Here is a 60,948-nt window from a genome sequence, read left to right as displayed (position 1 = left end):
AACTACGATGTCGGCAGTTATTTGGGAAGAGACTCCTAGAAAACTCCCCCATTCAACTTCGAGATCCTTTAAGAATTCCATTTCGAAAAATTTCCAAATCCCGAATCCCCCAACACTACCAAAGATCGTCTGAAACTTCGTTTTTAGATTTCCAATTTTGTTTTCCTCTTTCATAATCGAAACTAAGCTGCACACGCGTTTTTAAAGTTTCAACTTCGAAAAATTACGGGCGAGGGCTCTCGAAGTTCTCCCCCCTCCCCTACACCACTAAAGATTGTCTGAAACGGCGTTTATGAAACTACAATTTCGGAAACTAGAACCGGGGGATAAACCCCCGAACTCCCTATATCTGAGATAATATTACACTTTCGGTTAGGTTTATATTGCTAACACTTCAATCTTATAATAACATCCTCTTAAACCAGAGATTAAAATCTTTCTCACACGCTCACTCCCTCTCTTTTAAAATGCGTTAAAAATTGAGGGGCTATACACTCCCAAAGTGTGCCTTGCGATGGCTCTGCATTCGTTTCATTTATCATTTCGCTTTCCATAAAAAAAAACTTGCAAGGTTGTGAACATGGGGGGGGGGGGGGGGGGGGGTAGATTTACCGTTGAGTTAAAGGGCGGTTTTGTGAAATCACCCGGGTCGTTTTAACGGTCCAGTCCGGCCCTGCTCGCTTAATACCATTCTCCCTCTTAAGGTCAGTCCAAAGAGGACATCAGGGAAAACGCATTAAATTCACAATTAAAAAAAAGTAAAAATATTGCTGTATGTATCAAAGGAAAGAGACAAACATAGTAAAGGGGGAAAAAATATTAAAAAATTGCCTCTTACACCATCAAGAGAAACGTTGTTCAAACTACAAAAGGGGCCCCATACCTGAATAGTTTATGGCCCCGTTAAGTCTAAATCCGGCCCTGTACATACCCCTTTTTATTTTTATTTTATTTTATTTGCGCCCTCGAATGTGCGAGCTTTAGTTTTTTTCCGCCCTCAAACCTGTGCACTCCCCTTTTTTTTGCGCCCTCAAACCTGAGTTCCATTGGTTTTTCTTTCGCGTCCACCTATACCGTACGCCCTCGTTTGTTTTTATTTTATTTGACTTGCGCCCTTGAACGTGTAAGCTTTCGTTTTTTTTTTCTTTTTTTTTTTGCGCCCTCTAACATGCGTGCATTCATTTTTTCTTTCTTTTGCGCCCTTTGGGAGTGAAGGTTGACGCCCTCTTGGGAGCCCAGTCCGTCGCTGGGTCTCTTTAAAATCGGGGATTTCAAACAGATTAAACAAAATAGTAAATTTGAAAATTTCTTAAAATTCAGAAGTTCTTTCATTTTGCTGAAATATATTTTTTTTTTTTTTTTGATGATAAAACTGCAGAAGTAAAATGACATTTTAGAAGAGCAGAATTACATTTAACGAGCCCATCTGCATATGGAAAGTAAGGATCTCCCCTCCTGGAGAAATGGCTTCGGTCGCATGGCAACGAGCACGCGCGCCCTCTTTTTTTTTCTTCCCTTGCCATTTATTTATTTACTTTTTTTCCCCCAACTTCTCGGTTCTCGTGGGCAATGGAGCCTGACGAAACCTGGCGATTCTCCTTCGGACCCGCGCGCGGGAAATCTTAAAAAGCCCGCGAATCGTTCGCGTTGAAGCACCTGTTTTTCCTTTGCTCTTCGGTGTAAACGCGATGGTTTCCCTCCTCGTTCGTCGGTCTCCCCGCGTAGGCAGCTCGGCTCTCGCAAGGTTGTTGTTGTTGGTGTTCGTTTCGAATCCTCCCGTGGTGTCAGCGTCGTCTGCTATTGTTGCAAAGAATGTAGTGAGAGTGGATGAAAAATTATCCAAATCACCGTCTCTGTTGAAAATTCTTTACCTGCCGGGGGTGAGTAAAAATTCATGAAATTATACTTTTAATTCTAAAGCGCTTATGAAATTTTTTTTGCTTCTTTTTAATAACAAACCCGATGTAGTTTACCAAGGTTGCCTAATCTCCAGGCCCATCATTTCGAATTTTGCGGAGGAGAGACATAACTTATTGACAAAGTTATTACGCAGGGGGGGGGGGGGGGGGGGGAGGAGGCGGATTGACTCCTCGATCCTCTAAACGAGGCAGAGCCTGATTATCGCACATGCCAACTAGGCCCAGGCCTGGGGCCCCATGATGAGCCTAAAGACTTGTGTGTAGCATTAAAACAATGCAAATAATACATACATGTATATATTTTATAAAAATGAATTTATTAATTATAAAAAAACTTCCTTGAAGGAGATTGTTTTTTACTCTGTCAGTGGTCGGATTTGCAAGAGACCCCCACGACCAACGCCCATAGGGTCATAAAAGGGGACTCAAAAATAGATAAGGGGACCCTCAAAATGCATCCCGATGAGACCCCAAACCTATAAATCAGCCACTGCATTTTGCCATAGAGTCTTCAGGAGGCCTCCGAATTATTGTGGGCCTTGGGCTTCACTTTCAGTTTGTCGAGCCCTAAAATAAGGGACCTGCTATTCTCCTTAAAAGCGATGGCGCATCCATTTAAATTCTGCTGAGAACTCTGCGCAAAAAGAGAAAAAGACTCTTTAAAATATTCCCCTAATTATTTGAATGCCACACCTTGCGTCATAACATATCCCCTTTAGGCATTAGTTAATGAAACTGTCGGTAAATATGCAAACCAAAATGCTTTGAGCAAATGAAGAAATTTAGATTTTAATATGGAGCAAATGTCAAACTTTAATTCCATTTTGCATTTAAGATATATTTTTTGTCATTTGGAAATATCATCAACAATACGAATTCGACTACGTTCGTAAAACTTTCCTAATTATTATTATTTAATTAAATCTTAGATTTAAATCTGTTTAGTGAGGTATCCAATTAAACACTTATTCTCATCATTAAGTTAGATGAGTACAAAAAAAAAAGACTCCGCTCTATTTAAGCCTTTTACTTTTTTCAACTTATGTGACTCATGTTTGTTTTTAACAATTGTACGTAGATGAAAAGTCACTATTCCTTTCTTGTTTATTAATTTGTTTTTATATGTTTTGCTTAGAAGTCATTTTCTTTTTTCTCCCAATACGTACCTAAATAAATAAAACGTCCGATTAATAGCTTTTTTCTAACCTCTCGAGGGAATTAGCATTCTCTTTTTCCACAGTGCTGTGTTGACTATGGACTCGAAAACTACAACAACAGCAGTAGCTGTTTAAATTATGCTTAACATTTGCTTTATCTTCCTCAGGGGTGCCCCCCCCCAAGTTCAATGGCGCACCCCCCCCCCATTTTTCTTGACCCCCTTTCCCCTTCGACACTTTTTTATTTTATTTATTTGTTTTAATATTCTTTATTTGCTTGTTTATTTATTTATTTTTTAATCTTCTTCTTATTATTTTATTAGAAAAGTTGTGTGCTACGCCAATGACATACCACACACACACGCACATACAGAAACTAAAGAAATAAATAAAATAAAATATAAACAGAATAAAAAAAATTTTAAAATAAATAATTTAAAAATAAATAAATCAATAAATGAATTTCAACAAATAAATTTAAAAAATCCCCCCCCCAAAAAAAAAATTTGGATGGCGCAACTTGGGCCATAATCCCCCCTGTGGGTACCCCTGATCTTCCTCATAACCAGGCCCATTATTTCAAAGTTTTCCAGAGGGAAAGGGAGGCAATGGGTATGAATTGAATGCATTTTGTTGAAAAATAACATTAAAATACAACCAAAAATGCATTATTAAATTATGCTTTAAATTTCAGTTGGAAGAGGGTGAGGGTCAATTTACCTCATGATCGCCCCTTATAGGATTAATAGCTTAAAACATAAATAATTGGTTTTATTGTAAAATCATCGGCAGATCCCGTCGGCGTGAGAGAGAATGTCTTTTCTCCCCCGCCTTAAAAGGGGTAAAATGACAGACTTGATTATAGGTATAGTTGTAATAGAAGTGTTGTAACATTGCAAGTTTTAACGATACAGACACCGAGAAATATTTAAATGAAAAGAACACATTAGGCAAGGAAAAAAAAAAAAAAAACTGTTAAAACTAAAATCGTAAGATTTGGAATAATATTTATATTGAAATTATTTAAATTTGCTTTCTAATATCATAAATCAATGAGAGGTGCGCCGATAAGAAGTCACTGTGACCTCCCCAAAATTTCTTTATTCTGAAAGTTTTGTCTTACGATTTGGCAAATTTGGAAACCATGAATAAATTATGAACAATTGCTATGATGCTTACTAGTTTTTTGCTGTAATTGTAATGCACCCGAAAATCGTCTTCTGTCCTTCAAAATGGATTTCATTTATCATGAAACAAAATCATCTATTAATATTAATGCTTTCAGTTATCTAAAAATGACTTCGCAACCCTGGCACAATCATCTATTTCTTCTAATACAATCAGGTGATGTCTTCCAAATTTTGCCGACACAAAATTTCTATCCCTTGTTTTTTTTAGTTTCAATCATATATTTTGATATATTTGGGGGGGGGGGGGGATTTTAAATGCTGGCGAAACTAAGGACTGGGGGTAAACCCATCAGCTTTGAGAACGAGATTTTGAACCAATAACTTTAATTATGTTAGTCCTAAATATACCAACAATGTTGACATCAGATGAAATTACACTTTAATTATTTTGTCTTAGGCTAAGTATTTAATTTTTTTTTTTTTTTGTCATTTCTTTCATAAAATAATGTTTTTTCATAAATTAGATATCATGTCCGAGGCATGATATTTTCCTCACAATATTTTGATTAGGGCACCTCCCTAACTAAATTCCATTATACGCTCTTGAACTGTTCCATCATTTCATTTATATGGAAAATGGGTCGTACATTTAATAGAAAACAACTACTTTAATATATATTATGGAACATGAATTGGAAACTACTAGATTATGCGCTTAAACTTTGAGGTTTAATGTTGATCTCTCTCTCTTTCTCACACACACACACAACTGATGGGCTTTCGTTATTTGGAGGTGCTCCGTAGCATTTGAGGGGATGGCGCCATCGTTTTGAAGCAGGATGGGAACTTCACTTATGCACCTGTAGAAGTAAATATTCACCGACGATCAGTTAGGTATACCTCTTTAGGGATATCAATGAATTCCAAAATTTGAAGTACAATTCTTCAGTTTATGAACCCCATGAAAATGCTATTACTTAGTTTTTAACTGTGACAAAGCGTGTAGCTGCAAAAGTAAAAAACTCCAATTCAAATGTTTTAGTAAATGCGATAATTTCGCATTTTTTTTTCATAGGATTACTTACTTAGGCCAACAAATTGAGATTGGCAGAGAGTTTCAAAATGGTCCTCTAAATGATGTAACCAAAAGAAGGAAAAGTTATTGCAACTCATATTTTTTTTCATAGTGCCAGATTTGTCATTTTTTTTTTTTTTTTTGGTATCTCTTTGGAGATACAACTTTTGCAGTGATGTGCTTCATGTATTTTATTTGAGTAAAAGTGAACCCTCCCTCATAAGAAAAATTTCTTGCTACGCCGCTGGCTTTGAGAACATTAGGAATTCTTCATTAAATTCTTATCTCCTATTGCCCATTTGACACAGATTTCGAAATCATTAGTAAAACGCACTTGCTCCCGATTTAATGAGCTTTAAAACACAGGTTATTACGTCTCTCTACTTTGTTGTTTTTTTCTTTGCCAAAATAAGTTTAAAAGAATTGAACATTAAAACTCTTTCGTTTTTGCTTTTGACATAATGCCAACATTGCTTGGAACAGGTTTCGTTTATTCCGGCCTAATGAAGTAGAGTAAGAGAACAACATATACTATATCCTCATCTTGAAGAAAAAAAAAAATGCTTGACCCAAATTGCATGAATTGCAAACCTGTTTTTAATCAAGAACACGCGCAGCTAAGGCGTAGTAAAAAATCGCACAATGTCATTCATGAATGGGCTTACAATTACCCAGTGCTCCATTGATAAAGTTGCCAGCAGAAGGAAACTGTTACGCCTCAATGACGTTCGGCGTCACGTGACTGCATTCGTTTTTTACACAGAGACATAAATAATATTCAAATGCCTTTCCTAGAAAAATATTTTAATTTTTCGTTTTGCGTTTTGAGACATCTTTGAAAAGAAAATGGGAGGGAAAACAAAGTTGTTTACAAATTTTTGCTGTGAAATTTCAGGTCAATGATTGTTTTCGAATAAATGTATTACCTGCTTCGAAGTTTTAAATTACATTTTTTCCAACATTTGATGGACTTTTTATTACAGATCGTGTACTACTAAACCCTTGATGTTTCCCTAAAACAACACACCAGATAAGCGACTCTACATAAATAGTGCTACACTTTTTTTCAACGTATTTGACCCCCCGTTCATTTGTTACAAATTTTTACACTTTAGCACTTTACTCCCTCCTCATTCCTTAATACATGTCACGCTTTTTTTAGGAAACACGTTGATAAATATTTAATGTAATTTCAAACAAAATGAGTTACTGTCTGACCACGGATTGTATGGAAAGGCAAACATCCGTTTCCTGGCGGAAATGGGCGCATCTATTAATTTTTAGGGATGTCAGCTTTTGCAGATGTGTGTTAAGCCTCTAAACTGAGCGGAACACTCGCATCAAATTATTACCTTTCTTCCTCATTCAGATAGACTGGTCTTAACTGGACGTTTGCCAATTCTATATAATCCGTGGTTGAACAGCATGACGCATTCTTTTCCCCCTCCCCCCTCCCCCTTGTCACAAATTGTCACTATTTTACGAGTCCTCTATCGTCTCAAATCGTGACATCATTTATGGACTACCCTTACGACCCATAAATTGAATTGAATTGAAATGAATTTTAATTTTAAAGTATTAGTAACATTAAAAACTCGAAAGAGTTCCTGCTCTTTTGCAATCAATCCTTTTCGTCCGTCAGATGAACCTCCAATAAAAATCTGGATTAAATTGCTGTTTCCTGGTGTAGCCAATTTCCTTCCCAGTTATTTTATTTCTGTTAAATTTTCATCGCCATTTTTAGTTCAGGACTCTTCAACTGGTCTCTTTTCCCCTGAAAATCCTAATTTTAGTCTCAAGTTTCTAAAAGTTAGTTTCAATCCCTTTTCTCATTTTTACTTTAAAATTTCAGTTTCATTTTGAATTTTCCCTGTAACATCTTTTATTCATTTTTTTTTCTCTGAAACAAAATAGGAATGCTTTGTTCACACTTCACCCCTCTCTGATAATTTGTAAATTTGAATGCGATGAGGTACAACATCTTAGAGTTCGAAACTATTGGCTAAGTGGTTATTTTATTGGTTAACTTGGTTCATTCAGTACAGTTTCTTGTTTTAAGCAAACGTTTTTTAATTTAAAAATAATTTTTCACCAATTAATCGGTTAAAATGTATTTAGCATAGTTAATTATTTTAAGCAAAAGTAATTTTAACCCCCCCCCCCCAAAAAAAAATCTGCCGATTAATCAACTTAATCATTTAATCAGCTAAAATCGGCCAATAATAAATAATCGGCAACTCGACCAGTTATTCCAAACTTTAACCTTTAAAGCTTAAGATTCAAGTCCCTTTCTTGTTTCATTTTTTAGAATTTAGTCTCTTTTTCCATTGATACAAACTAAAAATCTGTTGGGAACTTTGTTTAACTCCTAGTCACGTTCGCCTCAGCTCATATTTATCTGAAGCTCTTCAAAACCTCGTACGTAACGTTTTCGCAGTTTTTAATGAAACTATTTGTATAAACTCAATCATATAGTATTGGATTTTTCTTCTTTAAAATAGGAAAGTACTTCTGTTACAAATTATATTAAATGTTTTTCATTTCATAAGTGGGCAACAAAACATTTAAGAAAAAAGAAGCAATTGTAAATGTCGGTTTCTTAAAAAAAAAAAAAAAAAAAAAAGTAACGATTCTGTATATTACATATACGGACATTGAAATTGGAAAGAAAACAACTCCACTTTTCTTGGCTTGTTTTTAAGGCGACCATTCTTTCCCCTCAAAACAAGACATATAAAAATTGAAGGGCTCGGGGTAAGAATGTGATATGCCACATGGTGTGAATTTTTTAGAAGGCCAATTTCAGCTTATAAAGAATATTTGTAGCATTTTTCAAAGGCATTAAAAATTCTACATTCTGCAATACTAAGACCAGATATGTTTTTCTCCAAATGACATAGTCCATTGTCATCTTTATTTCAATTTTAGTTAAGAGAAACAAAAATTTTGATCGAAAAGTCACTCCTTGTGGCCTGTCACTTTTCTGCACTGCCTTTCAATTTTAAGCACTACATGTGCACTAAAAGATAATTAAAAAAGTCTCAAACGTTGCTCATTACACAAAAGAAGAGAACTTAAGAAAGAAGAATTGAGAGTACTATATTTTTTAATGAAAAACTTTTTTAGAGAACATTTAGTGCTGCTTTTAAACAAGAATAAAATTCTTGGCATAATTCATACAACTTACTTTTTCATTCAACATTGCTTTTTAAGAATTATGGTTTGCACAACTGAGCATTAAACTAGTCTACAAACTATTCATGAGCGAGCATAATTCAACAGTGCCGGCTCTAGTAGTTCTGCCGCTCTAGGCGATATTGACAAGTGCTACCCACCCCCATTGAATAATAATAATAATATAAAATGATGATATTTTAATAAAATAAAAATAATTGTAAAGTGTTTACAATTAAAGGTAGTTTCTAGTTAAATTCCAAACTGGGTTTTGCATATCCAAGGACTGGTAAACACTTTAAATTATATTTTTATTACCATTAAAGTAGTGCATCTTTTGCGCTGAAACATACATTAATATTTTCAAATGATTTTTAAATCGCACAATTTGCCGCCTCTAAAAGTAAATTGAATTTATAATTTAATTCCGAACTATGTTTTGCATATCCAAGCACTGGTACACTCTAAATTATTATTCTGTTTTTTTTTTTTTTTTTTTTTTTTTTTTACAATTTTGAAATTTTCTGCCTCTAAAATCTGCCGCCTTAGGCGGCCGCCTAAGTGAAGTCGCCTAACCCAAGAGCCGGGTCTGTAATTCAAAGAACTGATATAAAAATCCTCAAAAAGTCTAAACGCAACAACCTTTCGAAACATTCTCAATGTAACATCCTGTCACTTCAGAAAACGGGACATTTCAGCGTCCCGAAACTACGTGTTGGGACAAAGGGACAGGCTCCCTGAAAACGGGATTGTCCCGTTCAAAACGTTATACTTATGTTCGATTACTTTATTTGTTTCATTATAACAGATATTCGTACAACAGAAGATCCGGCTGAAAGAACGTTCTAAAGTAGGGTTGAGTCTTTTAGTGTTTAGTACGTCGACAGCATTTATAAAAGTTGCTCATAGGATATAAACGGTAGAGGTTGCCCAGAAGTTCTGCGAAAAATACCCTCTGTGTTAGGTTAGAACTGACAATTAAATGCCAAGAATTCTGAAGAGAGAAACTTGAAAATTCTAAAAGGTAAAGAAATATTACTGATTTCAAATTTGAACAATTTATATTTTGATTTGCATTTACTCTCAAATTGTATGACCAGAGACTTTGCAGAAATTACTTTGTAGTGGTGAATAAATGTAAAGAAGTGACGATGTATTTGATTCAAAAAAAAAAAAAGAAAAGGAAACATCTGTTCCTTTGCAATGGCAGTGCAGTTAAATATTGTCATTAAAATTTGAAAAACTTACATTCTTGATTGGTGGACGGTGGTGACACCTCGTGTCCTTGATTTTCTGCGTAATAAGAACTGGAACTGGAACTACATGGCAACACCCATTAGAAACATGTAATTATTACTTATACCTTCAAATAAATGTAGGGAAATAATGTACTTCAAAAATGGTGTACAATATCGAACGACAATAAAAATCTATTCTATTATGGGCGTGCTAAACTTGTGGAAAAAGTTCGTATTTTTTGCCTTGTAATAATTGCTCTCAAATCATTCCAATCTTCAAATACTGTCAGCCATTTCCGATTCCAAAATTGCGTTCGTGTAACGAGATATTTTATAACAGGTGCAGATTTGGTAGAAGTATCGACCATTTTTATTGGCTTAGCTTGCAGTAAACGCTATAAACAACATATAACATTCGCTTTTATCAGCAATAGTCCATTTAGTGCTTTTTTTACTGCATTTAACTGACCGTAAGAAGTGGAATTGGAATAGGAAGCGTATGTTTTATTACCCCATTATAAATGTTCGGAAATCAAAACAATTTTCCTGTATCACCGTAGCAGAACGATGGTGGGTGAATGAATATTATAACAAACATTATTTATTCACTCGCCTGATAATTTGTTTACTTTGAGGGCCCTATTATGGAAAATAAAGAGCAATAAAACTGGGCGTAGATGAATTGATGGCTTTTGCATGAAATGTAACAGATTTATGGATAGTCTATTTAAGGTGTAATTGAATGAACTACACATATAAAACTGTTGTTGCTTGAAGTTTTTTTCCTTCACTTATTTCTGATTTTGGGGTTCTTGTTTTTGTTTAGTTCAATAAACGTTAAGGTTCTTAAGATTTCAGATAAGGAATTACCTCAAGTCTTGTTAAAATGTGTACCATTTGAATGCTAGTTCGATGGAGAAACCTGATGTACTAAGAATCACCGCAGAATAGTAAAATAGTAAAAACTGCTGAAAAAAAAAGGGAATCAACAAGCAGTTGAGAAAGCGTAGCTGAGAGCATACTGTAATGGCTGTATGAATTATGACCAAATTATTCGATTATTGATTTGAAGTAAAATATTTCGTCCAATTAAATTTAGATTTGCATATATTAAAAAAAATCTTAACTATATTTTCAATACTTTAATCTAGTTTTACTATTTTTTCTTGAAAAAAAAGAGCCTTTTATTATGCTTAAATTGAGTCAAATGGTAGAAAATTGACTGTCTGGTTAGCAATTTGTATAACTTTTTAGAACTTTTTTTTTACAAAACATCTGTTTCCTCAGATGAAATTTAGCTATGCTTAGTTCATTTCATTTAATGATATCTGAAGAAATATATTCCAGTAATTCGATAAGAACGAATCTGTATTGTGATCATTACAATTGAAATGTGAAAACTATTTGTGTTAAATTTGTAGAATCATCCTTAATTAGATTTTTAGATCATTTGCATTCACGTTATTCGATTTAACGAATATATATTGTTCAACATTACGCACTATTAAGAGGAAATATTCAACGTGTTTAGCACAAATAAACATATTACCGAACACACGTGTTTCAGGGTTTCAGGAACCCCTTTTTCAGTTCAAAGTTGTGAGCTTTTGCTTGTTAAGACATCCGGTAAAAGCTTCCGGCTTTTACCGGTTAACACACGAAAGACAATATAGAAAATAGAGCGCGGAGGTGGGGGCGGGGGGGGGGGGGGGGGAGCAAATGTATGAACTTTGATTTTTTCCACGCACTCTTATTTTTACAAACACTCCGTTAGAGCAACAAACAAATAGCGTGGTCAGTGAGCACTCGTTTTTCGCGAATTCGTTTGTAAATTATGATATAACAAAATTACAAAATTATAAAGCCAAAAAAAAAAAAAAAAAAAAAAAGCTACGCTTTTGAAAAAAAAAAAAAAAAAATCTAAATATACTAGTCGCTGAATTTTTCATTTTTATCAGTTTTCTTCGACATTTTTAGGTAAGTAAAATCATTCCGAATTGCATACGTGACCATGAATTTGTAGCCGATTCGAGTTCGAAATGAAAAGACAGATAATAAAAACTGACGAGAACAGCAAAACTCCTAAATCGTAACGGTTATGAGGAAGTGAAGGAATACAATATCTGCTTTGTTTTCAGACAATTACATAAACGTTTTGTATATAAGCTAAGCATAAAAGCTGAATTACGATTATGTAACGAATGGATACAGTTGCATACTGATAGTAGATTGTTGGCAATGCTGTAAAAAAACTATTAAGCAGTTTTATGGCATGAATGTCAATTAAGTAGGAGCTTAGTAAAAGGTTGATTTGAAAAAAAAGAAGGAAAAAAAAAGTGTCTACTTTGTTTCTTGGATAGTAAAAAAGGAAAAAAGAAAACTCAGTTTTTATTCGACATCTTTTAAGGTTTTATGGCCTTATAAATTGTATTTGTAAATGTAGGATGCGATACGAAATATATCGGAATGTGGGGGAAAGTGAAATACAGGGGTAAAGTGAAATGGTGAAATATTTTCTCTGCTTTTAGAGCCACCTATCTAGTAATATTTTAACTATGTAGAAACAAATGTAGTCTATTCCAGTCAAGAAAAATATCTCTGAAAAGCCAAGAATATGATAATACGGGCAATTTTCAAAAATTGATACTCAAATTGAAATATTTTGTTGTAAGTCAAAAATTATTTTTCTTATTATTAAATGATAAAGATTTGTTATTAATATTACAAATATTAATTCAAACCTACTAATATTCAAAGCAGTTTTTTTTTGTTTAATATTAAGCTAATTTGTATTTTAAATGATTTTTACAGTTAGTCAAGTGCATTTGGGGCAAAGTGAAATAGTTCATTTCATTTTCGAATCCAATCGTTTATGAAATCACTTTCCTTATCCCTTTATTAATTATTACATTTGCATTTCGTGTCATTTAATAATTCCCTAATTTATTCCTTCTTTCATTTACTTTATTTATTTATTCACTATTTATTAACTGATTTATTTTTTATCATTAATTAATTATTTAATTTAGACATTTATACTGTAGTTTTCTATTCATTTATTAATTTATTCTTTTATTTACTTATTTATTAGATCAAAAATATCTTTAATAATCGAATAGAAAATATTTAATTTCGAAAAATATTTTATTTTTCACTTTGCTCCGTGAAAAAAAGTAAAATTTTTTTACATTTCTTTGGGGGTATAAATTTACTGCAAAAAATAAAAAACAGTGTTTCAATGCAAGTTTCATCATAAAAAATATATGGTGATATCTTTACGTACCGTAATTTTTAGAACAAATTTCGAACTTGTTTATTTTGAAAAAGGTAAGCTATCTTAACTATTTCCCTTTGCCCCACATTCCCTTACTTTTCAAACTTTCTTAACGTTCTGGAAATAACCGAAACAAACTAAATAAGGACTAAATAAATATTAAAAATGTTTTTATAAGCAAATATTTTAGCATAAAAAAAATAGCATTCTAGTTAATGTTTCAAGCGTTTTATATCGGCCAAGAAATTGATATTTGAAGAATTAAATCATATTTACAACTTATTATAAAAATTTGTTTTTGTAACTTTTGGTCAAATATCAATAACTTATCTATAATTTAAACATTTAGAATAAAAATATTTTGTATTGAAAGTAGATGAAAATGCGATCTTGTGAATTTATTTCAACTCTCTCTGAAATATTTCGAAGTTGAAAAAACTAAGAATGTTAAATATGAAGGAAAAGAACAGAAACACGTATGAAACAGACCTTTTTCTATTTCGAGAAACAGGACCGCCGAGAGCCAAGGCAGGCCCCATGACAGTTTGGTTGTCGGGTCCCCTCAACTTCATAAAACTTGTACCACTCTTATTCCGAGACGGATCCCCGTTTGGTCTGGACCCTTAGTTTCCGACTTGGCCGACGCTGCCTCTCATCGGCCCTTCTGACAGTTATCACTTTTTATGTGTGAATTTATGATTTCGTTTGACCAAAATGTCAACCAAATGTCAAAATGTCAAAATTAAACTTGAAAATCAATAAATTTCACTTGGCGTTCGTTCTACTCGCAACGTTTTCGCTGCTGCATTGCTGCACATGAGCTATTGATCATTACTGTTTGCACATTTGACAATTTTTAGTTCTTTTTGTCTCAACGTCGTATGTTTTTCATCTGCTCTACCTTGATTTAAGTTATGATATGGGGAACATCTGCTATAAACCCAGCGTCTTAAGATACGCTATAGGGTCACTACTACATCTGCCGCCGCCATGTTGTGAAAGACAGAACAGCCGTCATCGAAAGGTGTTCTGAATTAGAATGCGCGAATCAAGTTTTTTTCTGCGAGAGGAAGATTCGATTAAAGTTGATGCTGAGGAGTCTACTAACTTGAATGAATTTCGAATTAATTTTGCAGATGTATCCAAACAGAAGTGAGGTCAAGGGCAAAGCCCCTCTAATCCACCATTCAAATTCGAATTGCTGTTGCTGATTTCTAATGCACGCGGCTGCTTTATTCCGTTTTTGTATTGAAGTTCAAAGTCTTATTATATCAGATATTTAACCAATATTTATTAATTTATTCGCCTTTTTTGATCTTTCTCAAATTGTGGAAATTTATTAATAGGGGCATCGACATAAGAAAGGACACTGGGGAGTATGACCCCCAAACCAGCACGCTGTGCCTTTGATACACAGACATTTAGTTAACTTGTTCAATAAACCTTTTTATTTAGGTGTTTTGAGTGCTATTCCTTCCAGTGAAGTAGCCAGAAAAAAAAATCGGAATGGTATATGTGGTTAGTTTTAATTCTTTTCTATGGGGGTCAAAAACTAAAATTTTTGAGTTTCGGAGAGGGATATAGGGCCATTCCGCAGAAAACGGTAAATCTGTCCTGCACGTGACACCTCACATATTTCATTAAAAATAATAATTTAAAAGAATAATGATAAAAATGTTATTGGTTAACAAGTTACAAACGACTCTGATTCCTTAAGCAAAAGATTGTCATTTTTTAAATAATTACTTTTTAATGAAACCGTTACGTGCGGGACAACTGACTACTCTTTTGTGGAATGGCCCCAATGCATAATTTTTTTCAATGGTTTAAACTATTGTTTCTCAACAAATGAGATATGTTTTCTTTACATTGGAACTTTTGCTTTCAAAATTTACAATTTATTTTAATAGTAGTATATTAATAGAGCAAAAATATTAAATAATTCATAAGAAAATTCCAAGAAGTTGACTTAGGATGTCCCGCATGCAAATAAATAAAATTTTAAATAGCAAAATTGTTTAATAAAAATATAACTATGTCAGGAGTATCTTTGTATCAAATGTAAAGATTAAAAAATTTGCTTTCTCTTGTTTAATTAAAATACTCGGAGATATGACAAAATGTTAATGAACAATAAATAATGATACTTTTTTATCTTGCATTCTAATTACCCAGAATGACCAGAAAGCCCAGAAGTTTTGAGACGGTATAATATTTTAGTATGATAGCAAAAATATATTATAGGAGCTCTCTGTCAATTACATTTTTAATGTTTGCCAAGCGCGACAGTATCTTTCTTCGGAAGAATTCCGTGAAGGTTAGTTTAACGTCTTTTCTTTCCCTTTGGAACGTGCAGAAATGTTTGCACTCAACATTCAAGCGTCACCTTTAAGCGATTGATATACACTGAACTTGAAATTTCCCACAAGTTCCGAATAGGGAACTCATTCGGATGAACCGTGGGACCTTGCGTCCACCCTCGCACAACCTTGTCACGCCACTGAAAATTCGCCCGGGGGTCGCCGAGTGGCCGTGCGACTCGCAGATTCTCGAAAACCCTCACATCGTTTCATTTGGCCGTCTAACTATAAATAAACAATCAGAGGAAAATCAAGGTGGCTGCTAGCTGGCATTGTCCATTCTTTTAGCCCACCTTTCTTGAAGTAATAACGATAATAAGGTGGAACAAAAGACCCGAGTTATGACAGTTAAACGGCTTCCTGTCCGGTGACCGAAAGGTGGAGGATCTTCGGAATATTTTAATTGAGGGGGTGTATTCGAAAATGAAAGGAAGTACTTCTTCAAGCGATTGGACAAAGACAATCGGACAAAGAATAATAGAGCGGTGTTCGGACCTCAATAGCCTGACGTCATGATAACGTTGTGTCGGAATTTAAAGAACTCGAACGCACGGGCTTGGAACGTTTTTCTTCTTTTTTGGGTGATATCGTCGAACAATCTCGGAAGTTTTCCTTTTTCCCATGAAGCGAAGAAAGTGGACACTTTAGGGCAGTGTGGTGTCGCCCTGTGACCTAGAGTTCAGGTGTTACCAATTTGGAACCATCTTCGAAATTACCGGTGCATTGTTTTCGCGACTTCCGAAGGGAAAGTGACCTAGAGTTGCTCTTGAACTTCTGTTTTGTTCGAAAAGATAATAAAAAGGAAATGTGGGAAAATGTTGACAATGAAAGCACTTATTTTTCCCCAGTATACATTTTGACTTTGAAGCGCAACAAATCATTCATGATTGTTTGATCTTTTGACTTGGATGGTTCAAAACAGAATTGCTTTTTCATGAATTTAAATGGTGCGATTTATATTATTTTACGTCTTTTCTTCATTGTTTGTTTTATAATTTTGGCAATTTGGGCATCAAAATGTTGCTTGCTAGAGTAAATGTTCTTTATACCGGCGAGTTTCCCTTTTGTCATGTAATTCAAGTCCAAAGATTTCGTATGAGCGTGAGACTTCATGAATAATAATGATAACAAAAAAAGGCAATTATTAAGCGGTTTTTTTACCCGTAAATTCTAAGTTCTAAATTAGTAAATAACAGCATTAAAAATGTTCAAAAAAATAATTAGCATAATATTCGAAAAAAAAAAAAAAAAGGAAGGAAGGAAGAAAAGACGTTTTAAGGGAATTTTGTCCTTTTAAAAAAGTTATTCAGTGTTTTTTTTCTTTTCTACAAAGTGTTTACTTTTTTATTAACTGATAGTATTTCTTTTATACGGAAAAAAAAAGCTATGTTTTCTGAAAATAACTTGAACTGTTAAAAGTAATATTTTAAAACAATTTTCAGGAAAAGTTTATTGAGAAATTTAGATTTGAGAAGTTAGTTGATGTTTGAAAATTGAAATTGGTATGTGGGACATACCAATCGAAGGAACCTCGTTTATTTATGGATGAATGGATGAAATGATAAATTATTGTACTACAGAGATATTTTACAATCCTTACAAGCGTACTCCACGCATTAAAAATCGGAAATACGCCTCATAAATTTATTCAAGCGTCTTTTCGCGCTTTTTACTTAAAAAAAAGGACAATAAATAAAAAAAATGCATCGTGTAAAATGGAGGAGAAAAAAAAAAGCAATTGGAATTTTTTAAAGATTACATTTTAATGTTTTACTTGCTTGAAAATACAAAATTTCAAGGATTGCAAATGTTAAGTATCAAAACGTCTTTTCTTGCCCAGCCATTTCATTGTTAAAATGTTTTTTTAACGAAATTTATCAATGTTATTGACTTTGCTGTTTTTCGTATATTTCCCTCCTCCAAAATGAATTTCACATTTCACTTCTTTAAAAAAATAATAAGAAGTATTTCCATGCCCATATCAATGTCATACGTTCTACTTGTATACGTCGAAAGTAGGGCTGTGGAGTCGGAGGGGAAGGGACTCACTACTGGAATTTTAGAGCACTTGACTCCGACTCACCCTTTACTCCAAAATCAATCCAGTTTATTAAGACTTTCGTTTCCAACTCCGACTCTTTTACCCAAAAATCAGTCCCACTCCACGAGTTCGACTCTGAATCCGCAAGTCAGGAAGACTTGAGGACTCGGGGAGAAAATTACCGGTTCCGACCTTTAGAAAGTTAAACCTTTTGACTCCCGATACCGACTCTTTTGATTCAAAATCAGCCCAATTCCCCCCTGGCTTAAAGGCAAAAGTCTTTCCATACCGATACATAGAGTTGATTTCACTCTTTCTAATTCACGACGCGTTTTGTCTTTCTCTTTTCAAGTTTAGTAAAAAGTTTCATTTTATCATACTAACTCGAAACTTTTATTTTATGACTCTCAGATTTTAGATATAGCGAACTAAAATCTACAGCCCACCAAAAACTAAATGAACTAGGACGAATAAAGGTTTACGATGAGTGCAGTGTAATGAAGAAAAGAAGGAATCGGTAAAATGAAGAGAAATGAGCAAAAAAGGTGCAACTTCAATTGTTCTCCACTCCTTCAATCCAGTGACCCGACCCTAAGTCGTTGCCGACATTATCTTATTTAAAAAATAAATAAATAAACTGAATTTGATTCTGACAAAGTAATGTTTTCACAATCAAAGATTGATGCCAGATTTTGAAACATTGTTTATTTATTTATTTTAATTTCTTTTCTTTTCTTTTCTTTTTTGAAGATTTTTTTTTTAAATTTTAGTGATCTGTAGATCTCTAGGTAACTTATCCGTGCTTCTAAAAGCTATAATTTCCATGAATATCACTCTTATCTTTTTCCGATTTTTTAAATTCATTCAAACGTTGAAACCGACGGTCAGACTTGAAGTGCTTTCGAAAAACTTTTCTTATTTAAAAGAAAGTAAATAAATCAATTGAATTTAGTTGATGAATTTTTTTTTGATAAAGTAACTAGTAATCCCTATTTTTAAAATATAATTTTTAAAATTATGTTTGTGTAATTTTTGTTTCACGGTTCATTTGTTTTTATACAAATACCTGTTGCGTAATTTCTGCTGGAATGATCATTAATTATTCTGTATAATACTTGTAAAATTTTATTATCTGTTCAAACAATATAATTTTATTTTGTAGTAAGTTACTGGTTTGCTAATTCTGCATTAGCTACCAGTTTGTTTGGCTCTCTTGACTCCCTTAAGAGATTTTTCGCCTCCAGCTCATGTGATTGCTATTCCGGGCTGATGAGTGCTAAAAAGCACGAAACTGCAGTCCTCGGATGGAATAACTGAGCTGGCGGTGTATTTTAAGTATTTAAATATAATTTTATGATTGTAAAAATGTTAAAGAGCGTCTTAAAAAATCAAGGAAAGTTTGTAATTTACAAAAGTGTGACTAAAAATTGCTGGTATTATTTTTTCAATTTATTTTAGAGTTTCAATTTCCAACATTTTGCTCAATTTGATGTTTGAAAAAATTACAATTTGCATAATTTGTTTAATATATTTATGTGCATAAGAAATTTACACATTTCGGATTTGTTTTATGAAATGCAAATTATAGCATCTTTTTTACTCTCGTTATTATTCTCAAACCTAAAAAATTGAAGTATGTCCATGTGGCTTCCAACCTAAACACTCATCTTCAGCAGTCAAGAAGCGCTGTTGTCTTTTTTGAATAATTTTAGCATTCACCTAACTATAGTTTTCAACCGCGCTCAAAAAATACTAATGTCTAACAATAAAATTCATGAGCAACAATTATGACTCTGATCACGTAAGATCAGTCACAAAATGGTATGCAAATTATTGACACGACCTTCCACAGTTGAACCTTCCACAATTGGTTTGTGCGTGGAGCAATTTATCTTCCATCTGTTCGTAATCGTCTGAGGAGTAAATCTCCTCAACTCCGCTCTTTAATATGCAATGGGAAAGGAAGCATTAGACCCGCAAACTGTTTCTTAATTTAATATTTACTTTTACATTTAGAGCTTTCACTCAGGTGTATATATGCTTGATCCCCTTTCAAGGTCAATAAAAAGGCAAACGGTAAAAGTAAATATTAGATGAATTTTTTAAGACGTACTTATAATTAAGACTAATGTTTATTTTTACTTGGGTCGCCAATGCCATACTCTGCGAGTAAGTGTTTTAACAATTGTTGGAATGCTGTTAGTGTTTTTTAAGACATTGGTATAAAGATAATTCCTCAAATAATTTCAAATTTGAAAGAGATTAAATGCGGGAAAAGAAATACTACGAAAGGATTACTCATTCTTTACATGGCCTTTTAAGACGAAGTGATTTATTTTATACCGCTTTAAGTTTTTTTCAAACTTTCTTTAGTTACTTTACAAGATGTGCAGTTATTCCATTTCAAAATGTTTAATTTAAAATTATGAAAATGTACGTGCGCTGTAGAAAAAGCAAAATACATTAAAAATTCTTAAAATATTTCTTTAGTTTTCTGTAAAAAAAATAATTTGGACAAGTTTTGATTTTCAAGTAAACAATAACATTTCGTAGTGGTTTTTAGAAAATTCGGATTGGTGGGCACTCGATATTAAACGGATTCTACAGCCAGTTGCAATAATTACATTGATTTTATTTGGTTACTTAAACAATGACAACACATTTAAACACTTCAAGTTTAAAATTTGTTGTTTTATTTTGGAAGCATTAAATTTAGCATTTGCTAGGGATTAATATTGGCTACCTATTTGCCCTTTTTGACTGATTCGGGTATAAAGGGTGGAAAAATCTTTCTAAATCTCTCTTCTTTTCTTCTAAATTACGCGAAAGTAGTGTCTTTCATTAATAAAAGATTATACAAAAATTATGATTCAATGCATATTAATTTTCAATATTAATTTATAATTGTTTTTGATTGAACATCTATTAGTCGAAGAACAAATGTTTTACCAAAGCTGCATATCAAATAAAATATATTGTTAATGAAATTGTTGTCATAAAACAACATCGCGAAACTAAATGTTTCCGAGGGACCTTCAGTGGAAAAGACTGATATACGTATATGATAAGTATATGTTTTATACTTATTTGTGAAACAGCTCTAAATTAAGCGTTCTATCCACTCCTAGTGGAAAATATTGCTCAGATCTTGCAATTCTTAGAAATCGGTAACCTTTGCGAAAAGAATAATAGTGATTTTCTAAAGATTCATCATTTGTTAAATGTTCTAAAATTGATGCTTTATTTTTCGTAAGCCACATTTAATAACAATCCTTGCATCCGAATAGCCGCGCCAAAGACCATATTTTCCCGCCTTTTTTTCTGTGCAGCGGTTGGTTGATTCTATCCCGGGCATTCAAGCCTCCTGAGTGGACGAACACCTGTAACTCCATCTTATCTTGGCTTCAGAAGAGCAGTTAAAAGCAATTTCGGTGTTTTATAATGCGCGAACACACATTTTTTTTTCTCTTTCAAACCTCTTTCGTGGACAATTTTCTTTTTTTTGTATTTTTATAGCTTTCTGAACGAATTTCACTCATTTTTATGGGAAAAACTTAGTCTCGGAAATCGCTCGGCTTGCACGTCTCAGTCCAGCGCATGTGTCCACTGAAGAGTATCCTCCGCACAATTATTGCTTTTTCTTGGTTTTTTTCTTGATTTTTCTCCTTTCTTCTTCTTACCTTGTACGAAGTATTTTTTTCTTTTTTTTTGGCGGGAAAGGTTGGAAATAGAGCTCGTTAAGAGCAATATGGGTTTCTTTATTTATTTGTTTCCCTTCTCCTCCCCAAATTACGCATTGGTTTCGGTAAGCTAAATTTTCCGTTGGCGGGAAGAAGTCATGGTCTGCGTTTTCTTTATCTTCAATCAGTTTAAGGTTCAGCTGTAACTATCCTGTTTAACGGAAAATTTAATCACACGGCTGTCATGTATGATTCTCAGGTTTTTCGAGCGTTGTATGCTCTTACCCCCCCCCCTCCTGCTTTGAAGATTATTTGCTCTCATGACATACCTTTCAATTAATAATAATCTCATTTTTGAGCCTATCTGTGAGAGGCAAACCAATTGTACAGTTTATTTATCCATGCTCTTGCACACCACACATTTGTTTTTCAAACGTTGCAGCAATTTCTAAAAAAAATTCTTAAAAGCATTGAATTAACTATTAACTGTATGAACATTTTGCTGAAACCAGTAAGCTTGTATCAGTAAATAAAAAAAGTGGGACGTAAAAAAATAGTAATGCGGAATATTGAAATCTTGCTATTTTATATCATGTTAAAATTCTTAAAAATCACAAAATGAGCTTTAAAATTATTTTTCGAAACTTAGCAATATATTTTAGTACTAAGTACTGAATGACTGTTTAAAATATAACATCGCAGTGTTTGCTGTTTCTTGTTAAGTCCTATAACAATAAATAAAAGGCATTAAAACAAATTCTCTTACTCATTTTTGTTTTTAAAATTGGATCTTTTCATAATCTCCATGGGTAAGCTCTGCAAATTAAAAACTATTGAAATGGGCATTTAAATTCTAGACGACTGGTTAGTTGTTTGGTTTGTTACGGATGCCCCATATAAGAAAATGCTGTTGCTCCATCACTAAGTGAAAGATCTGTTAAGATTTAAAAAAAATGAACTTTAATTTTAAGTATTTTTTTCCTTTTTTATGGGCGAACATTTTCTTGTATTTTTTTCTAATTATGAATTTTTCCAATTGTGTATTTTTTTCTAATTATGAATTAATAGATCATAGGAAAGGAGGACACATACAATATTATAGAAATTGTATTTTTGCTAAGGTTAAACCTTCTGTGTCTTTTATCAATGGTTTCTGTCCCCGTTTAGCAAAAACTAGTGATTTTGTCTCTGTGAAGAATTTTTTTTCTCTTCACCCATTTTCTCTCCCTCTTAATCTTTGGACTGATGCCACTAATTATACTATTATTTTTGGGACTTGATGCTAACTGAAAGCTTATTAATACGCTCTTCTATTTCATATCTTAATGAAGACACTTTAAAACAGAATTTTTAAACTGAAAAATGTTTTTTACTATTACGCTTAATTTCTTTTTTGTGGAGTAAAATGTCCTGATAAAATGCCAAAGACTTTAATTACCTTTCCACAATTTCGATAACTGACTTTTTGGAAGAAAGATTAAAATAAAAACAGTCCTTTTGTCAAGGGGTCACTACTGCACCAAAATTGTGATTTTGTAACTTTTCTCTGTAAATACGTATTAGGATCTTTTGAATTGTCTGGACCGCAATACTGTACATTTTCCTAATTTTTGGAATTTCAAGTAAAATGAGCTGGGATAAATTTCTGAAAATTTAATATGACGAAAAAATAATTGGGATTAAAAACCGAAAAGAAATCGAAATTATGAAGTAATGTAAAATTCGGACGAAATTCATATAACATCAAATAAAACACAGATATAAATACAAATATGGTACATATCTTTACTAATTATAAAGCTGAAAGTCTCTCTGTCTGAATATCTGGATCTCTCTCTGTCTGGATGTCCGGATATCTCTCTCTGTCTGGATCTCTGTGACGCGCACAGCGCCTAGACCGTTCGGCCGATTTTCATGAAATTTGGCACAAAATTAGTTTGTAGCATGGAGGTGTGCACCTCGAAGCGATTTTTCGAAAATTTGATTTTGTTCTTTTTCTATTCCAATTTTAAGAACATTTTACCGAGCATATTATCATAACGTGGACGATTAAAATACCAAATTATTATAACGTAGAACGGTAACATGGGCGAGTAAATTGCCCTGAAATTCACCATTCATTTTTTGTTAATATACAGGCGAACCAAATGACCTTTTAATTTTCTACTACGGGCAAAGCCGTGCGGGCACCACTAGTTATTAAAGCTGTATATGCAGAAATTTCGGTACAAAACTAATTTCAAAGCAGCTCACAGTAGCCGAATATTTCAAGAGAAAGAATAAGTATGTTTTAAAAGGTAAAAACTAACTACTAATTGTAATACATAGTTAATCCAAATTGTCCGTTATATCAGTATTTTTAAAAATAAAAGCGTATATAACTTAAATAATACTATAAACAATACAAATAAAACCAATGAAATAAAGATAGTGCTTGAAATAACTGAGTATATTAACATACTTTTAAAATGAAGTATAAAATAGCTTAACAAAAATGCAAGTCGAGAAAAAGTGCTGAAGATGCCACAAACAATAGGCAATGGCAAGCGTAATGATGAAGAGGACAATAACTAAATACAGTCAGACCCCGATATAACGAACTCCTATTTAACGAAATTCGCGAATCTCTCTTTTCTCCGACTAAATGAAGGCAAAACCTCTATTTACCAAATAATAAATCCCGAATTGACGAACTGTAGAAACATCCAAAGGAAAAAATTGTCAAAAATTGACACATCTCTCTCTTTTAATATACCTCATGCCGCAGGTTGTAAATGACGCAGTATTTCCTTCTCTCCATAAAGTCGAAAGAGGACTACAGTGAAACCTGTAAAGTTGACCAACCTTGTAAGTTGACCACCTCTCTAAGTTGACCGCTATTTTCAGGCACAGATTTAAATCTATATCATATAATTCAACCTCTATAAATTGACCACCTGTTTACGTTGACCACTAAAGTAGTGCGCCGCAAGTGGTCAACTAACACAAGTTTCACTGTATTTCAAGTCGGGTATGAAGGAAATTGTCAAACATCTATAACTTAATACTTTAAAATTTCAAATTAAATAGTGTGTGTGTAATAAGTCCCGGAATGCTGAGTAAAAACTGTACAATTTCTAATTACGGATATTTTTGTGTAGTTGCATATTAGGGCTTCAGATAAATTAAGTGCAGTTCATTTAGTTATTTATTTATTGATCTATTGCATACGATATTACAAATAACCCCGATTTAGCGCATAAATGTTTTGGTCCTGACGAATTCATTAAATCACTGGTCCGACTGAAATGCTAATAAAAGAATTTTGTTTTTTAATGTTTAGGATGAAATTTCCCCCGATATTTATTCATACACATTTATAAAAGCCTAAAAAATCAACAAAGTTGCATAACACTGAGCAGTTTTTAGGCAAATATATGAAGCAATAAACAACTTGAAAATTCTCAGAACAACTCTACTCCTTCAGAAAAGAAAGATAAAATGGCGAGAAGTGGTGAAACGCCAGCATTTAGGATACACTCGTTTGTTAGAAACATTGTTCACAAAGAGAAAAACTAGAAATAAAATAAGTGCATTTACAAAGCAAAGTCAAGTGAAATAAATCGTTTTAATAATTTCAACTTCCACCGCTTTGTGGGTGAAAACTAAATAACCTAAGAACAATTTTCGCCTCGTCACGCTTCGAACACGCGTGAGTGGTCACCAAACTGTTTATCGCGCTTCACCGATAAAAATTTGTCCGTTTTTTCTTCTCCATTATCTCTCCATAGTACAGGAATTTTCTCGTTCTACCTTTCAGCTTATGTCTTAATGATTCGAATCTCGTGATTTCCCGCGCTTACTCTGCAAACGATTCTTTTTCATTTTGTATTTTTAAAAGATTTATGTCTGTCAAAGTAGATTAGACTACAATGAAGGTGACATAAGACTTGGAAAGCTTGCTGTCAGCTTTATTTGACCAGTTAATCAATTTAACTTTTTGACGGGTCATTATCTAGAAAATATCGTAATTTCGTTTATTTCCTCTTCAACTTATCAAAATCCATCAAAATAAGTATGGATTTAGAAGAAAGTTGCTTTAGATTAGCACTTCAAAAGTGTCTAACTATTACTGATCTCTTAGTTCTGATAAACAAAGAATGGATAATATTTACTCTTTTCAAGCGCTTCTTCGTCTTTTGTTTCTCTTAAGGGCTACAGTAAGTTCGTGCAAAAAATAAGTTTGTAGTTTTCGTTAAGCCTTCTTATTTCTCAGCTGAAGCTTCAATATATTTTTAAAATCCAATGTCACTTTTTATACGGTTAGAGAAATTCCATTTCTTTTTCGGAGGGATGTAGCTTGGTGAAAATATTTGTTTTTATATCGTGTTAAACATTTTTATTGAAATTTATGCTCCTATTTCATTTGAAAATAATCCCTTAATAAATTTTAAAAGTTTGTGCATTAAAAATATTTTTAATTTGATCCTCTGAATCGGTAGAACAAACTCAAATAAATGACGCTAAATTTTCATATTGAGCGCTAAACTCGATGAGTCACAATGTTGGTCTGATTAATAGAAGCTTTAATTTTGGCTAGATTGAATAATTTTTAAAAAGAGTTGATTTGACTGCTTTAAATCGTTACTCTTATAAAATAAGCAATTAATGAGCTTTTTTACCTACTTGTTTATAGTCTTATTCTAGGTGCTAAAGGACCATTCCACGGAAAGACGAACATTTTGTGCCACACGTGACAGCTCATATATTTCATTAAAAATTAATTTTATAAGGGTAATGACAAAATTTTGTTACCTAAAGAAATCACCAACGTATGTGTGATTTCTTTTAAACTGAATTCAAAAATTGTTTTTTTTTTCTAATGAATTTTGTTCTTTAACTTTTAAAATTATTTCTTTTTAATGAAACAATATGGAGCTGTCACGTGCGGAACAAAATGGCGGTTCTTCCGTGTGAATGGCCCTAAAGGAGTAGAAAGCTTTTTTTTCTTCGTTTCATATTTGAATTATGTAAATTATGATTATATATTTTTATAATGTACAAGCAGCAACTTAACTGGTGTCAAGTTAATGCAAAACTAGTGAAAAATGGGTAGTTATTTTGCGTACTTCATTTAGAGACTACCGAATCCCTGAGAGCATCATAATTTTTTAAAATAAAACATGTCTGTTAACAATAATAAATGGTTAAAAAAAGAAATAAATCCATGTCAAATAAATCTCATTCTTTTATTAAAAATATTATGTCGGACATATATTTCCTGGCTCTTAACCTTCTAGAATCCCCCCCCCCCCAAATGTATTTATAATTTTCCTAGAGTTAAACGCTCCTGTGTATCGCAATCAAATTTGTGAGATAGATAAGTTGTCACAAATCTTAAGCTCATTATTATTTCATGTGCTCACATTCGTTAATTCGCTTAGTTATTTTTATGCAAAACAGAGCTTTTATACAAAGCAGGAAGCTTATTTACAATAATTAGTTACTGAGAAAACGACAAGATTCTTAGGCATAGTCGTTCTATCTGTTAATTATGCTTAAATCATAATAAAGCGATAAAGTTATTAGTGATATTTGTTACTTTATAAACGAGATCATTCTAGGCAGATTCATTCCCTCTACTAATTGTACCCATATTGTAATAAAGCAGGAAAATGGTTAGTGTTATTAGTTACTGTGAAAACGTCTGCACTCTTAGGTAGGTTCGCTCCTTTTATCAATTGCATCCAAATTATAATAAAACAATAAACTTATTAGTGACATTAGTTGCTGTGAAAATGGCATCATTTCCAGGCAGATTCGTTTTTTAAGTTAATTACATCCAAATTATAATAAAACAAGAAAATTATTAGGGACCTTAGTTCAAGTGAAAATGACTTTCAGTAAAGAAAACTGTGATGAAATTATTCTGCTAAAACAAAAGTTGAGGCCACAGAAACACAAAATAGCTCATAAAACAGTTTTACCAAGAATTTCGAAGTATTTAACAGTATTACAATTAATTGAGAGTTTTTCAAGATTTTTTACTTCAATCTATCTTATATTGCTCTTATTTAATTTAAATAAGAATTTAAGCACACCATCAATCATTTCCGTACGTATTAATTTGTTTTCAATTGTTGCTGTTTTTGATTGACTTTGCTTAATTGACAGATTGAACTGTTTGAAAGATTTGGATAAGTTTCTTCATTTATTAAAAAATGAATCATATGATCAAGACATCCATTTAAATTATTGCATTTCTTTGCAGCATAAATCTTTGACTGTACTTTAATAGAAGATCTTATCTTTAACTATAAAATTAATCTTAATGAAGCAAAATTGTAGGGATGTGTCGTTCATGAACGAGCGGTTCGAAAAGAACGGCTTCTTAAAATAATCGGCGAAGTACGATCACTTAAAAAAATGAACGGTTTTGAACATTGCGCTAGAAGTACATTTGTTTCAGTTCCGTTCTTTTATTCAATTTTACCTATATTAGTCTTTACTTTTTTATACCACACAAGTAAACAACTTTATAATAAAACGTTCGGCATCACTTGCTCTCGTGTTTTTGTCGCCATTTTGTTTACGCCGGTAAGTTAATAAATTAAGTTTTATTATTTACATAGGCTACTTTTTCCGGGTTTTAAAAATATTGATAATTTAAGATTTTTTTTAATGATTTATAGGTATTTGATAATTTTCAATGAACTCTTCAAAAATTTAAACATTTTTTTTAAATGAACGAAGTCGTTCAAATGAAGGAGCTCAATGGACGGGTAAAAGAAATGAACGATCCTCTGATGAACGTATTATTAAAAAGAACGAAAGAACGACATCGACCAAGCCTCCAAAATTTTTATTAATTTTAATTTACATCTAAACCTGATTCAACAATTCAACTATTCGGGTTTAGCAAATGCAAATGTTAAAACAACTTTCTTGAAATCCATTGAGGCATTGAGAAGCAAAGGGATGACAGTGTAAAAATGAGAAATTTGGAGACAATCAATATAAATGGTAGCAGAACCTCTCATCTGTTTTAGGGCAATAGAGTGTACTAGTACCTCTGGTGGGTGCTGCTATATAGCATGATTCAGAAAAATATTTCAATGAAAGCCTACCTAGAATCTGAACTTTAAACGCGTTTCACTCAAAACATAAAAAAGGTCCACTTACATCCCTTTGCTTCTCACTGCCTCAATGGAGAATACTTTCTTACTCAATGAAGTATTTAGAGCAAGGGAAGCCACTAAAGTCAACACCAAGCGAAGCGGTTCATTTACATAAATCAGTGACCCGGTGAAAATGGCGGATATAAAGGGTAAAATTACCTGCTATGTTCCCCTATTTGTGAATCAGATGAGCGTTTAGGCAGGTGTTATTATCGAGATTTTTTCTTTCTTATCTTCCCCTTTTCGAAACAATAAACAAAATGTATTATACGAGCAACGGAAGGCTGTTGTGAACGTGTTTGCAATTCTCTTCACTTCATTATCACTGCATAAAGCGTAAAGTAATTGTATCTATTAGTTGCTATCTGCATGGCGCATCTGGCTCTCAAACTGGAACATCTGCACGCGTCTGCTGAAGATATTTCCTGCTAGCTTTTTTATTTTTGCACATTACTTTTTGCACACATTCAGTGATTTGCGTGTGTGAGTGTCTATGAAGGGAACTCTTGTCACTCCCACAGTCCCCCCTCCCTCCCTCGCCTTCTTTTTTTCTTGCGCAGTTCGTTGGTCTCTGGTGTTGATTTAAAAATATTACCCCAGCTGCAAGTTTGGTAAACACCACCCTTTCAAGCTCTTGATTAAAAAAACTTGTTTGGTGTTGTCGTTGAACTGCCATAGTTGGCTTTAGTGCGCTTGGAGGTTGTTCTTTTTTTTTATAAGTTTAATTTCAAATACAATTCTGCATTCTGTTTTTAGAATTAAGTATAAAGTAATTCAAAATTTCAAATTTCATTCGAAAATGCATTCATGTTTAATTTATTACTAAGTCTTGAGTACAGGAAGAAATAAAAGTGGGAGTGTGTGAGGCTAGATGAAGTATAAATGATTGGCTGGGTGGTACATTGAGGGAAAAATGAATATTTTCGGCACATTCGGCAAAAAAACTATAAAAATATGACTGGCTGTCTGTGCGTTATTGGGGTTAGGGTCTATCTTTTTGCAGATTTTTATGAAAGTAGTACATAGTTTGAAATATGGAGAAGTGCACCAGTGAGCGATTTTTCCCACTTTCTATTTCGCTCTCTTTTATCTCTATTGAGAGCGATCGTTCCGTCTAAATTCGTTTACATAGTATTGAAGAAATTCTTGTACACTTTTTTTTCTTTAATTTTCATATCATTTTAAAGGCAGTATAAATCTTAACAAGATAACACTTTTGTGAAGAGATGGAAAAAAATAGAGAAAGAAAGAAAAAAAAAAAAAAGAAAACATGTATAGGATAGAAGAACCAACCTGCGAATATTTTTAATTTTCAAAAATTCAGGACATCGTTAAAAACTTTAGCTTCTTAACTCATTACATTAATTTCTCTATCTTTTGTTCTTCGTTGCTTTTCTCGGATGTCTAAATCCAAAAGCTCACGCTTCTTTTTATTGAAAAAAGGGATTTTTGAAATCCCGAAACACGTGCCTGCAATCAGTTGCTAATTTGTGCTTTATCAACGTTTTTTACTATTGTTACAACATTTTCCACTTGTTTTCTTTTTTGAAACGTGTAGAATTAAATTTATACTGCCGTTTCATTATAAGAAAAAATTTGAAAACTCATTATTATATTTTTAAAGATTACGAGCTATTCATTCTCCAGGTTCTACCCTTTATATTTTCAAATTAAATAAAAAAATAATATAAAAATGATAATAATAAACATAATAATAAATATATAATAATAATAATGATGGTCATGATGATAATGATAATAGTAATATGATAATAGCAATATGATAATACTAATAAATTGATATTAATGAAAAGGATGATAATAATAATATAATAAAAACGATAATAATAATACTGAAAATAATTTAAATGTGAAGTTGAAAGCTAGTCAATAATTGAACTCTATTATATAAAACTTCAGATGAAGTTAGATTCTGAGGCATGTTAAGGATTGAAAACAGAAAAGAAAAAGAAACCAAACTGAATTTCAAGTAATAATGTCTTGTTTCGAGAAACTTTTCAAAATTTAATTTTAACGTGCAATATTTTTTTTCTGATTTCTTTATTTCAATATTAATAATTTTATGATGTAAAACATTGACTTTTTTCCCCTGTCTAAGCAGTATATTTATGTACTTTTGTTCCTGTTTTCAAGACTGTTTAGTTAAAAAAACATAAAAAATATAGAGATATTATTCCATGATCGGCACCATTTTTCGCGTCTAACCATCACAAGGATTTTGAAGAGTCAATAAGAAGATAGCCGGATCACTTGGCGAAATTACCCCTTTTATCCATAGAGCAATTTTCTACTTGGCGACTTCTTTTAATGTGCATCTTGTGCAACCCATGTGGGCAGGTGCTGCTTTAAGCAAGCATGAAAAGTCCAGCGTTTTGCCCCACTTTCTCTTCCTAGCAATCAATTTCTCGTTATGAGGTCGTGAACTTTACGTATTCCTGCTACATACTATATAAGCACGGAAACGTTTTTTCTCCGGGGTCCTTTTTTTTTCAAACCACACGGATTCATTCGCTTGTGAGCTATTGGATGGTTTGAATTGTTTGAACACTTGGTGACTCGTTCAAAATTGAATGATTTGAACTTCTCTTTCGGTACATATGGATTTCTGTTAAACTGCGAAAATATTCTTTTTTTAGGATATCGTTCACTCCTTTCAACAACGTCATATCTCAAACATGTCTCAACTCTCGTCATGTCAAAGTGATTTTTCAGGAGAGCGATTTTAAAAATTAAAAGTAAGATGTTATGTAGCAAAACTATATTTTAAGCCACTGATTGAACTTTTTCTTACGCATAAAGTCTTCTCCAAGAAAATCTGGTGTTTTTTTCTCTGTTTTATGAAGAAGTGTAAAAAGTGTAACCTTTAAAAAGTTACGTTTTATTTTTGACGTTTGTGCACTAAATTAAAAAGAGATACTATAGGAAATATCTCAAAATATGTCATTATTGTCAGTAACAATACCGATATGAAAGCAAACTGCGTTCTTGTTTTACAAATGAGAGTGAAAAAAGCTCTTTTTGTGCGCAATCCTTTTTTTTTGTAATAAATACTATCATATTTCGCTAAACGACCCAGATGTTTCATGCCTAATGGATCAAGCACGACCCAAGATGTAACATTATTGAAAAGAACATTCCGAAAATTCTTAAAAATGCAAATACGACACTTTTGCTCTCTGACGGCGCAATATTAAAGTTATAGAAATGCAGGTCTTTCAGAGATATACTACTCACTCATGGCAGTTCAAAAAAGGCAGAGCTAAAAATCGCTAATTTTTGAGATATGACGTTTTTGAAAGGAGTGAGCGATATGAATATTCGGGAAAAGACATTTTTTAAAGTTTGCTGAATTCATTAGTACAAATGACTCAGTTTTATACAAATATTTTTGAAAGGAGTGAGCGATATGAATATTCAAGCAAAGACATTTTTTAAAGTTTGATCAATTCATTAGTAAATGACTCAGTTTTACACAGATATGATGTTTTTGAAAGGAGTGAGCGATATGAATGTTCAAGAAAAGACATTTTTTAAAGTTTGATCAATTCATTAGTACAAACGACTCAGTTATACACATTTATGACGTTTTTGAAAGGAGTGGGCGATATGAATATTAAAGCAAAGACATTTTTTAAAGTTTGCTCAATTCATTTATACAAATGACTCAATTATACACATTTATGACGTTTTTGAAACGAGTGAGCGATATGAATTTTCAAGCAAAGACATTTTTTAAAGTTTGCTCAGTTCTTTTGTACAAATGACTCAGTTTTACACGGATATTTGCACTTCATTCTCGGAACTTTGACTTTTAATTTCTATACATCGAGCATAAGGAGCCATTGTGTGTCATAATATGAACTATCAACTTTCGAAAATGTTTTCTTGTCATTAAAAACTAATGATTTGTACATATTGCGGGTGTGACCGTATATTTTAATTAAGCAATTAAAACGTACTTTTAATTGCTATAAATTCGAGCATAAGAAGCCGTTATGTATCATAATATGACCGAAGTTTCGATTTAAAAACTATTTCAAAAGTTGGAAGAAGCTCTTTCTACTCAATCAACGGCTTTTTGCAACATATTTTCTAAATCTGATCCTTTTGTTAAAAAAAAAAAAATGCTGGTCGTTGTCACATAACGTTTGTCGTGACATAACGAAAAATACTTTAGATTCGAAGTAATTGATATCATTAAAAACAACCATTCAATGACCTCGAATCACTTGGGGGGGGGGGGGGGCGGAGAGTCTGAAAGATAGAGAATCCATGTTTTAGAGCATTTCACAATATATTTTCCGTTGCAAGTAATAATTTAAAATGAATAAATAAAATTAACAAAATAAATAAATACACAAAATAAATGAATGAAATAAACAAACTAAAATAAATAAATGAATAAAATAAGTAAATGAACAAATAAACATAAATGAATAAAATTAACAAAATAAATAAACAAATAAAATAAAATTAACGAAATAAATAAACAAATAAAGAAATAAACAAACCTCAAATTCATTTTATTCTGTTCTTTTAAAGTTTTTGCCTCGCATGAATGTTTAATTTGTTCGAAATAAAGCACCCCATTTGTTACCCGGTTGATATTAATTTTGTCGCATTTTCACGCAACGCTTGTTTGCTTTCCGCGAAACTTTAGTGCCTCACGGTTATTCACTATTCGGGGGGATGGTATCAATCACGGACACGCCGAAAAGAATGAGAATTTCCCACCATCCCACATAATTGCGTCACTTCAGTAAATTTCGCGACAAGGGACGATGATGAAAGTGACGTCACTGATCCGAAGTTGGGGGGAATCATGGATGAGGAGTCGAAAAATGTTCTCAACGGCTGAAAAAAGGAAGGATGCAAGGAAAGAGAAACCCAAGGTCGGCCGGAAGAAGCGACTGTGGTGCTAAGACAAGAAGAGTTCCTATGGGAAAAAATTATCATGGCAAAACCGTCATGGCGGTTGAGACAGCCTCTGTACTAATTATGGCCAAGAGAGCCTGTCGGAGGATTTTCGATGCGAGTGGAAGTTGATGCAGGTCGAAGAAGGTTAATTAAAGAATTTTGAAAAAAAGGAAGGAAAGACACAACGTTCGTTCAGAAAACCGGACAGTGTGACGGTGCTTGAAGTCTTTTTTTTCTTCCGTAAGTCATTTTGCTGAAATAAGGAACAAGAAAAAATACTATACTGGGTGATTCTCAAGAAAACGCCACACTTCATGTCCAACACTTGAGATTCGTCTACCAATTGAAATAAATTCCGCCAGCTATCATACATTTTTACTTCTTTTTACAAAAAAGGAAGTATTGTATTCGCGAAAAAAATTTCACTCAAAAATCGGCCTTAATTTCCATTTTTCTCACCCCCGAATCTATGTTGAGTTTTTTTTACGACCTGACCACACGTGGATATATGCCTAGGAACCTACAGACACCCGAAATATCCATTTTGACGACCCCCGAGTTAATTACAACGATTTTTCTCGTGACGTCCGTATGTACGTATGTAGTATGTATGTATCTCGCATAAAAAAACGGTATGTCCTAGAAAGTTGAAATTTGGTACGTAGACTCCTATAATGGGGCCTAGTTGTGCACCTCCCCTTTTGGTTGCATTCGGATGTTCCTAAGGGGATCTTTTGCTCCTTTTTTGGGGGAAATCATTGTTAATTTCGATGTAAAATCAAGTGGTGTTATAATTTGTCGGACACTTGGCAATATATCGCCAGTCTTTTGGTCGCCAAGTTTTGTCGCCAATTTGGCGAAAAATTTGGCGATTTTTTTAAAATTTTAAATTTGGTTTTAATTTGACCACTGTAGGTGATATTTAGAGAGAGTAAACAATTGAATCACATTAAAACTGGCAATAATGGAGAAATGACATTAAATTGGAGTAAAAGGAAGTCATGTGTTGCACACATCAGCTCGTTTAAGTTGATTCTCCAATGACTTCTATATAAAAAAGTATCTATGGTTCTCGTACATGAGATATTTATGAAGAATGTTTTAATATTTTAACCGCTTCGTGTAACAGAGTTGACAAATTCGCATTTGGAAACAAAATTCTCAAATATAAAGAGCATTCAAATTGAAACCTGGTCTCTAGCCTAAAGTAACGGTTACAATTTTATTAATTCAAAAACAATCGGCAAAACTGTTGGTACATTTATCCCATTGAGACACTAGACGGTGTAGGTTGCTATCGTATCCAGGACTTATCCTAGTCCATGGGCACTTTCGAGCCGGGAAAAAATCTGCTTTTCACCGCATTCCGGTTATTTGCGGGATATACGTGGAATTTTTCTCCTCCTGCTTCTTTCTGGAGTGAAAGCGGAGTTTCGACCCAGAATGCATAACGCGAAAGAAGTTCGTCTACTTGACGCACTGACCTGGTTCCATTTGAATGAACCTTATATATAATAGCCGATGATCGAGTAAAGCGAGTGTTTCAACAATGAAACTCACACCACATCTGATAATTTGATAATATGTTTTGGTAATGTTTAACATGCAGGGAAAGGATTTATTGTGACGAGGCTGAACTCGATCCGGTCACTTAACTGTTTTATTGATAAGACTGTGTCATTTCAGGGAAATGAAGAAACGGAACAATGAACGATACCTGCTGGAGTTAGGGTTTCAACTTAAACTATCAAAATATCACCAAACAGGCAATGACTTTGTTCAAATGTAGAAGCAATTTTCACCCGTCATACCTTCACGGGCGATTTTCTAGTCATTTTAATAATAATACATGTAAAAAAAATTACAATTACGGAACATGCGTAAAATGAAATTGAAAAATTATGTTTTCAATTTGAAGAGAAAAAAACTAATTATATGCGCAAGATGCCCAGAATGTCCTTGACTCATTTTAAAAATTCATAGAAAAATAACAATTTGTCGTATCAATATGTGGTTTGCCCCATAATACTTCACGAGTTTAAGAATTTTTCATGACGTCGGAAGAAAAAAGAAAAGAAAACTGTAATTATAAGCTATTTACTCGTACATTGACGGCTGTGTCATCACAGTAAATAAAACAAATTCTTCTACAAGTAATTTCTCGATTATTTATAATTCTTTTTACTCTTTTTCTTTTCTTTTCTTTTATTTTTTTGTGATGCCATAAAAAATTCTTGAACTTATAAAGTATTATGACGCAAACCGCATATTAATACGAGAATTTGTTGCTTTTTTTATAAAATTTTTTTTCAGTGTCAAGGACTTTTCGGAAGCCCATTATATTTTGTTTTTACAATTAACAACAAATTTGACACATTAGACAGTCAAGAGTTCAAATGAACTATTGAAACAAAATAAGAAAAAAAGAAATTGTACTCACTTAAGAATTGAATGAAAAGTAAAAGAAAAACGAAACAACGTGAATGCACAAATATTTGCAGGAAACTGCATACACGTGTTTCGGCATTGTAAGGAAAGGCGATCCTTGCAAAGAAGAAACACGTGTATGCAGTATCCTGCAAATTTTCATAAGTTTACGTTTATTTATTTATTATTATTTTTTTTACTCTACTCTCCTTACTTGTTGACTAGAATCTTATATAACTTTTTAACTCTTAAGGAATTGAAACTGGGACAAGTAATATTCGTTTTCTTGTTTCAGAGAAAGATAGTTTTGAGCCCCTCATAAATTATTTATTTACAAAAAATTGATTTTAAATGCTCACAATTAAATACTCCAATATATCGGATGGATTTGCACCATTTCGTTATTTGAGAATCCCCTAAATAAATAAATAAATAAAATTTTACTGACAGTTTAATTAAACGAATAAACAAGTTTAAAATAAAATGCTAAAAGAACTAGGGCAGCTATTAAAGAGAGAGAGAGGGACAGAGATAAAATCTTATTTGCAACCTATTCTGTACAAAACTTCATGTGAATATTGCAATGGAATTTGTCCTTGGTTTTGCCAATTTACTTATATAATGTTATTAGTATTTTCATTTTTATTTCTGTCTTTCTTTATTTTACTTCCTTTTACAAAAAAAGGAAGTATTGTATTCGCGAAAAAATTTCCACTAAAAAATCGACCTTAATTTCCATTTTGCTCACCCCCGAATGAATGTTGAGTGTTTTTTCCGTCTCGACCACACGTGGTTAAGTGCCTAAGAACGTATAGACACACGAACTATATATTTTGACGATTCCTGTTTTAATTACAACGAGTATTCTCGTGACGTCTGTATGTACGTATATATGTGCGTATGTATGTCGTATAACTCAAGAACGGTATGTCCAAGAAAGTTGAAATTTGGTACGTAGACTCCTAGTGGGGTTTAGTTGCGCACCTTTCCTTTTGGTTGCATTCGGGTGTTTCTAAAGGGGTCTTTTGCCCCTTTTTGGGGGGAAGTCATTGTTAATTTCAATGTAAACTCAAGTGGTGTTATAATTTGTTGGACACTTGGCGATATATAGCCAGTCTTTTGGTCGCCAAGTTTTGTCGACAAATTGGCGACAAATTTTGGCGACTTTTTAAAAAATTTGGTTTCAAATTGGCCATTGTTGGTGATACTTAGAGAGTAAACTATTGAATCACATTAAAATTGCCAATAATGGGGAAATGACATGAAGTAAATGGAAGTCATGTGATGCACACATCAGCTCGTTTTCTGTTACTATTCGATTCACTTTATGTTTATGGATTTTTTCTCAAAACGGATTTCGTGAAAACCGTTGTTATTTTGTCATTAACATCCTATGCATATAAAAATATGCATACTATGTCCTAAAGCTTTCAGTTTTAAATAAAAAACTGAAAGCAATTATTTGGTAATGTCATCCTGTATGTTTTTTTTTAATGTAAACCACAACAGAAATATATTACGATACAAGCCGGTTAAGCTATACATACTTTATCTTAATTTCGTTTGCTTTCAAGGAAAAAGTTATAAGATTGTAAATTGTAAAAATTCGTAACGATTTATAGCAACGAACCATATGTGTGAGTTATAGCAACGAACCACATTTATCAGTATCGAGGGCATCATATGGAATGCGAGCCGTTGGATAGACACCGCCGTCTGAAATTATTTAGACGAAAACAGAACCAAAGCTATGAAGAAAAATGTATTGCATGTAGACTTTTTCGTTCTTTACTTCTTTTCTTTTCTTTTTGAATTTTTATAGTATTCAAGTCAGGGTTAGTCGATACATATCAGTTGACAGATATCATGATATGTATCACGATATATATCCGATATTTATTTTGAAAATATCATGATATTTTGATATTTTCGATATTTATTTTTTCAACTACGGTATTTTCAATAAAAAAATTACATTAATCATAGTAATATTGTTCATTTGTTATTAAAAATAACCAAAAAGTTATGTACTATGTTTTTATGTTGTATTAATACATCATCAATATAACAAAATAATATAATTATTTTATATTCATACAATTATTAGTAAAGTAACAATTTTCAGTCAGATTAAAAATGCCTAGTTAAATATTGAATGTTGGTTAGAAAAAAAGAAAATGTTTAATGACTGTGCAACGACTAATGCGCATTTTTTATTTCTGAATCATATAACTGCGTAAAACTAGCTAACAGAAGAAAAATGAGTATAACAGCTAATGCTAAATTAATTTTATTAAGATCGATAAAAATGTTAAATGAAATATTAGATATAAATAAGGAAAGAAACCTTAATTTTAAGTCTACATATTGTAATAATAACATAAGAAAATAAATTGATTTGAAGATGCATTTACTTTTTTGAAGACTTTAGTTTGCGTTGATTGAAAATATCGGATATATATCAAAATATCGGATATAATCGAAAATATCATGATATTTTCAAACCGTGATCCTAGTAACGTTTTGATTGTGTGAAACTTTTCAAACAGAAAGTCAAGTGCATTTTCCCCCCTTTAATCAAACAACTGCTTCAACAATAAAAGTCCTCCCGACGTGCTTCATATACAGAGAAGAATTTAATTGCCTATGAAGCGAAACGCGAAGATAAATCTGGGGACGGATATGCACGTTTCAAGCATCAATGCACGTCCATTCATCAATCATTCGGCGCTGTTTTTCACTTTGTAAGGGTTTTCCGATCGGCGATAAAGAAAAACCGAAGGAAAAAAAAAGAGGAAAAACTCTCTGAAAGAATTTTGTTTTTTGTCCATGTTTTCTCACTCTCTTGAAACTGAGCGAGAAATAGTGGAGTTAAGAAAGAAAAATGAGGTGAAAGAGTTTTATCGGTACTTTCAAAAGAGTTTTAATAGAGTAAAGAAAGATGTTTTGAAGCAATGGTTTTCCTGTCTTTTTATGCAGATTTGATTTTATTCCATTTTTATAGCTAACCTACTAATTTTTAAACGGCAAATCGAAGTGTACGCCTTGTATTTGTATGAATATCGGTGCTTTGATTCGTCGTTTCGCTGCTACATAAAAAATTCTATGGAACCTTTTATGTGTTATTAAATTGTTTTGTTGAAAAAAATCACACAAGTGTGTATTTTCTTGAACGAAGAAAAAAAATGTTTTAAAATTATTATTTAAAAAGAAAAAATGAGGAATAGCTGCGAAGCATCGACATCTCTTTTTCCATGGAATGGTTCTTGATCTAACATGCTACTAAAGTTAAAAATGAAATGTTTTGCGCTATTTTGAGTTTTTTGTTGTTAGAAATGGGAAAAAAGTAAAAGATAAATAAATAAAATTCTTCGCAGACTTAATCAGTGACGAACATAACTCATTGGTTGACTCATGACCCGCCTCATGAAATCTTGAAAGTTAAAGTGTTTTATTTTTTAACCGTAGACGATTTTTTTCTGAAACAAATAACTGAGGCAAAGATTATCGTTTCTGGTTTTTTTTTTTTTAATCTGACTTTTTATTAGAGGTTGTGTGTTTTGTTTGGCAACGCTGGAAAAAGTAAAACGATTCGTCATTATGGAATAAACGATTGAATTCAATATCTTATCACTTTAAAGAAAATAAAATTAAGGTTTCAAAGAAATTCTGGAGGGAAGTCTGTGGCGGACGTGCGTCCAGGACGCCCCATAGCACCTACAGACTTGAAATTTTGTACAAAATTACTTCGAGTCCCGGTGGTGTGCACCTGGGGTTTTATTTTTTTAAATTCAAATTAGTTTTTTTGTAATTAATTTTTTAAGCTCTAATTTCGCGTAAATAGCCTATTATTGCCTATTAAAAGGGTAAAAATTGCTTGCACATATTAATATTATATACCATTGGAAAAGGTAGAATTTTCCGCGTTCTACGCAATTTGTTTCAATGTTCTAACTTAAATACGGCGGGAGTTATTGGCTTGGCGTTTTTAGCTCGAACTTTTTTAGGCTTACCAAACGGCACGAAGTTGAGGGTCACAGATCTGGACGAAAGTCTGGATTCAGGTTAATTCCTACTAGATATGAACCCAGGTGAAGCGGTTTGACTGCATAGGCCCTAGTTCGGTTGTAATGGGGATCCAAAGTTTCAAGTTTCGCTCCAGGAAAGCAGTGGTTTTCTTTTGAAATAAACCTTTTTCACCCTTTTCTTGATATTGCATTGCAGTATCGCATAACTGAATGCATTCACAGTATAGGGTAAATTTCAATGCCCCTACGTTGTGCTAACAAGAGACGCGATAGATGTTAGGAGAGCAAATATTGTGCCAAGTTTAAAATTCCAAGGAAAACGATATCGCAGTTTGGAGCCAAACAGGCAAATTTAGACCAACCTTGATCCGAACTAAAGTCTGTGCACTATTTTACCTGCGCTCATATCTAGTATGAATTGACCTAAATTCAGAAGTTGATCCAGATTCGTGACTCTTAAGTTTTTGCCATCTGAACCACACTAATTGGCAGGACTCCAGAGAATTGCAATGGAGTTTTATTGAAATCGGAAACTTTGGGACAATATCTACCCTTCCAAGACATTCGACGTCTCTTTTCAGTACAACAAAGGAGGGAGAGGGGAGATTTATTCTATGTTGTGAATGCTTTTAATTGGCTCATACTGCAATGCAAATGCCAGAAAAGAGTTTAAAAAAAAGTTTTAATTTCAAAGGAAAAACCATTGCTTTTCTGGTCTCAAATAACAACTTTAGACTTCCGTTGCAGTCGAACTAGGGCCTATGCAGTCAAACTGCTTCACCTGGGTAGTTTAGTGAGAAGTAACTTAAATCCAGAATTTCGTCTAGATCTGTGAGCCTCAAGTTCGTGCCGTTTGGTAATTAGCTAAAATTTAGCCACTACTTTCTTCATTAAATCTATCAGTAAAAAGTGAAGGAATTGTCCCACAGTTTTCTTTTTGGCACCACTGAAAAGAGCGTTTTTTTTACTCCAGATCTAATTCGACCAATGGTCGAAAGACGGAGCTTCTATCTCCAAAGAAAAAAAATTATAAGCCGTTAAAAATAAAGTTCCAATAATTTCATCTCCATTAAAATTAATCCATGTTTTATTTGGCGTTGCTATCGTTACGTCTTTTCGATTCGCATGTTTCTTCTTTCTTATTCAAACTTTAAGGATTTCAATTTTAACGAAAAAATCTTAGGCTCAACTCAATTCAAGCCCTGAGATAAAGAGCAAAATATATTACTTGAGACCACGAATATGAAAGCGACTTTTCAAACGTACAAAACTGTAGTTATGCAATGCTCAGGAGCCCCTTGGTCCTTACGGCTCTGCAAGTTGGTACAAGTTATTTTGAAACCCGGGGAAGGTGTGCTTTTTGATCCAAAGGGAGCCGTTCCTTCCTCTAACGTTACCAAAAAAGGTTTAAAAACGTGTATTTACGACCTCAAGTTTGAAATATTCCGAAAGTTGTCCGGTTGAGAGTTCCCTTAAACTATTTGCAGATGACTAAAAATTATTTTTAGAACTTTAATGTCGAAAAAATTGCTTGTAAGGCCCTTCAAGGTAGGGACGATCGCCCCCATCGCTCCGCTCTTGTATCCGTCCATGATTACTTTAGTTCAGTTTCATGACAAAATCTCCAAGAAAAAATCCATCTTGAGATAATGAGCGAGAAACAGTTCTCCGCATAAACGTTCCGGTTTTCCACGCGAGAAAAAGAATCAACAGAACGAAGAGCTTCCTCTTGTTTATTGCCCTTGTAGCGCTAAACTTCGCTTGACTTTAAGCCGGGCTTAGCAAATTGAGGCCGAATTTATCGCACTATGAGAAAAACGCGAAAGTTTTATGCTAACAAAGCCAGAGCTGTCCGTAATGACCAGCGTGAGACGGCACGCATGGATATTTCTTTACAGCAGAATGGCAACACCAACATCCTTTGGGAACCGGAGGAGACAGGCTTGAGTGTGGGACGTGGGAATTTGCCGGTTTTTAAAGGCTTAATTAAGCGCTCAACTAAACGCTCAGTACACATTACTGAGAAAGCAATGTTTTACCGCCTGTGACCGAACAATTAACCCCAAAATAAAAGATGTGCAAAGGAGGATGATTTGGTGGTTGTGCTTATTGACGACTTGCGAAACATGGCTCGGCGTGGGCCGTGGCACAAACACGTAAACATTCTATCTGCGTAGGACCCGACTGAAGTCTTGAGCAGATGAAATATATTTCACAGTAATGGGGAAAATATGAAATGTTTCTTTAGGATGTATTAAAATGGTTATTCTCAACTCACTCATTTGACCACCCGACTACTGTTTATGAGGACACTAGAAAAGCAATTTATTTTATGCAGAGGATGGAGTCGCAGGGTTAAAATTAACGCTTAAGTTAAGCCTTGAATGAAAGCAAGCAATTTGTAACCATGGCGACGAATATTTGTCCGCTTAACAAGAAATAAAACAATAAGCTAAACTTATTTTTGTCGCCATTCTGAAATATCGGAGCAACCTCTGCTTTAGTAAAGGGTGAATAATAAGCAATTCGTGATTGTTCAATAACATTTTCGAAACTACTTTGCATGTTACATTTGACACCCTCAGAGATCCCCGCACCTGCCAACTGCTTTGTTTACCAATTTTAAATGCTCTGAACAAGTGAGTCCATGAGGAACTTCATTTAAATATATATGTGATGAATAATACATTACATTATGATCACATATGTTTAAAAATGATAATACATGACCATACACAATGATAATACATTATTATCATTGCAATTTTGACTCGCTATTGACAAAAATTCTAGTAATTTAACATCAATATATGTAATAAAGTATACAAAAACAATAGCTAAAAGTTTTACAATTTTACAATAAAACATAATGCGAAACAAGAGAGTTGTTATTTTACAGAAGATTGAAGTGTTGAGGTGAAGAAAAAAAAAAGTTAAAATATTCTTTGCATGTTACAAGAATGTAAAAGATATATTAAGTTCTTTTTCCAGTTACAAATTTTCGATGTGTAAGCTTTTTGCCACACGACAAACATCTAATCTGCAGTTTAGCTCGTTCTGTAGGCTCTGTGATTTCTTTTTATGGAGTTACGTCAAAGGCGTTGTTTATCAACCCCCAATGCCGAAATCACTAAATATTTCAAGAACGCATTTGTGCAGTATTACACACCATTAATATTATGATTGCCAAAATGTGTTTGTGTAGAACGAACTGACTACATATCGGAAATTGTCGTGCAACAAAAGGTTACAAGATCGAGCATCTAACATTTAGCACTTTACACAATATGCTCACATATTGCAAAGTAGTGCAAATAAACTCTTGTGGAAAAAAAAAATTTGCATAAATCTCTTTAAATTCATGTATTACTTATTATGATACTAGCCGCCTGCGGCGACCAGCTGGCCCGCCTTTTTACGCCAAGGTTGCCGCCTTCGGCGGCTGCTTAAAGAGATTTCGTGGCAATATCAATCAATCTATATCTATACTATTATTAATTTGAATAGAATAATTTCTAGACCTTACCGTTTTCCCGGTAAGCGCGCCACACACACACACACACAAACATCTAATTTCATCATAGCCGCCTGCGGCGACGAGCTGGTTCGCCTTCTTACGCCATTCGCCATTCTATGCAGGCAGCCACCTACGGCGGCTGTTTGCCTAACATGTCATTTACCTTTTTACTTCAAGTTTGCCGCCTTCGGCAGCTGTTTAAATAAATTTGGCAGCAGTATTAATCAATCCATCTCTATCTTTTTTTGTGCCATTCACATTTTTACGCAAAGATTGCCGCCTTCGGCGGCTATCTACCTTTACGATCTATCTCTAAATTTTCTTATCCATCTCTATTTATTTTAACCTTCACGCCCATTTCCTAATAAAAACAAAGATCACTCAAAAAACCGCTTTTTTTTTGATTTAAGTAGGGCAAAAAAAAAAAAAAAAGATTTCCAAAATTCCCCGTAGTGTGCAAAAAGTAGCGTTTGACAAAGAAAACAAATCTCGCTGTTTTTATTGAAATAAATGCGCACAAACCTAATATAGATACAGCAAAACGTCCAGCTTGGGCGGGGGGGGGGGATGGAAAAAGAAATAAATACAATCCCTAAATAAAAAAAAAAAAAGGAAAGAAAAAAAAAGCAAGCGCTGCCGAAAAACACGTGGTCATCACTTCATATAGGTAAAAAAAAGATTAACATTTGTTTGCGATTAAGATTCCATCCTAAATGTCGAATCGAAATCCAAATAGTCACGTCAGAGACATAAAAGATTGAAGAACGCTTTTTTTCGACCGATGCGTGGAAAGACATGATGTGTTCAGCATTAAAAAAATTGTAAAAAAAAAACTATTGCGTATTTTTAAGAACTTTTTTCTTCTGGAGAGGGAGAAATGTTTTTACTATTACCAACTTAAATTTTAGAAATGAGGCTTTGATACTTCTCGCAGGATGATATTAGAAAAAAATAAAACCAAGGAAAAAATGCAAATTAAAGGTTTTTTCAAAAATTCATAAAAAATACAAAAACTGCTCTATCTTCAAAATTTTTTCATTCATCATATTTAAAATTAAATTTCCTACACTATAGTACAAAAAATATTTGTGTGGTGCGATTGGTTCGGGGTCTGTGAGGTAAAACGTACTAAAAAGTGCAAAAAAACACATAAAACATTAAATAACTTTTTTTCCAATTAAAATTTCAAAAATCGAAGCCCGAGGTGCACATCTTCGGCAAAAACTGCAACTGTATACCAAATTTCATCTTTCTAGGCCTTAACGTTTTCCCGGGAAGCGCGCCACACACACACACACAAAAATCTTATTTTATTATATGTATAGATGTGCAGTAGTTTCGAAAATATTAATTTTTGGAATCGGGTCCATCATTTGTACTCACCCTGTAAAATAGAATTCACTAATAAGGAATAATCTATATACAGTGGCTCCCAAAAGTCTTCGTACACCTACCACTTTCAACGAAATAGGCCACAATCCATTGGTTGGAATTAATATTTCGGAATACGTATTTAATTATACGATCTATGATAAATTTTTAACAAAACTACATAAAAAGTTTTTAAAAAATATTAAAACTTAATTTTTTAAAAATCAAAAGCGAAAAAGTGCCGGAGATTTTATCTCACAAAAGTCTTCGTACACTTCATAAAATGTCTATATATTATTGAATAATCTAACTTTTGATTAAGTTATTAAATAGTAGAATATCATACAGTATTCATAACCCCTTTTAAACGTCTGGGAATAGATTTCATTCTTTTTCTTTCTTTTTTTTACGTAATTTCTGAGTAAGTGTTCAACCACACTTCGAATCTTACTGTTTCTAGCTCTATATTCGTTTTAAAGCCCTATTTTCGTAATCTAGCCTCCAAATATCTCTAAATACGTTACATTAAGTTAAAATCTGGAGATTGAGGTTTTTTTTTTCCAAACTTTAGGACAATTTTCGAGGCACTAGACGCAAACGTTGAAAACCGTGTACTTCTTATCGTTATTTTGATAAAAGACAAAGTTGTTTCCAATAACCAAATTTTTGGCTAAGAGTTCAAAATTGGTTTTTAAAATATTTAAAGGAACAGCATGATTCATTATTTCATCAAAAAATTACAAACTACCAGTTCCTGATGCTGATATGCACCCTCGCACTAGAACACTTCCACCGTTCTGATTAACTGATCCAAATAAGTTCTTAAGAATAAGTTCCTATTTTTTTCTTCTATTTATAGTTGTACAACAATTTAACAAAAAATGTTAAATTAATTTTTATCTGCAGGTAAGACGTGATTCTAAAACGTTTTTAGCTTATTTATTGTTGATTTTGCGACGAAAAGCGTAAGCTTTCTGTTTTTCGCGCGACCAAGAAAATTTCTGCGAGAAGAGGTCCCATTTAATCCAGCTGATCAGAGAACTTGGCGGACAATTTTAGGTGAAAATTAAATGTAAAATGTTTCATTTAACTCTGTAGAAACTTCTACAGCACTCAAATGTGTAGTTTTCATAAATTTTTTACCTTTAAATCTCCGATCACGTTTTGTCAACTTTGCAGGTTGACCTTTTCTTACCTTGTTTTCGGTCCGATTCCTTTCTTTAAAACATTTTATCAAGCGCTTTACTATACATACAAATAAATTAACTAATTTAGAGACATTTCAAACCAATTTACCACTACTGTGGGAAAAAAATTCAAACTTTGAATGGTGTTTGCGGTTTTTTACGAATACCAGCCATTTTACAGTAATAAGCCCAATATTAAGGAATAAATAAACAAAAAATTAAAGGCAAATGACTTATGAGGATCAACACAATGCAAAAATATTAATAAAACGGCATATGATAATTTTAATCGTGAATTTATTCGAAAATATTTGAGTGTACGATGACTTTTGTGGCGTGTTATTTCTCTGTCTCTTCGTTTTCTGACCCATTTCAAAAAGAGGATCCGTCAATATTTTGAAAAAACCAATGGTTTGCATTTAGAATGACATAGGAATGATGTAAAAAAATATTGGACTTCATATTCGAATTCAGTTTCGAGTTATTTTGGTTTTACTAAAAAATTTCAAAGTGTACGAACACTTTTGGGAGCCACTGTAAATAAAACGAAGAATATATGTATGTGTGTGTATGTTTCCTATACAAATCCACAGTTTACGTCGGATTTCGACCAAATTTGGCTGGGAGGTTCTTGGGCACCCGTGAAGAGACGTAGCGGGTTTTCAAACGCCAAAAAAGTACCGAACGGTTCCAGTTTTAATTTTAGGGGCCGAAAATGGCATTAGATAGCTCTTTCTACCCGAAATAATAATTTTCCGATCAGTTCGATTTTAACGCCATTCCAAAGCCCGCAAAAAATACCTGTAAAGTTCATTCATTTCCTTCGAATTTAGAAAAAAAAAAAAAAGGCTGTAAGAATCACCAGAAAAACATTTAAAAACACTTTTAAGCCTGTTGGAACTATTTTCATATCGGAAAACTATCGTTTGCGCGAATTTATTTTAAATTAGCGTGAAAACAATTCAGAAGGTTGCCATTTTTTTATCGACTATGACTAAATAAAAATTTGTTTGTATTTCTAGGTAAAAATTTTACCCTTTTGATTATTATTTGACGATTCATCTTCTTTCTTTTTTTTTTTAGGATTTTCGTTGCACTTATGGAGGGTTGCGTTTAATTTATTCGGGAATATTTGATTTGCCGTTTTCTTACTTTAAGACTGTTTATTTTGACGGGAAATTTTACAATATTTTGCTTCTCTGATTGAAACCTGATGGTGAACATGCGTCACTTGACATAACTTTTATTTTTGAGGTAGACCGTGCAAAGTCGGGCAATGCAGCTAGTAAGGAAATAAATAAATGAAGAGAAAATTCAAGAAATAGCTTATACTTCTTAAAATTATCATTGTGGAACTGAAAAAAAAAAAGTAATTGTGTCATGAAAGGGATTAGTAATAAGGAAATCAAGGTGAGATAAATTTTATTGGGCAATTTCACAGAAGGGACATTTTGTCCCTTTATGTGACGAAAGCTCATACATTTCATAAGAAATAAATATTTAAAAGGGTTTATGAACAAAATTTGTTGGCATGACTTTTTCGTGGAATGTTCCTATTTTTTTCAAACTAAATAACTATGCATTTTTTTAAACCTCTGCTTCTATCAATATGCACAGTAGTGTGGTTAAAAAAACATGAAAAAAAAAAGTTTCTCCTAGATAACGGGACACTATTTTTAGAATTGTGGATAGTAATGTACTCGAAGAATTTTAGCTTCCTATTTCAACTGAAAGATTATGTTCAACCGCCTCCCCCAAACGTCATTAATATGTCGAGGGGGGTTAAAAAATACATTGAACTGAAAAAAACAATGCTACATATCATAATACACACAAGTAATATGCATATAAATTGTAGTAAAATAATTATTTGCAAAAAAACAGCTGGGGGAATTAAATATTTCTAAATTTGTGATAGTTTCTATGCTACGGCTAATGTTAAATTAAGAGGTCATTGAGCACCCTCTTACGATTTGAGTAAGAAGCTAAAACATTTACAGCATAATACTATTACTAAGTATTAAAAAAAGTAATAATAAGGAGTGTCCTGGACTCTAGATGAAAAAAAGTTTTTTGAACCACCCTAAACTACACGTTACTTAAAAGTAACCTTTCACATGACAAGTAAAACTGGCAGAGGCTAGGTTTTTCGCATTTGTGCTGCAGACCTACTGGAGAGAGAAATGTAAGATCAGTAAACTTTAAAAACATTTTTACAGGGTCATTTTCGTTTAGAAAAACTTGAAGTTTTTTGAATGTATTCTATATGATACCTAGTCTTCACTCATCGACAGTTTAATCACAAAAATTACCACGAGCGTGGTAATAGAGTTTGTTTCCATTTAATGATGTTTACCTTGTGTTTTCTTTTATCCCAACTAACACTAGTAAATACTGTTGTGTGTACACAGTGTAACCAAAAGCCGTTTGTAACTGTTTAAAAATTTTCTTTTCTGTTTCAGTCTGGAGAACGGGAAATGCCGCAATGCGATAAATGGTCTGTGTGCAATCGAGTAGACACCTACTCCAACCCCTGGGTGGAACGGCTATGCACGTGTCGCAACGGTCAGCAGTGTTCCACATCCTTACAAGCAGACGATGGCCACACGGTTGTCGACCGGACGCGGCAGTACAAGGTGGGTTTGTCAGGGTCTTAGGCGTTGTTGTTAGCACTTCTTAAACGTTGTAGCAATTTGATTTCGCAACACATTATGGAAAACATTCACGAATATTTTTTTCAAAAATAAAATAAAATAAAAATCAGCTGGATCAAGTTCATCGACAATATCTCTCACTAAAAACTATGAAACAAATTACAGTTTGAACAGTATGTTTTCTCCAATTTCCAAAATTTCTAATCTTGAACCATCAGGTTCGCAATCCACCAACTAGTAGACGGAGAAAATGCTGATTTCAGAACTTTTAGCTGCATCAGTGTTAAATAGTTATTACACTTGACAAGTTATACTCCAATAATGTTCATTTGAAGTGAATTGCTATTAAAATCGATGCAGTTATTGAAAACCATGAGCGTATGAATAAAAGAGCTTTAAGTTTTAAAAGCGTTGATAGAAATGGAAAACTTTGTTTTCAATAATCTGTAATATGAAAATTATCCTGAAATAGTAATTAATTTTCTTAGCACCTCCTAGTGGTAAAGTATTTGAGATTTGACAATCCAAGTATTACTATTAGTATTCACCAAAAAAGAAAGGGGGAAAAAAAAAAAACGCATACCCTTTTGTTCTTTACCACTGCTCGAGCTGTGATACATCATACTGTATAAATGTCATACATTTGTGAAGGCTAATGTTCGCCCTTCCAATGCCATCCTAATGCCTTTCAAACCCCGTCATACATCAATTTGTATATTTGAAGTTAATTCTTTTATGACAACATAAAGCAGCATCAGATTCTTTTTTTAAAACTTAAATTGCACTTTACTTATGCCGAACACTAAGTTGGTATTTTTTTTCCAACCGTCAATCTATTTGTAAGTGGACACCTCATCAAACCCTGTCAGGTTACATTGGAAAACAATGACTTTAATTACTCGACTTGTTGTGCTAAAAAAAACATTCCATTGATTCTGAACAATTTTTGACTAAATACTTATATTATTTGTACTAAAAAATAAATGCTTTCTCTTTCGCAGGTTTGTGAATCCGTTGACGAACTTCCCACCTGTCAGTTGTTCAAGGACGTTACCTGGACGCATATTACAGGGACGAATAACAAATCTCAGCAAAAGGTTCACTGCAAATGTCCACCAAACAGTACTGCTTATATTTCCGGTAAAGACGTTAAGATGACATCTCAAGGCGTATTCCTCTACTATTACTTCTCCTGCTCGCCTGAAAGTGTAAGTATATGAAGTACAAAGTCATAAACGATAATTTTAAATTTTGTTTTAAACCTCGGTATCCCTCTCTTATTTGCTGTATGGTGCTTTAAAAGAATGAAATGCAATCTTGGTTGTCAGTAAAACATATTAGGCACATGAGTGCAAAAAGGCAAATCGCTTGGCAAGAATACAAGAACAGGAACATTCAATTTTAGCTGTCTTGTTTTCAGAAAAAAATGGTTCTTTTGGCACAATATCAAAAGAAAGTCACCAGGGTGGGGGGAAAAGTCATCGGGGGGGGGGGGGATTTTACAGTTCATATGTTGTAATTCAAAACGTAATTCAGGATGTTGGACAGTGAGATTATGGTAACATTTTTTTTCCGTTAATGAAGGAGTTTGGTTTAAACTTTCCAAATTAAATTTATCACTTTTCAATAATCGTCTAACTTAAGAAAATTGTTCATCAATCATATATTAAGTTAGTCACAGAAAATAAACAGAAATCCTTGGAAGACAAATTGTGTGAAGATACCGAAATCTTAGACATTAACTAAGTTTTTAAATGCGATTATACGGGTTACATTTTATAACAACTTCGTTTTAAATTGTTACGATGGGTAGTTTTGAATTTATTTCGGGAGCAGCTCGGGCAATCAGTAAAAAGAAATATTTTTTATCAATAGATTGATTAGACACGTTTAGACAAACTAGCAATTATGTGCTCAAGGTAATTCTTATTACTAATTGGTACCCACACATTTAGACAAACTTGCAATTAAAAGCACGAAATTGTGCGTGTTTGGATACAAGTAATTTAAATATACGTGTTATTTATTTATATGCCGGACATAAGGCAGCTGATTGAGTACATTCATTCTGGAAAATTAAGGAATTAGGGTTAGTTTTCGGTCACCATTCAAGCTGTGGACAAAATTAGGTCAATTATTGAATTTCAACAATTGAAATTCATAGAGTGATTAAATATGTTTATCTGTCTTGAAACTCAATAGTTCTCTGAAAATTCAAAGCATGTGTCAGCAGTAAACCGAATCAGTTTTGCGTCTTAACTAATTTTCTTCACAAAATATCTTAACTGGAGACGTAGCTCGGGTCGTGTGTGTAATGGGAAAGAAGTGTGGGTGAAGTGAAAATGTGTGTGCATACAGCTAAAACGTAGACAACAGTAAACAGAAGGGAGGAGGGAGGAAAAAAAACAATGCAATTTTATTTGCTAAAAAAAGTAGACGATTTTTATTATCATACGTGGAAGATTTTTTTAGAAAGGTAAATTTCATGAATTTCATTTGCCACGCTCTATTATTGAATCACCTGGTTTTGAAAAAAAAAATGGGGAATGCCTTTCGCGGTGCAATGAAAACTTCAAGCAATCCTTGACTAAGGAATAAATAAATGCTTTTGTGTTGAAAAGCAAGGATAAATTCAAAGACGTAAAAGCGCTAATTTGCAAAGCATTGCAGCCACGCGCTTAGGGGTTACAAGAAATCTTTTTTTCAATGCGAAAAAAGGAAGCTTATCCTTCATAAACTCTTATCTTTTTTGCATTGAAAAATGTGTTCTTTTTAACCCCGAAACACATTTCTCTGATCCTAATTTCTCGATCAAAAGCTAAAAAAGCTGTTAAAAGCGGGCAATATTACCCTTATCCTATTATGCAGGTGCGTGCGTAGATTATGCAATCTTATCAGAAATCAACTGTTAAAGAAAAAAAAGGGAGGTTTTTTTCGACAGCCCTGCCTTTTATGCCTTCCAGAAACTGCAGTGCAGTTTCGTCCATGTTATGAACTCATCAGTCTGAAATACTCAATGACAGAGCTGGAGGCAGATATTTTCTCATTGAAACGATTAGCATCCACAGGTAATCTCAACATTAATGAGAGGACATCTGCCTAACGCTCAGGTTAACTTTTCTAGACTAATGAGTTCCTTCATAATGAAGACAAAACTGCAGTCTCTGGATGACATAACAGGGCTGTAGGTATATACTTGCACTTATGTCTCAGCCCTGGCTTAAGGCCAGTAACTTGCAGCTCATAATTATAAAAAAAATGTTTTATTTCTCGATTGTAACGAAAAGTAATTTTCTGATGCAATTTTTCTTTCTTTCCAGAGTATGAAATGCCGACGCAAGGAACCTTGCCAACTGTTTACAGTGCGCAAACGATTTCCAGTAGAAGAAGTGACCATCAGCACTTTGTGTCAATGTCCAGCCAAGACTTACTGTCCATCGCACCATACGGACCCTTACGTTATCGCAAACTTCGACAGTAGTCGACCGAAAGACGGCACAAGGACTTACAGTGGTTTTTGTGGAAGCACAGAATCATGAGTTTGGATCGCACACAATCATTTTGTACATAGTGCAGCTGTAAATATTCATCAGTTCATCTTCAGTGTACTGTATTATTGTAAATAATTGATTCATCAGGAGGCAATGAAGTTTGGTCCACGCGCTCGGAAATTCTGAATTTTCAAATACGTTTCCAAAGTAGGGGAAATTGGGGCAAAACCGCAGCTTTATGCTTTGTAGTGAAACTAAAAGATATTTAGAGATCTTTCTATGATAAAAATTTGTCAGAACACTTTCTTAACCATTGGAGAGACAAGATTCTGAATTTAAGAGTATTGATGTACATAAGTTATTTTATTATTTGAAGGACAGTTTTTCCCCATGAACCGCCATTTTGCCAATTATAACCTAGGGCTATAATGCAAATTGGAACCTCATTACTAAGCTCAAATATGCTACTAAATACAGGAAATTCATACATTTACTTACGCCACACAAAAGTTATTTTTCTGATATAAAATAAGATCTCTATAACTTCAAAATAAAAAAAAGTATCGAAAATTTTGAAAAATGTTTGATACCCTAAACTAAATAGCCCCAAAACACCAAATACAGCTTCAACAACTTTTATAGCAGTTACTATAATTAGGGCCCGATTAACCTCTAAAATCAGGGGAAGCTCGAACTCATCATACAACACTAATGCTAACTGGTCCAGCAAAATTCAGAGTTAAATTTATTTCGCCTTACTGACTGATAGAGATTTTGTTTATTACATATATTGCAATTGAATTCTCAGTAAATTTGGGTGGTAACCTTTTGAATAACATTTGACCACTTCACAAAGGAAATTAAATACGTATCACAAAAGTACACTGTATCGAAGTTGAATCAAATTCCACATTTAAAGATCTAGCTTGTAGCTACATTTTATCAAATGTGTCCTCACATTCAGTAATTTCAATCTTTCAAACATTTTTGTCTGGCAAGTAAATGTTTGTAATCTCTTTAAAAGATGCAGTTAAAAGCAGAAACTGAAATTGTTAAGCACAGTTTTACAGTGATATTTGGGCCCCCTCAAAACTCTGAGGGGAAGTTCAAGCTTCCCGAGCCTTTTGCGTAATCAGGCCCTGACTATAATCTTTTCATCAGGAGTAGCACGCAAAAACAAAAAAGGTCGGTTTGACCCGCCTGTACGGTTTTCCCCCTCTTTCCCCAATAGACCTTTTGTGGCTACGAAGAGAAATATTGTAGAGAATCAAAAAATGTTTTTCGTATCGACATTTTCTGAATTTATAAACTTTTAGTTAAGTTTCTCGTTGATACTAACGAAATCTCAATCGCACATTTGCTTGTTGTAGTTTCAATGTTCATTTAAGTGTACATGATTTTTCTGGTAAAAAATTGTTGCTTGCCAATAAAACCCAAGCCACTTTCCGTACTGAGGTTTTGTGACAAGAGTACCATCAATTTAGAGATCCTATTTGTATAAATAACAAACCTCGGATAATTTTTACCGATGTACAGAATATAACCAGTAGTTTTATTATTATAGTATTATTTTATAATTGGGTCTCCTTAAAATAAATACTACCGGTTTACATTACATCTAAGCATTATAATTCATTGATGAACAATTATTTATGCATTTGAAGGAATTTTTAATTGAAAACTGAAATTTTATGTCACATATTAAAATATTCTGCATTTGCAAATTCAAAAATGGTTGAAATTTGTCAAAAATAATTTTGTTCAAATGGTATAAGTCCAGTTTGACATTTTTTTAAATGGAAAAACGCACACTTAATATTTATTTTTGATGCAAAAGATTTGTAGATGTTTTAATTCAATGTTATTGCTTCGTATTTTAATTTGACAATTTTATTACCAAAATACATTTCAAAAATTCTTTTTCTGCTGCAAAAAATATAGATGTTTAGTGTGATTTTGTTTAAAATAGTAAAAGAATAATTAAAATTTGAAATCGAAAAATATTACAATAATCCGCCCAGTGAGATTACAGTGAGATTACGTAGTTTTTGTGCTGCCATCTGGTTTTAATATACAATATAACATTTTTAATAATGAAGAGTAATAGTGCTGCCATCTATGAAAATGAACGAGCTGTAAATTTTTGTCTCCATTTGAAAGATTTTATTAGCACACAAGGGAAATAAAAAGTCGTAGCATTTTAATGCAAAAGAAAGTTTTGAAGGGAATGTAAAACAGGGTATTTGAGTAGAGATGTTTTTTGAATAAGTATTTTTCAAACGCACTTGTTAACCGTTTTTTGTACCTATGTAAATATATTTTTTTCCCCTTAGACAAGCGCGTTTCAAAGAGGAGTGCAATTTTTTTAAGTCTTGAATTTTACTTTTTTGTTTCTCAATAAACTGTAAATAAAGTGTTTTTATGTTTGTTTTCTTATCAATTTGTTTAAAAAATATTAACTGTGCGAGCTTATAACGAAGGATTAAGTTTTTCTCCCGTCAATTCTGTGTGTGTTTTGTTATTTTTCTTTTGTATTGTAGTTGTTTTTGTCATTTTGAGGAGTCGTGATGCTAAAGTTGAAGTTTAGAAGTGTAAACGACTTAAAAAATGTTGATTGTTTCATGCAGAAAGAAAAGTTAAACACATTATTAAAGCTTTTAACTTTTCTCATTTGTGATTTCAATCATATTTTACAAATCATATTTATTTCACTGAATTTCCTTCGTGCTTTTTATAGTAGGCATAAACTAGAAATTTGTAGAAATAAATATTTTAAAAGAGTGTATAAACGTTTGCAAATTAAAATAATTGATATGTTGTTTCAGAATTCAATTTTTTATTTGAATGTCATAAACTTTGATAATAAAATCTATTTTTATAAGATGATTGATTTTTTCTTTTCTTCATTCCTTAAAATTGTTGAAGAAATTACTTAAAAGGAAATAAAATCACCTAAATGTAGGTTATGAAATTTTACTGATATTCAGAATTCTTACGAATGCAATAAATGCTTTTGAAATATCAACGAAGAGACAAGCTAAAATTCAATTTTTAATCTCACTTTTACGAACACACTAGTGATGGGCATGGCATAATAGAATTTTCCTAATCGAATCACTCGATTATTCAAGATCATTTGAGAATTTGATCATTGAAGATCATTCGAGAACTCGATTACCTTGGACAGTGCTAGTTTCTAAGATTCTATTTTTAGCAGCCATGTTTTTGTAATCTCTAATAGTAACTTTCACCACTAAATGGTGCACATTGTAAAAATAAGCATCAAATGAGTAAAATTGACGATTTTGTGAAAGAAAGAAAATTTCATGACTCCAAAATAAATATTTTCTTCATCTTTATTTCATTTTCTGTTTTTGTATTTGTTAATTTAATCAACTGAACTTTATTTTACTATAAAAGAGAAGTATTTTAAATATTTTGCTTGTGAGAAAATAATGATAGTGTATCTAGGTAGACCATTATTTTGGCTTTTCTTAAACCATGTGGTGATTGTACCTTGGGACAGCCAAACATTTTGTACCTAAAGACACGTTCCTAGGTACAATATATGCATGGTTATTAATAATTAAGATATGTTTAGGAACATGGAACAATGTTCTAATCTTATGTAGTCTTCTAAACACATTTAATGTTAGATAATAATTGATAAATTGTTACTCATAATTCAAAATCAATTATTCATGATTTAATTCTCTACCATGAAAAAATATTTTTTTTTGTTTTGTTTTCTGGTGCAAAATTGGTTCAAGTATATCGCTGTTTCCTGAATCATAAAGACTTCCCCATAGTACAACAGGATGTGTCCCAAGATACAATAGGATGTATCTTGGGACACCTTGGAACTTTTACTTTCACAATGGCTAGCAACATCTTATTTTCAAACTGTCTGAATTAAAAAAAAAATAGAATATATATATAAAACTATATATAAATATATATATATATATATATAAATAAAAATATAATTGCATAGAAGTATGTTGGGGTATTTTAATGTGACTTTTAGATTTTAAATTTTCAAATAATTGAGGTTACAAATTAAAATATGAAAAGTGTCCCAAGGTACAACACTCTCCCCTATCACATATAGAGTTCTCGATTATCAAACCTTGAGTTCTCGATTATCAAACCTCGAGTTCTCGATTATCAAACCTCGAGTTCTCGATTACTACATCTCGAGTTCTTTATTTGAAACAATTCAAAATAATCAAGAAATTAACAACTCGAGATCTCGATTCGAAATATTTCGAATGTTAATCCCTCGAGTTTTCGATATCGAAAGATCTCGATTGTAATCGCTCCAGTTCTCGATTTCAAAAGACCTCGATTTTCAGTCTCTCGAGTTTTTTCTTTCGAAAGATCTGGATTATCAGAAGCACTCGATTCCCGAGATCTCGATTATCAAAAGTTCTCTATTATGCCCATTACTAGAACATACACCCATGGAATTTAGATTAAGAAAATTACAAATGATTTTTTTTTACAAATGATATAAATTTTAAAATAAAATAAAGCGAGAAAATAGTCATAACGTTCCTTAAAAAAACTACCTCACATATGTGTAATAGCCAATGATCGAGTAACGCTCCTGACGCGTGCTGTCACAACAATGAAACTCGCACGACGACGTGATAATTTGATAATATTTTTAAGAGTTCTATGGTAAAACTCTCATTTTAGGCGAATGAAGAAACGACTAAAGGGATCAACAATGTTCGCTATCCACTGGAGTCAGGGCCGGATTTGGAAGTGTGGAGGCCCCGGGGCAACGAAGGAGGGGAGGCCCCTAATCAGGGTTTGAAAATATCCGATACTTTAATGTATATCCGAATATATATATATATATATATATATATATATATATATATATATATATATATATATATATATATATATATATATATATATCCGATATTTTCGACCCCTGAAAGTTAGGATATTTCGTAAAAATTTTACTGTGGGGGCCCCTTTGTTGTGGAGGCCCCGGGGTAATAGCCCCGCCTGCCCTCCCTAAACCCGGCCCTGACTGGAATTTAAGGTTAATCCATACAGTGAGGGTTAAAATTTCAACTGTCAACATATCACCAAACAGGCAATTGCTTCGTTCAAATGTAGAAGCAATTTTCACCCGTCATACCTAGTCGTAATAATAATAATAATCATTATTTTGCAGTTTTCAATGTCTTACTTTTATTATTGGTTTATTTTTGGAATTAGCATTGTTTAGGAAACGTTCACATGGAAAGCTAAGGTAAGTGGTGGTCAACAAAAATGTAAATAATTATTTTTTCGGATGACAGAGCTCACTTAGTTTAAGCAAGAACATTTATTATTAGTTTGCAGCGCCAATTTAAGAATTTCTTTCATGACTATTGTTAAAATCCAAGAAATTATTTTTCGTAAGAAAGAAAAAAAGCTAATGACATAGCATTTAAGAATAAAAGAATGAATAAAAAAAAGAAATTAATTTGAATTTTGACCTCTTGAATTCAAATTAAGTTTTTCGCAATCACGAGTGTGTGTGTGTATGTAGGCGTGTGTGTTTATGTGTGTGTGGGGGGAGTATGTGTGTTTGTGTGTGTGGGGGTACGTGTATGTGTGTGTAGGCATGTGTGTTTGTGTCTATGTGCAGGTATGAGTGTGTGTATATGTAGGTGTCTGTACGTATGTCTTTGAGTGTGTGTATGTGTTTGAGTCTGTGTATGTGTTTGTGTGTGTCTAGGTGTATGTGTGTGTGTTTGTGTGTGTGTGTGTTTGTGTACATGCATGTATGTATGTATGTAAGTGTAGGATATTGACTCAACCTCGAGACGGTTTTCGCTAGAGGAGGAGCAACGTGAGGCGGCCGGTCGACGGTGATGCTGCAGAGGGTGCTGGGCGGAAAATAAAATGATAGGACATCAAAACAGTCAAATGAGAGTAATAAGCAATCGTGATTGCTCAACAAATGAAAGTAATAAGCAATCGTGATTGCTCAATAAATGTAGGTGAGAACAGCATGCGAATGAGTTTTGGTACTAAATGAAATCAAAGAATGTTAGTGATAAAACAGATAGACTTAAGAGAGCCATAGAGCCTTAATACCAACGACGTAGTTGTCTATATATTCTCGAAGAGTTTATTAGAAATTGAAGTGAGCATAACACATTCGGGTAGATCGGGGCACGTTTACGCAGTGCCCCTTTTCCAAAACGAGTTATATCTGGAGCGCCAACAGTCATACCAGATTAATGCTGCTCCCTAGCAAATATCCTCACAAGTTTTTGAGCATCAGTCGAGCTTCGGTTTAGCATGCGAATAGAAAACTCTGTTCTCTACCAAGTTGAGTAAATTTTGTGTTGAACGTTTTCAGGCTTATTGTGAATAAAAATTACTTAGTTAAAAACAAATAAATACATAAAATTTAGCAGAATTTTATCCTTTTTTGAGAATTGTATTTGTATAGACAGAAAAGTTACTAAATTTTGTGGCACGTTTAAAATAAATCCAAACTTGCCGACGGGGCACGTTTACGCATTTTCATCTGGGTACATTTAAGCACGCTCTTGCAGTGTCTTACTGGTCTGTCTTACTTCTAAACGGGCCCCTGACACTTTTTTCGCTCTGCACTATTTTAAACCGTTAATATTTTCATGTCATTTAGTTTTGAAAATCAACTTTAATTTTTAATTAAGTAACAGATTCGTATCTTATAACTTACAATCATATAGTGTTGCTTTCATGCCTGTTCAGTTTTAACTTTATACACTATTCAGCCTGTAATACATTTTCTTTATTTTAAAGATGGTAAGAAATTACGTTCAAAACACTAACAGAACCACGTTAAATGTTAAAGTATCGAAAAGGCTTAGCGATAATCTTAGTATTTCTCCGAGTAGGCCTTCTACATCGTCATATATTGACTATCCAAACTGAGACCATTTGAAAAAGTTGGACCGAAGCTTGGGAACCAGGAAAAAAAAAAAAAAAGAGGATGCTCACAATCTTAATACTTCGGTTAAAGAAGCCCTCAGACAAGAGCAGTTAGAAGCTACAAAGAAAAAAACATAATGGGCAAAACAAAACAAAACAAAAAAAAAAAAAGAAAAAGAAAGAAATTACTTCAAAATTTTCAACTTTCTATTGAAGCAGAAATAGAAGATGTCAAAGAAAAAAAGTATGAAACCCAAACCTACGACAAGGAAAAAGTTAGTACTTTCTGTAAAAAGGAAATTAGTTTATGTTTACGAAGTAGAAAATTGTGCTTGCATCTATTGTTTGAAAGCACACAACGAATCGAAAAATGGACAAGACGGGGTTCACTGTCTTAGATGTCAAAACGCAGTCACATGCCAACTATGCGAAAAGAAATACGATAATTTTGTTAGTAAAATCTAACACTGATGAAGAAGATGACTAAACATTTTCTGCTTTTAATTAGCAGAAAAGATTTGTGATTTTCTTACTTTTAAAGTTTTTAAAGAGAAATAAAGCATTTAAATTTGATTAAATATCTATTTCACTTACTCCTTGTTATCATTTTTAATATACGTAAACGTGCCACACTCGATGCGTAAACTTGCCCCGTCTCAAGGACAAGTCTACGCAACCGACTTGGACTAAAAAACATTTTTTTACTGTTAAAAACACAAGCTGAGCAACAACAAAATACACAAATTTTGACTTCATTAACTGCTCCATAAAACCACAATGTTTAAAATTTGTTAGGTTCAAACATAAAAGTTAGAAAATTCATTGAAAAAAATCCTCGTAAACGTGCACCGGTCTACCCTACTGTTTGTCATAATATGGCGATTTGTCGCATACCGTATTATCATCATCCTCATATATTAATTCTCAAGGTTGTTTTGTATCGGTATGTCAAAACTTTCACAATGTTTCATCAAATTTTAAAGTAAAGCCATCATTTTGAAGTTTGTTTTCACCCGTATCAGAGAAAAATAAACAAACAATTCGCATTTTGGCTGTTTTTTGAAAAAAAAAAAAAAAAAAAAACCGTTAAAAAATACCAGATTTTTGAGCTCCCGCTGTCGAGCACGAATGATTCACGCCGGTCGCTAGTACTACATAAGGAGTACATAGTAGGATTTGCATTATATAATAAATGCAGGGTTGATTTGTTGTCGGAAGGCTTCTCTCTTTTACTACTTTTCTAGAAAATAAACTCCTTTTTCGCACAAATTAATTTGCGGCTCATGATTCAGTCATATTTTGTCAGCTTCTGGTAATGAAAGATTTATGAATTCAACCCTGATTACATTGGTTATGTATGTGCGTATGTATGTACGTATGTATGAACGTATCTCGCATAACTCAAAAGTGGTGTGTCGTAGAAAGTTGAAATTCGGTATGTAGACTCCTAGTTGGGTCTAGTTGTGCACCTTCCCTTTTGGTGGTATTCCGATGTTCCAAAAGGGTCTTTCACACTTTTTGGGGGGGGGGGGGGGAAGCAGTGCTAATATCAATGCAAACTCAAGTGGTGTTATGATTTGGCGCACACTTGTCGATGTATCGCAAGCTTTTTTGCTGTCGCCAACTTGGGGAAATAGCGCCAAGTTGGTGACAAATTTGCCGAAAAAAAATTATTTTTTGAATTTGGTTTCAATTTGGCTCGAGTTATCCATTGAATCACGTTAAAATTGTCAATATTGGGAAAATCAATCTCTGTAAAACGCTTTTTTGCATTGGTTCTTGATAACCTTGGGGTGAAAATATTTAAAGTGTTTCTTTGCTTATTCCAAGATTTTACTATCATTAAATTGGTGTAAAAGAAAGTCATGTAATGCACACATCAGCTCATTTTGAATGAAGGTAACTTATAAACTAATGTAATTGTCTCTGAAGTTCACGAGCAAGATGAAATGATTTCAAAAAAATGTTGAACAATGAATGACAATTTTGAACCCGAAATAATGACTAAAAATAATAAAATAATATTTGAAAGTTTTAATTTATTGGTAATGTTAAATAGTGTATTAAATTTTATAAATTATTCTTTAATGAATAGAATCTTGCAAAACGTAATATTGTGAATGTTAGTCATGATTTTAAGTTTAAAATCGCCATTTATTGTTGAATTATTTTATTAAAGTCATTTCCTCTTGCTAGT

The 60,948-nt window shown here is 33.0% G+C and overlaps 1 protein-coding gene across 1 annotated transcript; it reads left to right on the top strand.

Annotated features, from left to right (window-relative positions):
* Nucleotides 1-1,688: 1,688 nt before the first annotated feature.
* LOC129220538 (protein giant-lens-like) lies at nt 1,689-51,866 on the top strand. The gene is made up of 4 exons (XM_054855001.1): nt 1,689-1,880; nt 48,136-48,309; nt 49,329-49,535; nt 51,648-51,866. Exons 1-4 carry the CDS (start codon nt 1,689-1,691, stop codon nt 51,864-51,866), a joined length of 792 nt encoding a protein of 263 aa, XP_054710976.1.
* Nucleotides 51,867-60,948: the final 9,082 nt, after the last annotated feature.

This window comes from Uloborus diversus, chromosome 1 (genome assembly GCF_026930045.1).
Source record: "Uloborus diversus isolate 005 chromosome 1, Udiv.v.3.1, whole genome shotgun sequence".
Lineage (NCBI taxonomy): Eukaryota > Metazoa > Arthropoda > Arachnida > Araneae > Uloboridae > Uloborus > Uloborus diversus.
Note: the sequence above shows the minus strand (reverse complement) of the source record. Positions and strands in the feature narration are given on the sequence as shown.

Excerpts from the sequence above, each read along its gene's own strand:
- LOC129220538 (XM_054855001.1), top strand. The coding sequence starts at position 1,689 with ATGGTTTCCCTCCTCGTTCGTCGGTCTCCCCGCGTAGGCAGCTCGGCT. Across the intron at positions 1,881-48,135 it reads AAATTCTTTACCTGCCGGGG|TCTGGAGAACGGGAAATGCC; the intron begins GTGAGTAAAAAT and ends TTTCTGTTTCAG. Across the intron at positions 48,310-49,328 it reads ACCGGACGCGGCAGTACAAG|GTTTGTGAATCCGTTGACGA; the intron begins GTGGGTTTGTCA and ends TCTCTTTCGCAG.